The sequence below is a fragment of the Simochromis diagramma genome, unplaced genomic scaffold (assembly GCF_900408965.1).
Source record: "Simochromis diagramma unplaced genomic scaffold, fSimDia1.1 OVJJ01000361.1, whole genome shotgun sequence".
Classification (NCBI taxonomy): domain Eukaryota; kingdom Metazoa; phylum Chordata; class Actinopteri; order Cichliformes; family Cichlidae; genus Simochromis; species Simochromis diagramma.
In genome coordinates, this window is record NW_024386860.1 from 16,844,622 (window position 1) to 16,915,479 (window position 70,858).

General features: G+C 40.6%; 4 protein-coding genes and 1 long non-coding RNA gene across 10 annotated transcripts in view; 1 reads left to right on the forward strand and 4 right to left on the reverse strand.

The window, feature by feature from the left end:
• Nucleotides 1-6,195: 6,195 nt before the first annotated feature.
• LOC120732927 lies at nt 6,196-11,841 on the reverse strand. 2 transcript variants are annotated; one of them, XM_040030844.1, is made up of 7 exons: nt 11,649-11,841; nt 9,973-10,110; nt 9,789-9,899; nt 9,624-9,680; nt 9,376-9,543; nt 9,168-9,284; nt 6,196-8,811 (listed from the first exon to the last, which is right to left on the reverse strand). In XM_040030844.1, exons 2-7 carry the CDS (start codon nt 10,081-10,083, stop codon nt 8,740-8,742), a joined length of 636 nt encoding a protein of 211 aa, XP_039886778.1. In that variant the 5' UTR covers nt 10,084-10,110; nt 11,649-11,841; the 3' UTR covers nt 6,196-8,739. The 2 variants fall into 2 exon arrangements, with proteins under 2 accessions (XP_039886778.1, XP_039886779.1); XM_040030845.1 differs by having other exon boundaries at nt 6,196-8,808; nt 11,649-11,840.
• A 5,478-nt stretch (nt 11,842-17,319) lies between these two features.
• Nucleotides 17,320-40,838, forward strand: LOC120732925 (high affinity immunoglobulin epsilon receptor subunit beta-like). 3 transcript variants are annotated; one of them, XM_040030842.1, is made up of 7 exons: nt 17,320-17,387; nt 36,525-36,722; nt 38,089-38,205; nt 38,759-38,815; nt 39,068-39,274; nt 40,183-40,305; nt 40,503-40,838. In XM_040030842.1, exons 2-7 carry the CDS (start codon nt 36,546-36,548, stop codon nt 40,548-40,550), a joined length of 729 nt encoding a protein of 242 aa, XP_039886776.1. In that variant the 5' UTR covers nt 17,320-17,387; nt 36,525-36,545; the 3' UTR covers nt 40,551-40,838. The 3 variants fall into 3 exon arrangements, with proteins under 3 accessions (XP_039886776.1, XP_039886775.1, XP_039886777.1); XM_040030841.1 differs by lacking the exon at nt 17,320-17,387 and adding an exon at nt 34,973-35,106; XM_040030843.1 differs by lacking the exon at nt 17,320-17,387 and adding an exon at nt 35,219-35,496.
• A 2,991-nt stretch (nt 40,839-43,829) lies between these two features.
• LOC120732928 lies at nt 43,830-45,855 on the reverse strand. Its single transcript, XR_005695709.1, has 2 exons — nt 45,146-45,855; nt 43,830-44,663 (listed from the first exon to the last, which is right to left on the reverse strand). It is a non-coding gene; the product is annotated as an uncharacterized LOC120732928 (long non-coding RNA).
• Nucleotides 45,856-47,464: 1,609 nt separating this feature from the next.
• LOC120732923 (transmembrane protein 176B-like) lies at nt 47,465-55,307 on the reverse strand. Of its 2 annotated transcripts, XM_040030838.1 has the most exons (7): nt 55,176-55,307; nt 52,337-52,534; nt 52,110-52,223; nt 51,297-51,353; nt 48,607-48,876; nt 48,364-48,486; nt 47,465-47,649 (listed from the first exon to the last, which is right to left on the reverse strand). In XM_040030838.1, exons 2-7 carry the CDS (start codon nt 52,511-52,513, stop codon nt 47,584-47,586), a joined length of 807 nt encoding a protein of 268 aa, XP_039886772.1. In that variant the 5' UTR covers nt 52,514-52,534; nt 55,176-55,307; the 3' UTR covers nt 47,465-47,583. The 2 variants fall into 2 exon arrangements, with proteins under 2 accessions (XP_039886772.1, XP_039886773.1); XM_040030839.1 differs by lacking the exon at nt 55,176-55,307 and having other exon boundaries at nt 52,337-52,552.
• Nucleotides 55,308-62,827: 7,520 nt separating this feature from the next.
• The window catches only part of LOC120732922, an 11,118-nt gene continuing 3,087 nt past the window's right edge, over nt 62,828-70,858 (reverse strand). For both annotated transcript variants that reach the window (XM_040030836.1, XM_040030837.1), the window contains exons 4-7: nt 69,249-69,305; nt 65,858-66,139; nt 65,615-65,737; nt 62,828-63,220 (exon numbers count right to left, since the gene is read on the reverse strand). In XM_040030836.1, the coding sequence (XP_039886770.1) occupies nt 63,146-63,220; nt 65,615-65,737; nt 65,858-66,139; nt 69,249-69,305 (537 nt within the window). In that variant the 3' untranslated portion in view covers nt 62,828-63,145. The remainder of the gene's footprint in view (nt 63,221-65,614; nt 65,738-65,857; nt 66,140-69,248; nt 69,306-70,858) is intronic.

Here is a 70,858-nt window from a genome sequence, read left to right on the forward strand (position 1 = left end):
AAACGGTGCTGCAGGGAGACAAAGACAGATGCAGGGGAACCACACAGATGAACCAGCAACGCACCCCAGAAAACACAGGGCTTAAATACACACAGGGCAGTCAGGTAATGGGAGGCAGGAGAGAGACACAGCTGGAGGAAATCAGAGCTGACGAGACTGAGGGAAGTAAAACAGAATACAATAACCTGAGACACTGACCTTCAAAATAAAACAGGAACTCACACATGCAAAGACAAAGACTAAGAAACACAGAGGGAACACACAGGCAGGAATGACTAAGCACTAAACTGACAAAGAACAGAACCAAAAAGCTAGAAAACCACAACCAGAATACATCACAATAAAAGAAAAGACAAAACGCTGAGTCAAAAAAAACCCAGGACCACGTCATTTACGCTTTGTGTGGAGGGAATATCTTACTTTCTTTTCTTGTTTGTTTCGGTATTAATATAGCTACTTTTTGGATTATTCATTTATTTATTTATTTGAGATGCGCAAAATCGCAGAAAAGACAACATTCTGTCAGAGAATTTTTAAGAGAAATTTAAATAAAATGGGTTTTTTTTTGGTTTTGTTTTGTTTTCTGAACAGAGGCTACTGCCTTTCTTTCTCTCTGTTTTGAGTTTGAGTAAATGAAATTGCTGCATTTGGGTGCACTCTGAAGAGGGTAGATTTGCTCGCAGCTGGAAGAGGGTGCGGTTAAAACGGCACTATTATTTTTTCCGTAGACTGCTTCTCTTAGCTTCAATTAACAATATTAGCAAACTTACTAATGGGCAAATAAATAAATGAATAAATATATCGCTCTTGCAAAAATGATCAATGAAAGGCTCAGCTTATTGTCAATGGTCGATAAATACGTCCAATCGCCCAAATGCAGCTCTTTTAGTGAGTCATCATTCATGTAAATGGCCTGTAAATGTATAGCGCTTTACTTAGTCCCTAAGGACCCCAAAGCGCTTTACACTACATTCAGTCAGATCTGGCTCATATTTATCCATCTGTGATGCTCATTCACATTCTAATCAAGATGTGTCCATATTCAGTGTGTGTTCAGTCTGATAAAGAATATTGAAGCTCTGAATCTTTTGCCTTTAACTATTTCTGATTACAATACCTGTAAACAGAAGGCAGTTGCCTGTTTATCTCTTAGTCTTTGATCTTGTCACCCCACTGTTGTCTTCCAGACTCTTGATGCCACACATTTATCTCAGTTTAACACCCAAATGTAAAAAAAACACACCTTTCACCGAATGTTGTGCCCCCCGATAAATGCTGTGCCTTTGTTATGGCACAGGCTACAGCAAACCTTGAGAAACAGGATTTAAAGTATAATTTCTTCGATATGTTAACTCAGTAGAAAACCTCCTTCTCCTACAGATTTTATGCATCTACTTAAGTTTGGTTATGGAGTCAAGCCACTGAGCTGGTTAGCTCCAGTATTTACTGTAAAGTTAACCTGTTGTCCCTGGAAACTTGACAGGTAGTTGTGGCAAATCTGTGCGCAGTGGATGAACTCAGCATTTACTAACGTGCTGAATAATAGCCGTGTCTGATGGGTTTTGTAGTTTCACAGTAATTTGAGAAAAGGGCGTGTTAATGAGTGTAAGCTGATCCTCATCGCATGTGTGTTCATGTTTTATCAAAATGACTATCTGTGCGTTTGTGCGTGTGTGTTATTTTCTTCTTTTGTTGTATGTTTCACAACCTTTTCTTTTCTCAACCTCCTCCTCTACTCAGGTTTCTTTTCCAAACAAGAGTCTTTTTTTTAGAAAAGGTTTATCTCCATAGCTATACAGTGATCAAATTGTTATATAGGGGGTGGCTGTAGATCAGAAGGTTGGTCATTTGAGCTCTCGCTATAGAGTCCCTGTGTGTTAGATAGAGTGTTGGATAGAAATCACTTAATTCAGTTCAGTTCAATTTTTTTTATATAGAGTGCCAAATTACAACTGCAGTCACCTCAAGACTCTTTATATTGTTAGGTAAAGACCCTGCAGTAATACAGAGAAAACGCCACTAATCAAACACCCCCTTTTAAGTAGCACTGGGCAACATTAGGTCAGAAAAAAAACCTTTTAACCTCCTCCTGTGCTTTTCCTACTTGGATAGAAAAAACATAGAGAAAAGTGCTCATGTGAACGGCTGTGAAAGTGCTTTGATTGCTCGAGTAGAGTAGAACAGCGCTATATAAGAACGAGTCCATTTGCCATTTACGGTGCAGGGCATCGTATATCTGCTCCTGGCCCTTTGCTTAGGATTGTTTTCGGTTTGTTAGTTCCCCTTCATGTTTCCGTTGTGCGTTTCCTGTTCTGTCTCTGTGATTCTTTCTGTTTTTGTCTGTATCTCAATATTAGTTATTTCCTGTTTTTATTTTGTCTTCTGTCTCTCGTGCTTTTTATTTAGCTCTGCTTCTCTTGTCTTATCTTCTGTGATTTAGACCCAGCTGAGCTCCCACCTGTTTCTTCACTCCTCATTACCTGGTTTGTATTTATTGTCTGAGTCCTCTCTTCCTCTCCTGTATTCCTGACTCAAGCCCTGTTGAGATTTTGTATTTTATATTTTTTGAAAGAGACTTCAGCAGCTGAATACAGAAAAAAAAACCCTTAACAATCAGACATCCCTCCTAGCACGTACTTGGCTACAGTAGGAGAGAAAGACTCCCTTATAACAGGAAGAAACCTCCAGCAGAACCAGCAGTGGGTAAGGGGAGGGAATCGGGACAAAAGACAGAGTTTTCGAATAATATTGTCTATGGGAAACATGTATTTTGTGAAAAATATGGGTTTCAGATAAATAAGGCTTAAGAGGCACTGCAGGACTTCTGTTAATTCTTAGTTTGGTTTCTGTGTTCCCTCGGTTTAGTGTCTTTTCCATGTCTCTGTGCATTTCCTGTTTTATTGTGAAGGTTCATGTCTCATGTGAGTGTATTCTGTTTTGATTCATTGTCTTGTCTTCCCCAATCAGTCCCAGCTGTGTTGCCAATTGTTCCTCGTTGCCTCTTGTGCCTGCCTGTGTATTTATGTGTGTCATCTTGTACTCGTCGCTGGTTCACCTGTGTCATTTCTCTCCGTCATCCTGTGAATTCTCCCTGCTCGTTGTCTCCACTCGCGTTTTCCCTCGCGTTCAGGTTTGTTGTTTAGTTTTTTCTGTACATATTACAAGTTCTGTTTCTCACCGCCCTGACCTTCGGTTTGTTATCACTCAGTCTCAATAAAGCCCTCTCACTTCACTGCAATATTCACATCTTGGGTCCTTAGTTAAATTCTACACGGCTCGCCCCGCTAGCCGAGAAAGCTTCTCCAGGTCTACAGACTGAACCTTCCTTCACGAAGCACATGGAAAGGTCATTAACACTTAGCTGCATGGCAGAATATATCAAATTCTATGAAACGATTGTAACCTGAAAGAACTGTTAAATAATAATAAAAATAAAAAGCCTTGAGGTCTTGTGAAGAACTAACATGAGTACATCATGACCTAACTGTGAACCTGTGGAAATGTGGGCCGTGTGGACAGGGTAAATAATCTGAACAGTTCCTTCAACAGGTTTAGTCCACAGCACTCTGTTGGCTCCTCCATCACGCTGGTCTTCACATACTCCAACTACCTATACTTATTTTGCCCTTTTCCTTCTCTTCCCTCAAGTAAATTCTGTGTATCGCGCCCACCCACCAATGACAAATACTCCCTGTTGGGCTGTTAGTCAGCTGGAGCTCCGCCCCATTTATAGTTCAGCCAAACTTCAGCTGCCCATTTTTCTCACTCTCTTCCCAAAGTTACTTTGTACATTAAGTACACAGTTAAACTGTCAGTGGTGAGGCCTGCTGACAGTCAGTAGTCTTCTAATTGGAGCCTGCAGAAGATTTCTGAATAGCTGGATGCCCACCAAGTGAAAAGGTTAAAATTAGCAACATCACCAGGTGCAACAGCTAAACAAGCCAGCAAAGAGTGCCAACTCTGCTAACAAACAGAACAAAAGGTGACTGAGACTCCACACCCGATCATCAAGGAGAAAGCTCATTTCTGCTGCTTGCATCGATGATTTAATTCTTTCAGTCACTACCTACACCTTGTATTCATAAACATGGGTAGGAACACAGGTCAGCTGGTAAATTGACAGCTTTACTGTCACACTCTGCTCTCCTTCACTATAACAGTGTCAGATACAGTGTTTGCATCACTGCAGATGGCGAAATAGTCTGTCCATCAATCTGCTGCAGTCCATACAGCTCCAGCACAAGAGCCTGAGGCACTCCAATTGTTTTGCCAGTTGGCTATAATATAAAAGACCACAGTGACTTCATTCATGTGTGTACTGTAAACTGAACTTTTACTCTCAAGTAACATTCACGCCCTGCGTGTGTAAACTGACACTAGTTTCACCAATTCCCACTCCACCTCAAAACCTCAGCTGCACCTTGCTCTTTCTCTGTTCCTAAAGACACCTCCATAGGGATGATAACTACACTGTTAAACACTCAGAGGTGAGCCCTGCTCTGCTTCTTCCTTTCAAGCTCACGTCCATGTGCTCTGTAAGCAAACACACTTAAAATCCCTTTAGCACACCAATTCAATTCAGTTTTATTCAGTTTCAAATATAGTTACCTGAAGGTGCTTTTTATTATAAGGTAAATGCCCTGCAATATAAGAGAGAAATCCCAACAATCAGGCAACCCCTGACAAGCAAGAACTTTGTGACAGTGAAATGAGAAAACCTCATTTTTAACCGAAAGAAACCTCTATAGCTGAACCAGACTCAGGGAGGGAGGCAGGACAAAAGACACTATGGATGAGAGACAGTAATTAATGATTAAATACAGAGTGTTGTATAAACACAGAGTGAGAAGAGGTGAGTAAAGAATAAACATCCAATGCATCATGGAAAAACCCCAGCAGCCTAGATGTAACAGAGGGTGTGTTCAGGGTCACCTAGGCCAGCCCTAACTATATGCTTTACCTAAAAGGAAAGTTTGAAGCCTAATCTTAAAAGTAGAGATAGTGTCTGTCCCCTGAATCCAAACTGGAAGCTGGTTCCACAGAAGAGGGGCCTGAAAACTGAAGGCTCTGCCTCCCATTCTACTTTTAAATACGCCGGGAACGAAAGTAGCAGCAGCCTCAGAGTGACGTGCTCCTTTGGGGTGATTTGGTACTATGAGATCTTCAAGATAAGCCAAGTGTAAGCTCCACAATGCAAGAAGACAGTGTAATTGAAGTTGTGTACAATTTTCATAATTACTTTCTAGTTCTTGCTTAAAAAAGGTTGGACATAAAGAGTAAAGTGTTTGCGTATTTGAGTGATGTGTGTGCAGCCGAGTAAGACAGCCTTAGATATGCTTTTAAGTGTTTTTAGTTACTGGGTGACCATATAATTTTGATTGTTTAGAATTAAATGTTTTAGAAGTGAATTAAATCACCTGTCATACTTACGTTACTGTGCCAGCAGCACATCTGAGGTTAGTTTAGAAAAATTAAAATGGCTAAGTTAGTTCAGCAGCAAGAACAACAGTTCAGGGCCCATGCTGTCGTCTGGGCCGGGCTTTCAAAGTAAAAGTTAAACTGGACCAGAAAACTTCCTGTTTTAGATGCTCCATCGGTGAAGTCCTGCCCGAATCAATGACTGAACAAGCAGACTGGTGACAAGCCACAGAACACCTTGTCATATTGTAAGGTAAAGATTCTAAAGTATTACAATTATTCCATTCACATTCCACATCATTACACCCTGTATTTGCTTAAACATCATTGCCACTCATTTACAATTTGAGAGAAACCAAATGTGTCTAATAATAAATTAAATGCTGCACTGACTTTGCTTTTTTAGGTTTTTGCATTAAAGTTAAAAGCACCACTATAATTATTTTTATCTGACCTGAACACTAACTTAACATTTAAAAAGTCTGAGAAATCAAATAAGAACTCAGACAAAAAAATGTTCCCCCAGCTTGAGTGTAAAAGGCTCAGACTACATCTTTTAAAGAAATTATAAATTATGTCTCTGGTTGACTATTAAGCTTCAGGGAAAAGGTTGTTATTGGCAGTTCTCCTCTGCCTGTGCTTCAAGTATTCTTAAAGTTAGCATAAGTAGGCGGGGATAACTTATAGCAAGATTATTTGTGCATATATGTCATATATCACATATATCACATGTATCTTCCAGCTGTAAAGATGATCCAACGTAACTCCTGCGTTTCTTAAAGCCTTCTGTGAATGACGCCAAATTAAACAGTCATAGTTCATAGCAGTAACTCATGTTCTGATTTTCAGATTAAAGCAAATTTTGCATTTAATTTAGAAATCGAGGTCTTAGCGTCCGGAGGAAGATTAGAGAGGATCAGGCGTCTTCACAGAATTTACAAACTAAAGCGATGCACTGGTGGCATCACAGCACACGACATATAATCTAAAATGTGAGAACAGTTTAAATCAATCAATTCAGAGAATACATATTCTGATTATTCAAATGGGCTTTCAGGAGCCCTCTAGTGATGGTAAGTGACAGAAGGAGACATGGGCCCGTCCTTCTAGACAGAGCCTAGGTACAGAAGGCTTTTACTTTGGTAGCCTCAGAATCTCATCTCTGCTTTTTTTGTGGATGATGCGGTTCGGCTGTCTTCATCAGGTGGTAGAGTCCAGCTCGCACTCGAGCAGTTGCAGTCAAGAGTTAAGCAGCGTTTGGATATCTGACCAGGAGGCCTCCTGGGTAAGGTGTACCAGGCATATCCTACCAGTATGAGGCCTTGGTGTGTCTCTTAGCTGGCCTGGGAATGCTTCCCTCAAATAGTAGGTGGCTGTGAAGAGGGAGATCTGGGCTTGTATGTTTAGGTTGCTGACACCTGTGGCCTGGCCCCAGATAGGCAGAAGAAAATAGATGTGTAAATGCTAATCACAGGTCAAACAGCAAGCAGCTGTGCATACTTGCTTGTAAAAAAAAAAAAAAAAAGAGAAAAAAAGAGATTTTCAGTGTCACAGCTTTCCACAAATCATATTCAAACATTCCTGACATTTTGCTAAGTTAAGACTTTGAGATATAACAACTGTGTTCTCACCAAATTGTTCAGGATCAGCTCCACTTTGAGCTAACCTGATAGCGCTGGTTCACATTTTATTTCTTACAAAGCGTGTCCAGCATGCACGCTGAGACGCCTGCAGAAAAGCCGACTGAATATTATTACTGAAAAAACCCCGCAGCGTAATATCACATCTTTTGCAATTTATTTAGGTTTTATTCAATAAATGTAGAAGATTATTTGCAGCCAGAAAACACACTTAACATTTTAAAATATACTGAAACGGGTATCAGAGTAAATACTGTCTTTATTGTGTAACTATTACATGATAGTTACACATGGGGACACTGTGTTAAATGTGAATAAAGTGAATGCAACAATTTGCAAATCTCATAAACCCACATTTTATTCTGAGTAGAACAGAAAACATTTAAATGTTTAAACTCAGAGATTTTTTTTACTGTTTCACTTAAAATAGTAGCTTATTTTGAATTTGATGGCGGCAATTAAACAAAAAAATGGTATGGGTGCAAACTAATTAGGTTAATGAGCAACAGGTCGGTAGGATTACTGGATATAAAAAGGATCTCACAGAGGCAGATTTTCTCAGAAACAAAGACAGAGGTTTTCTACTCCACAAAAACTGTCTACAAATTGTGGAACAATTTCAGAAAAATGTTCCTTAATGTAAAGTTACAAAAACGTTGAACATCTAATTATCTACTGTACAGACTGTCATCACAACATTCAGACTCTGCACGACCGACAAGGCCAAAAATCAACACCAGATGCCTGTGATCTTCCTCAAGAGCCAATAAAAACAGGCATCATTTTAATGGAATCCGTGCATGGGCTTAGAAACACTTTCACAAATCACTGTCTGTGGACACAACTCACAATGACCTCCATAAATGCAGATTAATGGTCTATTATGCAAAGAAGAAGTCATATTTGGAGAAGTTTGCGAATGCTGGCATCTTCTCTGAGTCAAAGCTCATATAAAGTGTTCTGAGGCAAAGTGGAAAATTGTTCTGTGATCAAATGAATCACAATGTGAAATTCTTTTTGAAAAACATGGACACTGCATCCCCCAGCCTACAGACCAGAGAGACCGTCCAGCTTCTTATCAGCACTCAGAACTCAGATTTACAGCTGCATTAGTGCCTGCGGAGTTGGTCGCTTGCACATGTTAAAAGACACCATCAGTGCTGAAAGGTATATCCAGGTTTATGGGCAGCAACATATGATCTCATGTGGTATTTTTCGGGGAAGCAATTTTATATTTACAATAAACAGCTCTCTGAATCTATTCCAACAACATCATGTATCCGAGGAGAGTAGAACAAAAAGGTCTGTTCTCCTCAGCTCTGAGACGTTTGCAGGCTGTTGTTAAAAGAAGAGGTGATTCTACACAGTGGCAAATATTTTGTGAAGCTTGTTGCTGCTATTAAATTTAAAATTACCTTTTTGTTTTTTTCCTGAAATTTGCATTTTCTCAGTTCAAACATTTGACATCTATTTCTGTTCTACTGTGAATAAAATATGGGTTTCTGAGATTTACTCATTTTCACTGCATTTTAACTTTATTTACACTTTACACAGAATCCCAGCTTCTTCAGAGTTGGTGTTGTACTTTTGATTACCTTTCACTAACGCATCTTATAGATTTACACAAGGTTTATAAAGACATATCGCTTTTTCATGCATCCACATGTTAGGGTAGTTGATTTCAGGCACCAGGACACGTCATGAGGACTTCCTTCAATACAGGCTTGTAAATCTCAGCATGTCTGAGATCCTGCTGAGACAAAGCAGAGTAAAAAGTCAATTACAGATAATTGTACAGGCCGAATCTATTTTTCTTCATGTAGTTTTTAGTCAAGCTATATCAGCACATCCAGCAGCCCAGAGCAACTGATACCTGATAGGTCGTTACAAAGAATAGTACTATAAATATTATGGTCTGAGGAGGACCTCGACTCTTACACCTCGATGTGCCGTTGTTTTTGTGCTTTAGAAAATCAAGTCAGTAATTGATGACTTTAGCCAATTACAGTCTTACAAATACACCATCAACACAAGCTAATTCCTTTCATTATACCATAAAGAGAGAGAGTGTGTGTGTGTGTGTGTGTGTGTGTTTGTCTTAGTTCATACTTTTTCCTTCATCCTGTTACCCAGAGCCCTGATTCCCAGAACCGTGGCACTAATGCAGACGCACAGCTGGAGAACAGTGAGCACGATCAAAGTAATGTCCATGGCTGTCAGCAAACTCTGAAATAAAGGAATAATTAACAAAATACAATCAATGTGCACGATTAATGACAAAAATATGCTATTCTGTATGTTTTAAAAGCATATTTACCTGAGCAAAGAACGCCACATATTTGCAGTTATCGTTGAATTGAGCAGTGGACCAGTTCAAGTCACACATCCAGACAACAGAGGCTTCTGCCAGGTCTATAGCATACAGCACAATACCAGTGATGGCGAAGATGCAGCCAGCTATGTTCATAAACACAGCATACCATGTCTGAGAGGAGAGATTCAATCATTTACCTCACTGTGCTCCATAACAATGTAGGTTTCCTTTTAACTTTAGTCTTTACTTACAAAGCACAAGCAGGGGCACTGGCCGAAGATAACGGAAAGGATTCCAGCTGCGATGCACTGAACGGGGATCAACGACTCATTAAACAACTCGTTAAAGTCAGAAATACTAAATGCATCATTTCTTATTTTGTTTTTATTCTTAAATCAACAGTTTTATTTTTTTACCACTGCACCCAGCCAGTAAGGAGCTCCCAAGCTGGTCAAATCTCCAGGATGTGTGCTTGTGCGTCCGGGACCAAGCCCAATGTTAAACAGCCCCACCATGATCTGTATGGTCTGTAAAAGAATAAATCACACAGTCATACCAATGAAAAATGAATTTTTTTAAATGAATTTGAGTTCCCCTCACCCCAAGAACTGCAAATGCCCCATTAGGCATCGCCCCCCTGAACACTGGACAGCTGGTGAAAGTCTTGAGGGTTTGATGCAGTGGTGGAAATCTGCTCTTTTTTGTGGTCATCACAGTGACTATGGATAACTCTCACATCTGCAAAGTGGCAAAGAGATTTTAGGAGGCACGGTTCAACAGACACACTGAAATTATGAATCCCACTATGAAGCCAAAACAGTAAATCACAACTCAAACAACACAAGACTGACATATCGCTATAACTCAAATATATGCAGTGAGAGTGTGTGGTGACATGCTGCATAATGTAATCCTGCTGTGTCATATAATTTTACATAATGATATTTCACAGATAACTTGTCTCTATACACTTAAGCATTTACACGTGTGACATATAAAGGAATATATAACTATGTTATAAACACCTGTTTCCAAAGAAATTGAGAAGAGGTGTAAATAAAAACAATAAAAATATAATGATTTCTAAATCACTGAAACCCTGCTAATTAGATTCATTGGCAAAAGGTTGGCTGATAACATGATTATGGACAGAAGTGCATCTGAGAGAAGGTGGATGCATTGGTAAAGGTAGTTTGTTTTTTTGTTTTTGTTTGTTATTGTTGTTTTTAAATAACTGTTCTCAAAATAAAATTAGAAAAGAAAATGCATGGATGTCATCATCAATTTTATTGCTACTCTATTAGTACAAAATTTAAAAAGTAAAGAAGAGGTGGGAAAAAAACACTCTTCAATCATGCTATGACTGTCCACCAGAGGGCGCTCTGCAACTTCGCTGTTTGCTGCTGTTGGAATGCCACAAAGAGAATAACCAGCAACCTTAGAGCACAAACAAACAAATAAACGGGAATAAAGGGGAAATTGTTCTCATTTTTCTAAAGAAAAAAATATATATATATATTAGTCGACATATTGGAATATCAAATTTTTTAAATGACCAAATATGTGTATTTTTTAAAATCTTAATTTTTTTTTTTCTTTTAACAAAATAATAAGCACTGGATCGCCTTAATGTAGGTTTTTCTTTTGATTGTCGTTTGTTATCATAACTACCCAAAGTCCCTGTCAAATTATAACTTGTTTGCTTTGTTTATGGCAGGTTGAGTGTAGAAACGTTTGGATTGTTGGTTGAAGAGAAGAAGACGTCAGTTTGCTCCGTGGGAAGTGTTAGTGGTCCTTTTCACTATCATATTACACTTCACAGCTACAAACGCTGGAATTTAATGTGATTGACATGCGTAATTTCAAAACAGGAAGCGCTGCTTGGTATTTGAAAGAGTAACTGAGATTGAATGCTTACGAACGGGTTTTGTCTCTCAGCAGATGAAGTTCTGAGAAATCTTTGCACTTCCTTCAGCCTCTTATATTATAGCAAAGATATGTACTCAAATAAGAAATCAGGGGAATTGAAAGTGACCTTGAAAATCAATTATTAACCCAAAACAGCTAAAATAAAACAAAATCGAACAAAATTAAAACGAATAGGCTACACGATAAATAAATTAATGTATTCAAAGTTTAAGTTTAAATTATTCCTTGTCTATTCATTTCTTTTGCAAGCAGTGAAAACATTGAGAAAAATCCGCATCATACAGTCTGCGGATTCACGTTAAGTATTATAAATGACTGCAAGTGTGAGTTTCGTGCAGATGACTTACCTGGCGAGCTGCCTCAATCCCTGTAACGCCAACAGTTTCGTTCGCTGGTGACAAACTCAGGTAAAAATAAAAGTGAAACTTCCTGTGTCACACTTTTCTTCAAAATAAAAGCCATTTAAAACTGAATGTGCAAAATCTATGACCAGGTTAAAGTTCAGCATTTCTGGAACATAATGCAGTGATGCCACCTGCTAATCTGTAAGTAATTACTCCCAGCTCTCTTTATTTTGTTCCTGCTGATTCGATACACAGTGGTAACGTAAAGTTTGTTTAACACAGAGACGGTTCTTTGTCTTTTATATAAGGGGACGATTTTCTGCACATGAAAAATATTATGTGCAGACTTTATCTTAACATTAGTTAACAAAAGAGCAGTGACACATCTAAATATATATATATAATATGGTCTATGAATAAAAATACATGTGACGAAGGTTTTTAGATTTTTTTTAAATAATAAAATTGTCACGTGATGAAGGTATTCCAGAAAAAAATATGTTCTAGTGTTTTGTTTTCCTCTTCTTCTATCGTTTTAATATTAATCATATTAAAAAATGATAAGTGCTGTAACTGAAGAGTCATCATTGTTTTCATTATGCTTTTTAATTAAACGAGTAAGAACAATACATAAAGCTCATTATTTGGTTTTTTTATAGGTTGGTTCATTTTACAGTTTCATTTGTAATTCACTGTGTATTCTTTCTGTTGTCATATGCAGCTAAAAGCTAAAACAACATTTGGGCCCTTTTTCAAAACAAACAAATAAAAACGGGGAAAATAAGTGAAAATAACAGAGAAAATATTTATTAATTAAAATTATCATTTTGCAGTTTGCTCCATTCACTCAGTGAAGTTACAGTTTATTAAAAGAGCTAAAAATACGAGAAAAACAGACAAACTGGTACTTCCATACCGTGCATTGATGTGCTTTGCTAATGTACAACCGTGCAATTTAATTACTATTATATGTTTGTAGAATAGAAAATCTGCATGTTAGAAAATGATTAGAATGAATTAATTGAGTTAAGAAACAGCTTTGCAGTTACAGTCATTAAACATTATTAGTGTTGTAATGCAGTTTTGATTTGATTCTGCTAGTAGATCTTGAGGATTTATTTCAAGGATCCAAACATTAGAGTGAATCCTTTTTCAGCACCGGGACTCATCATGAGGACTTCCTTCAAAATTGGCTGGGAAATCTCAGTATCTTTGACACCCTGCAGACACAAAACACAGTGCACTTCAAGAACATTACATCATGATTTACTGATGAGTTATTTTTGTTCTGTGAGTTGTCAATTTTATATCTGCACAGGTGCATTCTTATCATTTATTGTACGTGTGTGTAGAACAGAGTCTTCTCATTTGTTTACAATATGACATCAGAAAATTAGCATGAAGAAATATTTCAAGTACTTCCCAACGGTGGAAAAAGCCAGAAATCCTATGAAACTGAAGAACAAAACAAATAGTTTTACTTCTTTTTTTTATTCAAGCATCAAAGAAATCATCTACAAGCAGATGAGGATTTACAGAGAGATACTGGGCGGGATTATTGTCAATACTTTCTGCTGGAGTTCAGAGAAACAGAAGTAAATGTGCAGCTCATGTGTTCACGAGGTCAGTTTTCATTTCCGGGATGGATCGGGATGATCTCTTCCATGACTTGTGGCAACTGTTCCTCGACATCTTTGTCACCCTGTGGACACAGAGCTCTGATGCCCCAAATAGCATAACGAATATTGACAGCCAACTGAAGAAGAGCCAGGATGATCAGTGTGATGTCCAAGGATTTCAGTAATTTCTGATGATTTTAGAACACAGCAAAATAAAGAAAAAACACAATTTACCTCAAAAATTGTCATATAGCACTGTCAGAGCAACTCACATGACAACTTTGCTGCAGTTATGGTACACTGTAAATGTGAGTTTAGGCTGGATTACTTGGGCAAAAAGCGCTACATTTCTGCAGTTGTCTTCATCAAGAACAGCTTCATCGCTGCTGCGGTCACAAATCCAGAGGAGAGAGGTGTCTCTCAGGTCCATGCCATACAGCACAATGGCAGTAATGGCAAAGATCCCACCAGCAATATTCATGAAAACAGAGAAGCCCATCTGAGAGGAGACATTTAGAAAATTAAAACTTAGAAACAAGTTGTTTAACACATTTTTTATTGACAATCTTATTTACAGCACAGTCTTAAGTCCTTCATGAGTTTTCTTACCAAACAGGATGAACGCAGTTGTCCAGCCAAAATGGACACAATTCCACTAACAATGAACTGGTGAGAGGTCAGTAGACGTGATGTTAGAGGTGATCATAAATTCAAGAAAAGTGCATTTTTTTTAAAAGGGTAATAGACCATTTAACAAATTGTTAATGTATCTATCGAAAAGTTATAGACTTTAGTTTCGGGTGATTTTACACCTTTGCTTAGCAGGTGAGTTCCAGCTGGAAACATAAATTCTTTTCAGATTGTATCAGGAAGGAGATCTGGTGTAAAACTCCACCAGAGCTACCTGCTTTGGTGACCCTTGTGACAAAGGGACAGCTTTGGTCATGTCAGGCAAACAGCCCCACCTCACTGCTGTAAAATCAATCAGCAGAAAGGTGACACATGGGGAGAGGAGCTACAACACCAAGCCCAGCATGAGTTATGAAGCAAATTGATCTGAGCTATTGTGAAGTCCGATTGAGAGCTGCCACGAAGTGTACAGGTGTAGGTTGAAGAATGACTCCCAACATTAAATATTTGGACCTAAAAATGACAGGATAACTAACATGTGCATAAAAGACACGTTAATTTAAAAAAAGGCCTTCTTTTTTCCTGCAGGTCAAAATAAAAAACTCTTCTACCACAAAAAAATGCAAAATACGCAACAATAAGAGGAAAAAGAAGATTATTTTACCACAGCACCCAGCCAGTAAGCAGCTCCCAGGCTGGTGAGGTCCCCAGGATGGGTGCTTGTTCGTCCCGGCCCAAGTCCAATGTTAAACAGGCCCACTAAGATCTGTATAGTCTGTAAAGGATTCAGAACGATTACTGTAAAAGCTTAAAATGATCTTTCAACAGCTGGATGATACATTTCTTTTACGTTCTCACCCCAATAGCTGCAGCATCAAAGACCTGCAGCAGATGCAAACAGCAGCAAATCTTTGGACTGCAGCAAAGAAACTTCAGGATGTGACACACTGGTGGAAGCATCTTCTCGCTATTTGCCAGCTTCCTTTTTTTGATGATGGACCGACACCTAAAACTTGAAAGACGTTTCTGTCCTTTTGTTCAGCAGTGGGAATGTGCCTCCCACCAAAGAAATGTGTCGTCTTGCTACTGACTAGAGGTTGGAGCTCACGCAGTTGGTCTCTCATTTTTGGTTCATGTGTGCATGTGAGGGGTGGGTATTTGCAGAGGACCCACATTTGAATGTGCCAAATTCTCAATGCTTAAAGCAAACAGAGTCACAATTATCAGTCAACAAACCTATCAAATCCAAACATGCAGGTGTATTAAAGCTGTGGGTGTGCTCTAAGGCAGTGAGATAATGCTTGTGTCCTTTGCCTGCCATTATTTATTTAGTAACTGTAAAATATGCAACAGAGGACAAAGTAAAGCATGTTGTGTTTCTGTCTTTTCTGTCTTATTCTTTAATAATACATATTTTTATTAAATACATCTGCTTTTTAAATCTTCCATTCACCTGTGATATGTCTATATTATTAAGTGCTGTATGATGCAATGGTGGCTTCAAGTGGGACATGGGGAAAAGGTCAAAATGTGACATTTCTTCTGTTGCAGCTAATAAAAAAGATAACTTGAATGTTGTCATGGTTACTTGGATTATGTATATGTTCCTTAGCTGTTAGTTTCCTTTTGTGATTCCTGTCTCCCTGGTTGTGTCCTTGTGTTTGTCTGGTTTCTCTGTGTTCCCTCTCTTGTGTTGTTATTATATCTGTAGTCCTGCATCCTGTGTTTCTCCCTTTCCTGGTCCCACATTCTCCTCTCTGTGTTTCATCTTTTTGTTTTTCCAGTCTTTCTGTTTTTCTTCACTCCCAGTGTCAAGCTTATGTGTCTGAGTCTCAGTGTGGATGTGTTACTTTCCTATTGTGTATATATTGTCTGTTTCTGCCACTGCTCTTTGTTACATGGTCGTCAATTTTTCCCTCATCCTGGCTGTCCTGTTCATTTAGAAGTTTCCTGTTTAGTTCCTTTTTATTTCTAAGTTTCAGCTTAGTGGTAGTGAGTGACAGACAAATGAAGCTTTCTGAAGCATCGAAACTTGTATCCATAAAGGGTTCATTACTCAAAGTCTTTCAACATAATCTTCTTTGGTAGCATCTGGTGGCCAAAAATATGAAGCAGGTTGAATCTACAATTTAAAAGGAACTGTTTCCTCATGGTTGCCCACACAAGAGAGCAGAGTTGACAGCTTCTGTTTAATAAAATGTAGCAGTTCTACCTGAAATCATTCTAATCATTCTAACATTGTGGAGTTTTGTACATGTTTCTTTTTAACAGTTCCAGTAGACTGAGTAGTAGTACAGGCTTTTTGATCTAAATCCATCACAGTACAGCAAACGAACCTGTTCATCCTGCAGTAACCTGCAGAGCATTTTTAAGCAGCCTATAAATGACACAGGTAGTCTGCCTCAGTTTGATTTGCAGCACCTTTCACAATCTGAAGAAATATAATGTCACATGTAGCCTACAGACCCAAAAAACAATAACACCCCCCCCCCCCCACACACACACACACACACACACACACACACACACACACTAAAAAGAAAGAAAGAAAGAAAGAAAGAAATACTCAAGTAAACTTCAGATACCTGAAAATTCTACTTAAGTACAGTGACAAAGTATGTGTACTTCGTTACTTCCCACCTCTGCAATCACCACCAAAACACGCAGCACAAATCCCGTCAGTGATTCATTTTCTTGTAAACTTTTGGAGGATTGGCGCAGTTACGATTTTCTGTCACGTTCACCTGTTTCTTAAAATTTTAGCAATAACGCTGTTTCAAGCTTAATAACAATAGTAGTTATTTAATACTTAAATGCCATCCAAAATTAATTATAATTATGTTGTAATATAACACACTTCTTGGAGGTTTTCTGTGCTTCCACTAAAATCCTACGAACAGTCATTAACCTGCATTTCTACAACAATTTGCTGTTTCACTTAATGCCTAAATAAATAGATAAAAATCGGCGCTTTGATTATTATAATCTGTTTCCTTATCCTTAGGTTAATGTAGTGACACGTCTGCTTTCATATGTGTGTCCACCAGAGAGCACCGTAATTCTTTTCAATAGTCCCAAATTTGATGAAGCCTCATAAAAACGTTTATTTGCTAAATTATTGTCATAAATTATCATCATTTATAAAAATTGAAAAAAACAACACAATGTCAAAGTAATATAAAAAAGTTTTGCAGATGTTTATATAAATATTTATAATATAGTTATAACCGGAGTTCATTTAAAATATTGCTAAATTAGTCCAACGTTTTTCATCGTGTTGTTCCTTTTTGCTAGTGAGGGTAATTCTTCTATATTGGATTATTTTCAATTATCAGTGTGTTTAACTGGACGTTGAGCAAAGGGTTAATTTGTTTATATCTTCCTTGTGGGCGGAAGAACAACGGGCAAAATTTCGCATCCAACAACAGCTGCGCAACAAACATACAACCAGATATTAATTTGGATCTTGCTTGCTTTTCTTCTGCTCTGACAAGTAAATCGGTTTTTGCTTTATTTTGTATTGTAATTTAGGTCAATGTGACGCAATCATTGGTAAACAGGGGCTGGAGATCAAAGCGGGCTTGTAGGACTAACTTGGAAAGCTGCAATGCGCTCCGTGGTGCCAGTCACGGGTGGAGCTGTATTACTGTAATAGTTGAATTACGTCATACTGCGTCATATTATAGTGTCCAGAAAAAAGGCTGAGCAAAATCATAGCTCGATTTTCCGGAACAGTCGACGCAGTCTCGCTCCCTGCCGCTGGTAGAAGCGCAGTCACTTTCAAACATTTACAGGAGTAAAGTCGAGCTTCTTCCGCTTTACAGCAGATTAACGTCGAGTTTTCTCTCTGGTAGGTAACAGCACTTTCCTAATATGAGGATTAAAAAAAAAAAAAAAAGTCCAGACGATTTCAAAAATATCAACAAAGCTAATGAAAAGAGAATTAAGTTCTGAATTTTTCATGCAGCTTTACGCTGTTACTTAATTTCACAGGTGGATGGAATTACAGTACAATCTGTCTGATATTTGTTTCATGATTTCTCAGTCTCGGTTTCAGATATACTCTCCAATGCCACTTTATCGAGTGCATGCTGCTAATAGGAGCCCCTTTGCCTTCAGAGCTGGTTTAATTCTGCTTGGCAAAGATACGCTTGCGATTCTCAGCCTGTTGCTTCTACTCATTCGTTCTATTCAGACTGCCTTGCCCCAGAGAAATGTCACCCTGATTTTAATTAGTTATGATGTGTAAGCATGTTTGCAAATCTCTCTGCAACTCAACATGTCAGTCTCAATATTTCAGTTCAATCATAGCACTGAATTGATTCTTTTGACCTGTACTACACAGAGTGCTAACTCTTAATGAGCACAACTGGAATGTGTATAAAAAAAACACATAAAAACAACTTATTTAATCATGTTATTCCTAACACCTTTGTTAAAGCTCAAAGTAGTCTGGCCATTCTTCTCTGACCTCTATAATAAACAAGGTATTTTTCTCTCATAGACCTCACTGAATTTGTCATTATGGACATTTTTCTGTAAACCTTAGAAATCATTGTCTAAGTAGATCATCAGTTTCTGTAATATTCAGACCAGCCCATCTCTTACCGAAGACCACTTAAATCACCTTTCTTCACTTTAACCTCAGCAGGTCATCTTTCCAATATCTGCATGTTTAAATACTTTAAAGTGCTTTCATTAGATATTTCACTAACAAGCAGTTTAATGGTTAATAAAATGACTGTGAGTGTTTTATCTTTAGTACTGTTATTCAGTTAATCATCATCTTTATCTAATATTTAAATGTATAGCACATGGACAGCAAATGTAAACATAACTGCATCACTTTATGTAGTAATTTATTTATATACAAGTTATTTTATTTAATTATAATTAACAGCCATTCAGTATAAGTTACCGTTAATGGAGCTCACCTTCATTATAAGGTGATTTTATAAGAATTAATATAAGACAATAGTGTGACAGGGTGTGGTTGGTAGCTCAGCTGCAGAGGAGGAGTGAAGCAGTGGGTTCAGGGTGTGGTGTCAGGGAAGGCTGGTGTTTACAGTCGACGAGCATCATCTAATCATGCCTTCCCTATTTCAGTAGTGGCCGGGCCGGAGAGGAGAAGAGCTGCTGGAGCAGAGCACTGGTGCAGATCTGGAGCCGAAGAAGTGTGCGCTGGAAAGTGCAAAAAGTGATATTGTAGCAAATAAACAAAGGCAAAACGCACGTTTCTGCATCATGTCGGGTCCTTTGGGTTACAGTGGTGCTGAAACCCAAGCTCCCCAGATGACCCCCCAAGCAATTCTGGAGGTGTTCCAGGCAACCACGGTCGCATACTAGTGGAAGCCCAGGTGGCGGCGCTGAGCCTTCTCACAACAGTGTACGTGTCCTTTCTGACGTTAGGAGAGCCATCGTGGACTGATTGGGGCCCTCCCCTGAGGACCATCAGCGCCCCTTCCAGATGGGATGGGAGGACTGGCCCTTGGCGTTCAGGAGGCTGCATGGTGCTGCAGCACTGTTTTGAGAGTGTTTTGCAGTTATGTTCTGCCATACAAATCTCATGAAGCATCACTTTGAAACGCAGGCTGGTGTGATGGTGTGTTCGCACCACTACATGTTACCTGAGCACGAAAGACAAATTGTGCAAAACGAACTGGCAGAAATGTTAAAGCTGGGAATAGTAGAAGAGTCGCACAGTGCTTGGTGTAGCCCCATAGTTAGGTCTATGTGGTTCTGTGTGAAGTATTGCAAGATGAACGAAGTGCCACCGTTTGATGCCTACCCAATGACCCAGGTCGACGAGCTCCTGTGTACATCATTGACTGCCCCATTGTGTACATCAGCTGAAAATTGTCGGAGCATGAGGCCAGGTACGGTACATTAGAAAAGGAGTGCCTGGCCATCTGGTGGGCGGTCAACTCCCTATTTCTATAGCGGCAGGGCCGGAGATGAAGAGAGCTGCTGGAGCAGAGCACCGGTGCAGCTCCGGAGCTGGAGCAAAATTCGCTGGAACGTGCAAAAAGTGCTATTGTACAAAAAAAAAAAACGACAAAGCACAAGCTTCTGCGTTGTGTCAAATCCTTTGGGTTACAAATCGGTATTGAGGGAATTAGATTTTTTATTTTGTTATTTGCACAAGTTAAATAAACGTTTTGTCTTAACACTTCAATGAGTTCAGCCATTTCTCCACAGCTGGGGCCTTAATGTGATTCAGACTATGTTCATTTTTTTCTACTCTTCTCTCTTTCAGTCTCCAGGATCTCAATTCAGGATGTCTGTCACTGTGTCCAAGGCTGATGGAGTCACTATACTCACCTTGACCTCTGACCCTAATAGCCCTTGGCCTCCTCTGTGCCAGATCCTCAAGAACCTTTGCAGCAGTCCAGTGTGCTGCAAAGTGTCTCAGCACCTGAGGCGCCTCAAAAGACCTTCTGAGATAGTGCTGGGGGTGAGCTACAACCTTTAAAGCTTCAGATAAGCCTCCAGATGTTGTATTAAAAATGCAAATGAACTGCTAACTTAGTCTGATACACGTTTAGTTAATATTCTTTTAATGAGCTTCTTCTTTGCACTCACCACATACTCCTTTTAAGGCTTACAGACAAACTCACTCATCCACTTGTACATTTAAACATTCAGGAGATAAAACACTGTCAGAAAGCCTTCCAAGAAGACAGAGTAAAGGTCAATTTTATGTGTCTGGGATGCCACCGGCTTTGTATCTGTGTCATGTTTCCTTACCCCACGTGAGTCTAACTCTCTCACTGACAAATTTATTGGACTTAAAAGTGAAGAAAAGTAAAAAGTTATCCACTGTGGTTTAAAACAGGGCAGCACAATGGTTAGCGATGTCCTCTTCGGATTCTCCGGCTTCCTCCCACAGTCCGAAGACATGCGGTTAGTGGGGTTAGGTTGGGATGCCACCGGCTTTGTATCTGTGTCATGTTTCCTGTTACGGCCGCTGGCCTCAGGTGGTCCCGCCTTCCTCCATGGAATTCACGGTGCTCCAGGACTCACGGGGGATTGGCTGGCCCGGACATATGCCCGCCCCAACTTCATGCGGATCCGAGCCTGTCAGACTGCGCACACCATTGGCTGCTGCAGGAGCCTGGAGTACGACGGACAAGTGACACAGCTGTCTGCAGTTAGGACTATGACACAGCTGACTGCAGTTACCTGATAGTATAAAAGGCTGAGGAGTCTTCATTCGTCGAGGGACTTGTTGATTTGAACAGACTGTACAGAGAGTCCCTCCCTTTTGCCTTTTGCCTTTGTTTTGTGTTGCCTCCTGCGAGACGTTTAGTAGAACAGTGCTCTACTGGTGTTATTAATCGTGGTGTTTGTTTAAAGTTACTCTGCTGCCTAGTGTGTTGTTTCACTAACGGATTTCAGTTGTGTTAATAAACCTTATGTTTGTCTTCCTATCTAACTCCTTGGTCTCTGGGCTCGTTTATGTTACGTCCGCTGCCGCCTAGCAGAGCCGGGTCGTAACATAAGTGGGGGCTCGTCCGGGATCCCTCAAAGGGGGTCTTTGTTCCTGGGAGTGGGGGTTAAGATAAAAAAAAAAAAAAAAAAAAAAAGAGAAAAAACAGCAAGGGGGGGTGTTTGTTTTATCACTAGAGATTAAGCACTATGTCGGCTGCGTTTTGTTTACAGCACTTTATAGCTGCCCCATCTCTTGAGATTATTAATAGCTGTCGCAAAAATGATTTGCTGCAAATTGTGGATCACTTTCAGCTGCAGGTTTCAAAAACCCTCCGTAAGTGTGATATAAAAGCCTTAGTGGTGGACAAGTTGGTGGGAGCTGGTGTGCTTCAAGCGCCTGTTGTGCCTGTGGTCTCTGGTGTGCCAAGCCAAGCTGCCGTAGTTGAAGAGGGCCGAAATGGTTCCAGTGGGGATTGTGAGGGGGATGAGCGGGGAAAAACGCCGCGCACGCTTCCTCGCTATGACCCACTCTCTTCTGGGAGTTCCGAAGGCAGAGAAGGAGCTCGGCTGAAGGTGCGGCTGGCACGTCTCCAGATGGAGGCTGAGGAGAAGGCTCAGAACAGGCGGGTTCAGCTTGAAATAAGAAGGCTGGAAATAGAGGCAGACAAGGCCGTTAGGCTCCGACAGCTTGAGCTGGAGTCTCAGTCTCAAGCCTCATCTGTCTCTGCTGTCCATTCCGGTCCCACCTCCACGTCCACTTCTGCATTTAAGATTGATAAGTGCATTTCTTTAGTGCCCACTTTTAGAGAAACTGAGGTGGATACATACTTTGCAGCATTTGAACGTATCGCTGGCGCGCTGCAGTGGCCTAGTGAGATTTGGCCTCTTTTGCTACAGTGCAAACTGACCGGCAAAGCTCAAGAGGTGGTGGCTGCTCTTTCTTTAAAGGACAGTTTAGATTACTCGTGTGTTAAAGCAGCTGTCTTGAAGGCATATGAGCTAGTTCCGGAGGCCTATAGGCAGAGGTTTCGCCAGCAAAAGAAATTGCAGACTCAAACCTATGTGGAGTTTGCAAGAGAAAAGGGGGTTCTCTTTGATAAGTGGTGTGTTGCTTCAAAAGCGAGTGACTATGACGCTCTGCGTGAATTAGTTTTGTTAGAGGATTTTAAGAAGTGTATTCCTGAGCGTATTGTGCTGTATTTGAATGAACAGAAAGTGACGTCACTCGCATCTGCTGCTGTTCTTGCTGATGAGTTTGTACTCACTCATAAAGCCTCGTTTACTGACAGTGAGAAGCCACGGGTTAGCTCTATGCAACAGCGCCACACAGCTAAAGAGTCTGGGTCTAGGGAAAACCGTGAATGTTTTTACTGTCATAAAACCGGACATGTGATTGCTGACTGTTTAGCCTTAAAACGCAAAACATCACATGCTCAGCAACCCAAAGGGGTGGGTTTTGTAAAAGCTGAGGCCCGTCACGAGGTCCATGGGTGTGGTGGTAGGGTGCCAGACCCCTGTTTCGAACCATTCATTTTTGATGGCGCAGTATCGCTAACAGACAATCCATCTGAGTTAAAACCTGTGCGTATTTTAAGGGACACTGGAGGTTCTCAAACTGTCATCCTCTCAAGTGTATTACCATTTTCTGCTGAAAGTGAATGTGGTTTTAATTCTGGAGGAAGCCACCTGGAGGAAGGAGGGGCGGATGGGGGTGATGGGTTAAAACTATGTTATCCCACCTGTTCTAGACCCCATTTGTCTAACTCTGAAATGCTAAAAGCATTGCCGGGTTTGCTTGAGCATCTGAGTTCAGAGCAGCAAGAGGACATGATTGCCTTAATTAGGGAATACACCTGTTTATTCGGGGATGTGCCAGCTGCCACTACGGTGTTAGAGCATGACATTGATGTCCAGGGTGCTAAACCTATTAAGCAGCATCCTTATCGAGCCAGCCCCCATAAGCGCGTGCTCATGAAACAGGAGGCTGACTATCTGCTGCAACATGGTTTAGCGAAACCCAGTCAAAGCCCCTGGAGCTCGCCTTGTATAGTGGAGTCTAAGCCAGATGGCTCGCCCCGTTTCATTACAGACTTCCGGAAGGTGAACTCTGTGACTGTGGCTGACTCCCATCCTCTCCCAAGAGTTGAGGATTGTGTAGACTGTATTGGGACTGCTCAGTACGTCTCCAAGTTAGATCTTCTTAAAGGTTACTGGCAGGTCCCTTTAACTGACCGTGCCTCTAACATCGCTGCCTTTGTTACACCCGATGATTTTTTACAGTACACAGTCATGGCTTTCGGCATGTGTAACGCTCCTGCCACCTTCCAGAGGCTAGTAAATAAAGTCCTCCGTGGCCTGTCCAACTGCAGTGCCTACCTAGATGATCTAGTAGTTTACACTGAAACATGGCAAGATCATTTGGAAACGTTACAGCAGGTATTTCACCGTTTGGCACAAGCTACTCTAACTCTCAACTTAGCTAAGTGTGAGTTTGCCAAAGCTACTGTGACGTACTTAGGCAGGGAGGTGGGACGTGGACAGGTCCGACCCATAGGTACCCCACGTGAGTCTAACTCTCTCACTGACAAATTCATTGGACTTAAAAGTGAGAAGCTTTTATCCACTGTGGTTTAAAAGAGGGCAGCACTTCACTTCCACCATCAGGCTGGGGTCTTTCCGTGTCGAGTCTGTCCAGGGTGTACTCTGCCTCTCGTCCTAAGACAGCTGGGATAGGCTCCAGGTCCCCTGCGACCTTGTAAAAGGATAAGCAGAAGAGAATGGATGGATGGTTTTAGAGTTTTCTCATCACACTACAGAAAAAGCCTGAGAGAAAGTGCTCCAGTATACAGCATATCCTATGACTGGTGGTGAACACCACATCATCACATGTTGTTCATTCTGTGCTTCTTCTTTCTCAGACTCTGCAGATTATGATTGGGCTTCTCAATGTTGTCCTCGGATCAATCCTTATAAGCCAACACGATGGATCATGGACCATGAGTTATACCGGCTATCCTTGTTGGATGGGAGGGTTGGTAAGCAAGCTAAGCAGCTTTTTCCTCATGTTTTTGAACTAAGATTGGATCCACATAAGTAAATACTACTCAAAGGAGCTGCTGGAGAAACATTTTGCAGCGTATTAGGTTAACTGGTAACAGGGCAGAAATATCTTCTCTGGGCCAAAGCTAATTTAAAAAGCAAAGTGTATAACTGTTCTGTGGTCAAACGAATCAAAATGTGGAAATAATATCCAAAAACATTTAATTTCTTCGAAGGAAGTACAGGAGAAATATCTGTCTTTTGAAAAGATTTCATTTGCTTTGGCAGCGCTGGACCTCTCTGTGAAAGCAGCCATGTGACTCGACAAAAAGCATGACCCTGAATCGGGCAATACAGTTTTATATCCCAACAATAACACATTACTATTATGACTTTCTTCTTCTGGAACTGACGTGGCAGTCCTGTTGCCACCCTTTGAGTCTCCTTCCCCCGCTCACGTCTGTTCACATCCCTCATTATCTGCTCCTTTCCTGGAATGACACAGACAAAAAAAAAAAACCCTCCCTGCCTTGCTTTGATATTATCCTGATACCGATTTATTATCTAAGTTTGGGACATTCTGTTCGGACTCACTTGGCCCAGAAAATATCATCCTGACTGTTATTTGGTGTGATGAAAGACCCTCTGCGCTTTATGCCAATTCTCAATATTTCAGTCCAGACATGGCACTGACAGAGGCTCCCGACCCTCAAAAACACAGAGCGCCAACAAGTTTATGAGTACATGTGATATGTATATAAAAATATCAAAAAACAGCTTTATTTAATCATTTTAGTTGTTCATTTGTGTCTTGTCAAGATTGTCCTTTTTCAGTATAGGTTTAATTACAGCAGTTTTTAGTGGTTCTGGAAACTCGCCTGATAAGAAAAGTTGACGATCTGTAACAGGTCTGACTCTAAAGTCTTTGAGACCCTTTTGAAAAAACTTGTTGGCAGGACATCTAAACAGCAAGAGGAGGAGTTCAGCTGACCTAAGATGTCCTCCAGGTCCTTGCTGTTAATAGGGTGAAACTGTTTCATGGTGTTTAAACTGTTTTTCCATGGACAAGGTACATATCCTGAATCTGCTGTTGATGTTCCAATTGCTTGTCTAATCTTTTGGGTTTTGTCTGTGAAGAATTTGGCGAAGTCTTTGCAGGCCATGGTCGAATGAAGTTCAGCTGAAGTGAAGGCCAGTCGGTTTCAGAGATTTCAGCTGGCCGTGCCCTGCTTGTGATACGTCCTCCCCCTTCCAGGAGACATGATTTATGTCATGTTTATGTCAGAGTTTTATTTCTTGGTCACATTATCTGTGCTCCTTAGCTGTGTACTAGCTTGCTCATCGCCATTGTTTTGAATCAATGGCGAGGTTGTTTCATTTCTACACAGTGCATTTACCTCCACGTTTACTTCTAAGCAATGAATTTTTGTCTCCAGTACTGCGATCTTCTGCAGGAGGCTGTGGTAGTCATCTGTGGAGAAGGGAGGCATCTTGTTGCCAGTTAGCCTAGCGGTTAGCACCTTTCACTTCACTGGATAACCGGTGTTCCCAGGTGTGCTGTCAGATCTAGGCAAACTCAAAAAGTCAGGTAGAAGCTCCAGGTGTTGTAGTTTGTACCCCAGTTCTTTGTGATGACGTTTGTAATTTTTGGGCTTCAACTTGTAATTTGTGGTCTGGATCTTGGATTCTTACTTGTCTTTCTTTTCCTCTTAGCATCCAATAGCACATTAGTGATGGGATTTCTGGCTCTTTTTAGCGAACCGGCTCTTTTGGCTCGGCTCACTAAAAAGAGCCGGCTCTTTCGGCTCCCAGCCGGCTCTTCAGGTTGTTTTGTTGCTTTAATTAATTTAATTATTATTAACAACAGTATAAAATTATGCACAAAGGAATTACTAATGTAAAAATGGTTTTATTTTTATATATTTATATCTAAATATATACGGTGGTCCCTAGAGACAAAGCACGTACAAACTCCAAAACACATTTCTAGCGTTAACTGAACTTCCAAAACAGAGCTACCTAGATCACTTAAATTACACAATTGAAAACATATGTGTATTGTGTCCAGATCACACGCTGCACTCCTGGCTGTTGCCCCCACCCAAGACAAGATGCTATATCTAGGAATAAGGACTCGCTTACTTGCAGGTCTAATTATTATTTATTTCCTTTACTTTGCTGTTATGTTTTTTCTCTGTTATTCTTTGAAATTTCTTCATCAATTGCTAAGAATTAGACCTCTATTTGAAAATGATGACAGTGCAATGTTTTTCTCTTTTCACAAAACTGCAAACTTCAACTGTAAAGAAAGTAATACTGAAATAAAACTGCAAATGTAATTATTCTAATTTAACGCAAGGAAAATCAGAGCAGTGCAACCCAGCTGGTAAAAAAATTCAAAAACAAACACACTGTACTAAACTAATAAAAGATGAAATCAACAATGTCAAAATGTAAGAATTAACTAAAAAAGAATATGTATCAATACTTGATTAGAAATTAATCAAACAAAAATAAAAGTCAATTTAGCAATCGACTTAAGAGTAATTATCTTCAGAATCAAAACAAACAAAAATGAAAATTAATTTAGAAATTGACTCACGCAATTAACTGTATATATGAATCCAAGAAAATCATATCTGACAAACATCCATTATAGGATCAAATGCAAAAACAAAACAAATGGCCCCAAGACTATTTACTTGTCATCAACTGATGACAGAAATTAATCCCAAGATCAAATCCAAGGATCAGAAACAAACAGCAGTTACTCTAAGAGTGTTAACTGATAACTCAATTAAATGATGAAGATACAAAGTCCAGATGCAAAAACAAATAGCAGTTAACTCTACAGCAGTTTACTGATAACAACTAATGACAGATCATTTGTTTCACACTGTAAACTGTAAAGCTGCTACGTTGGTCATTTTGAACCGCTTCAAAGTCAGTTCAAAATTTCAATTGTAAATTTTTAGACTGTTATTAACCATTTTTACCTCAAAGTGTATATTTTACTCCTCTTACCTCAGTCTCAAATTGTACATATATTTATTCTACTCATTCTTACTCTTCCTATATTTATTGTTGTTCTTTTGCACTGTATAGAACTGGAGCCTCTTCGTCTCATCTCTCTATATACTGAACTGTATATAGCAGAGGTGACAATAAAGTTTACTTTGAGTGGAATTGAAAGGTCAAACTGCAAAAACAAATACCAGTTAATGCTATAGCTGTTAAGTGATTGCCAAACAAAAATAAATGTCAATTTAATATTTATCCTCAGAAACATCTAATTGTTTATCAAACAAAACAAAGTCAATTTCGACTTTGTTCCTCATTATCTGCTCCTTTCCTGGAATGACAGAGATCATGACCACTACTCATGCTAGTTCCTTCATCTGGGTAGGAATCTTCTCCAGGACCCAGGTCAGGTTCTTTTCAAATATTTATCTATTGGTATTACATGCTGCATCGTCTCACTGCATGACTATTATGTAATATCTCCTTCGTCTTCTTCTGTTTTACTGGCAGTTGGCAACCCATTTAATTGGAGCAGGTAGTTGTACTGTCTTCTAGTGGAAGAGAATGTAATTGTTCTGCCCGTTACTCATGCCAGTTGCTTAGAGTACGAATTAGGTGGAACCAGATTATCTTCCACGGCACACCTGACCATTTCTCACAGCACACCTGTGTGCCACAGCACAGTGGTTGAGAAACCGGGGTTCAGAGTATGTAGAGTATCAGACTTGGTGCTTAAGAAAAATCAGGAGGATCTTATGAAATCAAATGTGTTTTATTACTGGAAATCTTAATCCCTTACTTCTATGGTTTTATTGATATATTGCAGTTTCTTGTTGTCACCTTAGACACATGATGTGTCTCCTCGTTCAGTTGGAGGAATGTAACTTTAACGTCTTTGTTTTTTTGTCTTGTGTAGTTCATCATGTTTGGAATTGTCAGCATTTTGTCTGACAAGTATCCAAGTCCATGTCTGGTGAGTAGTTCAGATGTACCTTAGAAGGACAACTTAAATTTCGTGTCTCTTCTTTTTCCTGTTTAAGTTGAAGATATGAAAGTAGAAGTATACTATTCTATTTCAATATACAAGTTTACACCAGGTCTCATGTATGCACATCTATGTATATGTATTTATGTAGGATGGAGCTGCAGAGCTTTAATACCAACCATTGCAAGCTTTCCTGCACTGACTGACTGTAAAACTTTTAACCGACCAGCCTTCTAATGTCTAAAATGTTATTTTACACTAACTGACCCATCTTGTATTTCAGGTTATCGTCAATGTGATTCTGAATCTGACTGGCGTTGCTTTTGCCATTGCAGCTATTGTGCTGTATAGCATCAGTGTATCTAATCTATATTGGCCGGAAATGTGTTATGAATGCTACGACGGCAAAACAGTAATTATGGTAAGTGTAGTTAAGGTTAGTTCAGGTTCAAATACCTAACTGACAAGTGGAAAATATACGGTTTTAATTGTTTTGTAGATATAATCACAGGTTTCTGCTTCTGAAATCTGTGGATTTGCAGCTGGTAATCAGATAATAGTATATGTAGGTTTTTGACTGTAGGAGGATGTTGCGATCACAGTCACGTCTGTACAGAAGTCTCCGCCCACTCTCCGGTCAAAGGGTCTGAGCCTCTGATCCTTTTATTACTGCAATAAAATTGAGCACTGTTGTTTGTATCCCAACAGATGCTCTACAGAAGCATCATTGCTGTGCTAATTGTGCTGTCAGTCCTGGAGCTCTGCGTCACCATCAGCTCAGTCGTCTTGGGGATCAAGAGTCTGAAGAGCAAAGAAAAGGGACAAACCAAGGTAATAGACTAGCATCGCTTCAAGGTGAAACTGTTATTTAAGCAGAAAATGTTGGCTGAAAATGTGGAGGGTTTTTTTTTCTTTTGTTTTTGTTTTGAGTTCTTGTGTGGAAGTTTGTGAATATTTGGTGACTTGCTCAAAAGCCAAAAAGATTTAGTGTCATTTTACTTCACCAATATTTTCTTTTTTAGAGCACTGATGACCCAGAGCTCTACAAACCACTTCTCGAGGAAGTTACCACTAAGCCTACAGTCTGAATGTAATTGTGCTGTGAGGAATTGTAAGCATGTGCCTTCATAGCTTTGACTCTGTACTACGACTATATTGGTCCATGTTACATAAAAATAACGGAATCTGTTGCACATTTCATCAGCATTTGACTACAGACGTGAGGGCTGTAGGTCTTTAGTCATTGAAGCTGAGGCACTGAGGCAACACTGTCTATATACTTTTGGCAGTGATGTTATTATTTTAGTTGTGACCATCATGGATGCAATGTGTTTTAGTGCGAAAGCAATCACTTCTAACATTATAACTATGCTTAAAAATGTGATAACTTTTTTAAGCATAGTTATAATTAGAATAAACTTATTTAAAATTTTGTAATGATATCTAATTTGAAGCCATCTCTAAGCTTATGAGATCATGCATATACTGTATTTAGATCCATGATGTCAAGAGATGGGTTATGAAGCCTTTTTGTGAAGCTGTGGGCTGAGTGTTTTTGTCATCGTAGTGTTTTGAAATGACTCGAGAGTTTTCAAATTTCGTCTCCTTTATTAGTGCTAGTACGACTGGACTGAGGACGATCTGAAGGGCAGTTTGGACAGATACTAGAACCTTTTTGAATGGTTTTGACAACTTCCCATGCTGTGGATTTTTGGATGACATGTATATCTATACCCCAAGTGGAGGAGTTTAAGTATCTCAGGGTCTTGTTCACAAGTGACGGGAGAAGGGAGCGGGAGATCGACAGACGGATTGGTGAAGCGGCCGCAGTACTGGTCTGTTGTGGTGAAGAGAGAGCTGAGTGTAAAAGGAAAGCTCTAAATTTACCGTTCGACCTATATCCTTACCCTCACCTATGGTCAAGAGCTGTGGGTAGTGACCGAAAGAACGAAATCGCGGATACAAGCAGCAGAAATGGGCTTCCTCCGTAGGGTGGCTGGCCTCTCCCTTAGAGATAAGGTGAGACGTTCGGCCATCCGGGAGGGGCTGCCTCCCGGGTGAGGGGTCCCGGGCATGTCCCACCGAAAGGAGGCTCCAGGGCAGACCCAGGACACACTGGAGGGATTATATCTCTCTGCTGGCCTGGGTGTTCCCCCGGACAAGCTAGAGGAGGTGGCTGGAAAGAGGGAGGTCTGGCTTCTCTGCTTGGGCTGCTGCCCCCGCGACTCAGCCCCGGATAAGCGGAAGAAGATGGATGGATGGATGGATGGATGGATGGATGGATGGATGGATACCTATATATCTGCACTGAACGTCACCAGACGTTTTGCTCTAATGGATTACAACCAAAACATGTCTCTTAAAAAAACAGAAAGTGTGCAGCAAAAATAGTGAACAGATCACAATAAAATCACCTTAAGGATCATAACAGTACTATATAATCATATATACGCACACTTTACCTACACTGAAGTGTTTATATATATATTAGAATTAGCATTTTAAGCATTTAACCTATATATATATAAATTGTATGTAACCAATATATTTAGGCCAAGTATTATCCACATCACAAGTTTATGCATACTGCTTGTTTTGTGATTTAATAATCAGGATTAATGTCTAACATTTGACATGTTGTGGCCTATTGTGACAAAGCACAACAATGGTTTCTTTTTTTTAAATTTATTGATTAGCATTCAAATGTATTCATTAAACGTGATCCATCTGAAGATGGCTCCTGGCCACACCCCTGACCTGCACCTGATCCTGCATCTGCTGTTTTTGGCTGGAGGACGAGTGGAAAGTTACCCAGTAGCAGGAGTGATTCCTGACCCCTATAAAAGATGGGTCAGCGGTCCACCAGGCTCTTTTCTGTCTCTCTTGGTGAGACTCTGCAGTCTGTGCTTATGGCTCTACACCCCAGGGTTTGCTTTGCTTCTTTCTATCTATTGTTTTTCTATTCTGTCTTAATGTACTATCTTGCTGTTCACATGAGTCTGCTTATTAAATTGTGTTTCAAGAATGCCTGCTACTTCTTTCCAGAGGATTTTTTTTTTTTTTTGAGTAATTTGATTTTCATTGGATTTAAAAAGTTGGATCTCCAAACCATTGGCTAGATAAGGTTATCATGTTGGCTTTAAAACCTGCGACCCAACACCTGTCCTGGAAAATCCAAAGAATTTCACTGGAGAAGATACTCTCAACAATTATCATACAAGGATACATGAAAATGATTTGATATACCTTTATTAGTCCCACAAGGGGAAATTTCATAAGGCTGCCGACCTATTGCACGCAATGGCGGCGCCATCTTACCCTCCGACCATACATACATTACACAAAAACATCACATGGGGAAGACAGGTCAGAGAGGTATAACAATGGAAAATGCACCACATGAGGAAAGATAAGGAGAAAAAATAACTCCCCCCAGACTGAGCTCCAACAGGGAGATCAGTTTGAGAACAGAAAAAAACACCTCTGCACATGAAAAACTCTTAATACACCAAAGAAACACATGACAAGCAACAGTGGTGGATAAAGGGTGCAGCATCGGAAGGGAATAAGCGTCGAAGGCGTTTGGAAAGGGAGGGGGGAGGAGTGTGTGCATATCACTGTATGTGTGTGCGTGTCCAGAGTTCAGCTGAGACAGTGTCATTCGCCCTGCTAGGCTTAGTAAACAGTCTTCCAGCCAACCCAGGTGGCCTTGCATGGAATGGGAAGGAACAGACTAAACACAGACCGCCGCTGGCGCCAAAGGGGCTATCCACATGAAGTGATAATGTGGAAGTTGATACATTTTATTAGCCCATAGAACATGAAAGCAGTAAAGTCAGAGACACTGCACCCTCAGTAGGAAAGCCTGGTTGTTAGCCAAGTATTACTCCTTGGATCATCCTACTTAACAACTTTTATAATAACCATAATTTACAAAATTAACTCTTTTTTTTCTCAATACAGTTTACATGAGCACACACACATCAAGGACAAACCAGGAGCGTATCTAGAGAAATATTCTTGGGGTGGCATGAAAATCAAATGGAAGAAAATCAAAGCTTTTTCTTTTTTCCAAACACATGCAGGTGGTTACTGCATTTGAATCCTTTTAAACATTTCAGTTACATAAAACAAGCACATTTGGATTTTTTGTACTGTGTAGCCTATAAAATAAATAAATATGTAGCTCAATAAATACAAAATCCAGAAAATAACATGAATGGTTCATTTACAAACACAAGTCTAACCTAAGTTTCACACTGTTTTTCTGTTAGAAAAAAAAATCAAATTGTTGCTTAAAGTTAAAACTAAATGTCAGAAATCTGCCTTGTCGTGAATACAAATTTAAACCCATGTTTTCATGATTTTTTGGGTTAACCCTCTAAAGTCCAAAGTATAATTGGCTATTTTGGACTTATTCTTTTCAGCTCAACTTCACGTGTCTGAATTTGGTTGTTTTTTCATTGACATATTAACACAACTGATCTGAAATTACACAAAACACAAAATCCTAGTAGTAGTTTTTTGTTTTGGGGTTTTTTTTTTACAAAAAAACTTCATAACTTGAAATGCAAATATATTATGTGCAACCATTTAAAAACACTACTATAACTAAAATGAAAGAACAATCAGGTGTCACAATAAGATGCCCCACAAATTATTTGTGCCATTAAAAAACATATTTGTCCGCTACAAGACAAGTTATAAAAATAACTCAGTTGTTTGGTGGTGGCTGTGGCGGAGCTTCCACAGAGGCCAGCAGGTGGATGAGGGAAAGGGAGGCAGGAGGAGGAGAGACCCGAGGCGGCCGCCGGTCCGAGTGTCAGGTGAACTGAACTTCAGGTAAGAAGTTATGACCTGCAGTCTATCTGGGTCAGATATAAACCAAGTTTAGGTGGAGTTTATTTTCGTTGTGCTAACTTTTTATAATCATTTACAATAACTCGTACTGCGTACTATCTAGCATGATGGAGTTTCTATACAGCTGGGTGGGTGCTATGATGTTACTGATAGTGAACTTTATTTTATTCATAAGGTTAGTTAGTAGAGTTGCCAACGACTCCTTAAAAAATGGAATGGTTACTTTTATGTGTTTCGTATTGAGCTGAGAAGGGACGCAGTTTGTCCCGGACTTCAGCTAGAATGGAAAAAGACACACAGCTGGAGTTATTCTGTGTCTTTGCTGCACAGCTGCATCTTCTTCTGTTATTCTCTGCCCCCCTGTCCTACTTCAATCATGAAACTGATCAATGATCAGCTGATCGGCTTTTCTCTCGTTTGTTTATCGCCCACTTTGCGCCAGAAAGAGGAAACCGGCGGATGTCGTGCTAAACAACAGCAGCATGTTTAAGCTTGATCAGCTGTTGTTATAATTTATTTAATATTAATTTCTAGTAACAGCTGATGTTTGCTGGAGCCTGTCAGTTTGGATATGTGGTGAGAGGGAAACATGTCCCCGTCCGGCCCTGTGAAATGCCCATGGTTGATTGGAATGTGCTCTGGCACAATCATAGGCATTACCACTGAAAACAAGGGGGAAAAGGCGCTAAGGGCTGAACCAGTGCTGGACTGGGACAAAAAAAAATCGGCCCGGCATTTTGGCTGGAGACCGGCCCACCAGGTCTTATAGGAACGGCCATAAAGCCTTTGACAACAGGCATCTCCAAAAACGTTAGAGTACTTTTGCAAATATGTGATGTCTTGATAAATCGAGCAGGTATTTGAAGTTTACACAGCACCATTCTCGCATGAAAATATCTTTAAATTTTATTTTGTGACCCAGAAAGCGTAATATTTCAAACTCTGCCACTCTGTGTTCCTCCGCCACTGCCTCCTTTGAGTTTTGGACGAAATGGATTCTGGGATATTTTATTTCGTCACTTCGAGCTGATTGGAGACCAGAACAGTCAATCAGATTTTTTTGCATCCAAGTCTGTGATTGGCTGGTTTTGTGGCACAAATAAAACGGTGTAGAGAAAGAGTTGAGCGCGCACGGGCAGAAATGTTGAGAGCGCGAGCAACACATTGCGAGCGAGCGCAAATGCAAAACCTGAGCGGGAGGGGCTGCTGGTGTGTGTATGTGGATAATAAAAACACTGAAATACATTTTTTGCATGCAGGAATGAATTTTGTTCACTCAAATTCAGCTTTTCTTCGCTCAAAATAAATTTCTCCTCAAAATACAACACATGCACCTGCAAACTTTTTTTTACTTGCGCTCAAATTTTTTTTACGTGCGCTCAGAATAGTGGCACAAAAATAACGCCATAGCTCTCGAGACCTGGAGTTCCCCCACCCCTGACTTAACACAGTAACCCCAAGTCAATCACACTTCCAGTGAAAGCAAACTGTCCACTTAGGAAACAACCGAAATCCAAAATTCATTAACCTGGATTTCTACAACAATTTGCTGATTCACTTAATGCCTAAATAAATAGATCAAAATCAGTGCGTTGATTATTATAATCTGGTTATTAGTCCTGAATTCGTTTAGTTAAATTAGTCCACCAACCTTTTTCACTGTATTGTTCCGTTTTGCTAGTGAGGGTAATTCTTCCACATTTGATTTTTTTCAATTATCTTTGTGTGAAATTGGATGTTGAGCAAAGGGTTAATTTTTTATATTGTCCTTATGGGCGGAGGAACAACTGGAAAATCTCATCCAGCAATAGCTGCGCAACAAGCACACAACCAGATATTGATTTGGCTTTTGGTTGCTTTTCTCCTCCTCTGACAAGTAAGTTTGTTTGTTTTATTGATTTTGTATTGTAATTCAGGTTAATGTGACTTAATCATTGGTAAACAGGGGCTGGAGATCAAAGCGGGCCTGTAGGACTAACTTGGAAAGCTGCAATGCCCTCCGTGGTGCCAGTCACGGGTGGAGCTGTATTACTGTAATTGTTAAATTACGTCGTATTACTGTCGAGAACAAAGACTTTGATCAAAGACTTTTTTACATACATGTTTGTTTTTGTGGTCGTGGCTCGATTTCCCGGAACAGTTGGCGCAGTTTCGCTCCCTGCTGCTGGTAGTGGCGCAGTCACTTTATTTTTTTGGACTTTCACTCACGGGAGTAAAGTCGAGTTTCGTCCGCTTTGCAGCACATGTCCGTCGAGTTTTCTCTCTGGTAGGTTACAGCACTTTCCTAATATGCGGAGGACCCCAAAAACAGTTTAGAGGATTGCAAAAATGTCAACAAAGCTATAATGAAAAGAGAATTAAGTTCTGAATTTTTCATACACCAGCTTTACTCTGTTACTTCGTTTATATTCGTTTCATGATTTCTCAGTTTCGGTTTCAGAAAAACTATCCAAAGCCACTTTATTGGGTCCAGCCAGGCTTTTGTTTACACTAAATTCTGACCTGCGTCCAAAATTTGCAACGAAGCTTCGACATGTTGAGCGTTCAGAGATGATTCTCTGCATACGTTGGTCGCGGTGAGTGATTATGGGAGTTAGTCTTGCTTCGTTTATTGTCAAAGCAGTCTGGCCATTTTCCTCTGACCTCTATAATCAACAAGGCATTTTCTGCAGGTCACTGAATTCTTTATTATGGACATTTTTCTGTAAACCTTAGAGATCTCTCAGTAGATCATCAGTTTCTGTAATATTCAGACCAGCCCATCTGTCACCAAAGACCACGCCCCATTCAGAGTCATTTAAATCACCTTTCTTCACTTTATCTTTTCAATGTCCACATGCTTAAGTACTTTAAAGTGCTTTCATTAGATATTTCCACTAACAAGTAGTTTAATGGTTAATAAAGTGACTGTGAGTGTTTATCTTCATTACTGTTATTCAGTTAATCATCATCTTTATCTAATATTGAAATGTATAGCATCTTGTTATAACTGCAAACACAACTGCATCACTTAATGTAGTTATTTATTTATATACAAGTTTTTTTTTTAATTTCATTATAATTAACAGACAGTGTAAGTCACTGTTAATGGAGCTCGACATCATTATAAGGTGAGTTATAAGCGTTAATATAAGATAATAGGTATCGAGTGATTTGGATTTTTAATTTTGTTAGTTGCAGAAGTTAAATGAATATTTTGTTTCAATACTTCAATGAGTTCAGGCATTTCTCCACAGCTGGGGCCTTAATGTGATTCAGACTATGTTCATTTTTATGTACTCTTCTCTCTTTCAGTCTCCAGGATCTACAGGCAGGATGTCTGTCACTGTGTCCAAGGCTGATGGGGTCACTGTATTCACCTTGACCTCTGACCCTGATAGCTCTTGGCCTCCTCTGTGCCAGATCCTCAAGAACCTTTGCTACAGCCCAGTGTGCTGCACCGTGTCTCAGCGCCTGAGGAGCCTCAACAGAACCTCTCAGACAGTGCTGGGGGTGAGCTACAACCTTTAAAGATTCAAATACCTCGCTTCTGTCAGTCTGCCCCAGGGCAGCTGTGGCTACACCTGTAGCTTGCCTCCACCAGTGTGTGAATTAATAGTGGAATTGTAAAGCGCTTTGACGGTCTCGAAAACTTGTTGTTCCTAGAGTATTTAAAAGTAGAATGGGAGGCAGAGCCTTCAGTCTTCAGTCCCCTTTTCTGTGGAACCAGCTTCCAGTTTGGATTCGGGAGACAGACGCTATCACTACTTTTAAGATTAGGCTTCAAACTTTCCTTTTTGCTAAAGCATTTTCTCACCTTTCTCACTCACTATGTGTTAACAGACCTCTCTGCATCGAATCATACCTGTTATTGATCTCTGTCTCTCTTCCACAGCATGTCTTTATCCTGTCTTCCTTTTCTCACCCCAACCAATCACAGCAGATGGTCCCGCCCCTCCCTGAGCCTGGTTCTGCCGGAGGTTTCTTCCTGTTAAAAGGGAGTTTTTCCTTCCCACTGTCGTCAAAGTGCTTGCTCATAGGGTGTCATATGATTGTTGGGCTTTTCTCTGTGTCTATTATTGTACGATCTACTGTACATTATAAAGCGCCTTGAGGCGACTGTTGTTGTGATTTGGCGCTGTATAAGTCGAATTGAATATATATAGTTATATATAGCTGTTATAACACAGAATATAGTTTGTGTACTCCCCTTTACGCGTGTGTGTGTGTGTGTGTGTGTGTCGAGTAATTCAAATCATTTTAAACATTCAGGAGATAAAACACTGTGTCAGAAAGCCTTCCAAGAAGACAGAGTAAAGGTAAATTTTATGTGTCAGGGATGCCACTGGCTTTGTATCAGTGTCATGTTTCCTTACCCCACGTGAGTCTAACTCTCACGTGAGTCTAACTCTCTCACTGACAAATTTATTGGACTTAAAAGTGAAGAAAAGTAAAAAGTTATCCACTGTGGTTTAAAACAGGGCAGCACAATGGTTAGCGATGTCCTCTTCGGCTTCCTCCCACAGTCCAAAGGCATGAGGTTAGTGGGGTTAGGTTAGGTCAGGTTAATTGGTAACTCTAAAATCGCTCTAAGGTGTGTATGTGGTTGTGAATGTTTGTCTGTCTCGATGTGTTTGCCCTGTGACAGACTGGCGATCTGTCTAGGGAGTACCCTGCCTCTCGCCCTAAGACAGCTGGGATAGGCTCCAGGCCCCCGCAACCCTGAATAAGCAGAAGAGAATGGATGGATAGTTTAAGAGTTTTCTTATCACACTACAGAAAAAGCCTGAGAGAAAGTGCTCCAGTATACAGCATATCCTATGACTGGTGTTAAACATCTACATCACCAGTTGTTAATTCTGTGCTTCTTCTTTGTCAGACTCTGCAGATTATGATTGGGCTTTTCAGTGTTGGACTCGGAACAATCCTTGTAAGCCGATATGTTGGATTATGGACCATACGTGAAACCGGCTACCCTTTTTGGATGGGAGGGTTGGTAAGCAAGCGAAGCAGCTTTTTCCTCAACTAGAATCCTCTGAGTCGGAAAAGAAAGGGACAACATTCCTCTTCCAAAAGTCCATCGGCTGCTCTCTACAGTTCCCAAATGTTTTGGGCTGTTGTTAAAAGAGGGGAGCTACACAGTAGTCAACATCAGATAAAAAAATTCTCCTTTTCTTTTTTGTAATTGCAAATTTTCTCAGTTTTACTGTAAAATAAATAAATAAATACATAAGGGCATATGAAGTTTACCAATCATCGCATTCTGTTTTCATTTACATTTTAAACACATTTCAACTCTTCAGAATTGAGCCTGTAGTTCAGAGTATGTAGAGTATCAGAGTTGGCGCTTAAGACAAAGCTGGAGAATCTTATGAAATCAAATGTGTTTTATCAATTGAAATCTTAATCCCTTACTTCTGTGGTTTTATTGATAAGCTGCTGTTTCTTATTGTCACCTTAAACACATGATGTGTCTCCTCATTCAGTTTAATTACACATGGGAAGGAATTAAACTTTATTGTCTTTGTTTTTTTTTTTGTCTTGTGTAGTTCATCATGTTTGGAATCGTCAGCATTTTGTCTGACAAGTATCCAAGTCCATGTCTGGTGAGTAGTCCAGACATATCCTAGAAAGACGACTTGAATTTTGTTGTCTAAGTTGAAGATATAAAAGTAGACGTATAATATTTCAATATACACACTTGTGCCAGGTCTCATGTATGCACATCTATGTAGATGTAAGATTAATGCCAACCATTGCAAGCTTTCCTGCATTGATTGACTGTAAAACTGTTAACCGACCAGCCTTCTAATGTTGAAAATTTGATTTTACACTAACTGACCCATCTTGTATTTCAGGTTATCGTCAATGTGATTCTGAATCTGACTGGCGTTGCTTTTGCCATTGCAGCTATTGTGCTGTATAGCATCAGTGTATCTAATATATATTTGTGGAACATTTGTGGGGAGCCCGACTACTGGTATGGCCGTCATACAACACCAAGTCCGTCTCCTGAACAGATGATACTACAGGAGAGATGCTTGGAGGCCAAAGCTTTAATTAAGGTAAGCGTTAGTTCAGCAGTTTACATACAAGTTAAATTACCTAACTGACAAGTGGAAAATAATTGTTTATAATCGAATAATTATTAAATTGTTTTGTCGATATAATCACAGGTTTTTGCTTCTGAAATCTATGGATTTGCAGCTGGTGATCAGATAATAGTATACAGTGGTCCCTCGCTAAAATGCGGTTCACCTTTCGTGGTCTCACTTTTCCGCAGATTTTTTTTTTGTGCAATTTTGCATGCTCTTTAGAAAAAAAATTTGACTCCTGTACAGAACGTCAAATTTACATAAATCTTTGATCGCTAGCAGTGTAACTCTGAAGTGCTGTACTGTATGTTTGTAAGTTTTCTCCCCAACTGACACAACAATGTCAATGAAACGTTTGGCACCATCAAAGGCACCTGCGCTAGCACCCAAAAGGCAGAGGAAGATGCTAACCATCGCACAAAAACTTGGACTTCTGGACATGCTAAAGGAAGGTAGATGTTAACGTAGTTAATTACCACTATTGTGGTACCACTACCATAGAATTTACAGAAACAGTCAGATAAGTCAAACTTTACTCAACTTCTTCTTGCTTCCTTTATTTCTACACCATTGATTCATTGATGTTGGATTCTCTGGCAGCTTCTCTATTCTCATGTTCTGGACCTGAAAACAGGGTTTGATCTTTGGTTTCATTCTGTAATGCTGAAATTATTTTTCTACAAAGGTTTGAACTTTGAGAGCATTTTTAGAACGTTACTCCCATGATAAACGAGGGACCACTGTATATAGGTTTTTGATCTTGCGATCACAGTCACGCCTGTACAGAAGTCTCCGCCCACTCTCCGGTCAAAGGGTCTGAGCCTCTGATCCTTTTATTACTGCAATAAAATTGAGCACTGTTGTTTGTATCCCAACAGATGCTCTACAGAAGCATCATTGCTGTGCTAATTGTGCTGTCAGTCCTGGAGCTCTGCGTCACCATCAGCTCAGTCGTCTTGGGGATCAAGAGTCTGAAGAGCAAAGAAAAGGGACAAACCAAGGTAATAGACTAGCATCGCTTCAAGGTGAAACTGTTATTTAAGCAGAAAATGTTGGCTGAAAATGTTTAGGGTTTTTTTCTTTTGTTTTTGTTTTGTGTGAGTTCTTATGTGGAAGTTTATGAATATTTGGTGACTTGCTCAAAAGCCAAACAGATTTATTCAGCGTCATTTTACTTTACCAATCTTTTCTTTTTTAGAGCACTGATGACCCAGAGCTCTACACACCACTTCTAGAGGACCACTAAGCCTACAGTCTGAATGTAATTGTGCTGTGAGGCTTTGTAACCATGTGCCTTCATAGCTTTCACCCTGTACTGCAACATTATCATGCACTTCTCTTGCACTTTTATATACTGCAAATTGAATGTATTTCTAAATCTCTACTTTTTCTCTTCAGTGTGCCTTCCTCCAGATAGTATGCCACATGCTTTGTATGCTTTGTTGTTGCTTTTCTTTCTTTCTTTTTCTTTTTTTTTTTTTTGACAATATTGGGCCATGATACATAAAAATAAAGAAATCTGTTGCACATTTCATCAGCATTTGAGTTCCTTTCAAAAATGTTTTCAAAGGTAGATGAGAACTAAAAATTGTGTGGTAAAATCTGTGGAAAAAGTGTGGGGCTAATTCACTGCAGAACACTTTGTAACATGCAGCTGTCCAGAACTCTAATCAATAATCAATGGCTGATTGGGATCTTTGATTATCTGCTGTTGTCACTGAATAGAATAGAATAGAATAGGATTGAATAGAATAGCCATTTATTATCATTTTCCCTGTACAATGACCAACCTTGCCGGAATAAAATATAAACAGGACAAGTTTATACAATCAAGAGGGAAATATAGAAAACAAGAGAAATTTATACAAAACAAACAAATGGTGTTTATTAGCAAATGGACTGATTCTTATATAGTGCTTCTCTACTCTCCTGAAGCACTCAAAGCACTTAAGACAACATACTACATTAATTTTCTTCTATGCTGCTTAAGTGCTTTCTATTTAAACATTCACACAAATTGATTCTCTGATGGATGCAACTTGCCCAAGTAAATTTAGCATGCGGACTATGAAAGCCAGAGATTGAACCACCAACTTTCTGATAAGTAAGCGACCTGCTCTGCCTCCTGAGCTACAGCCATCACCACCGTCAGAGCTGTCTGAACAGTGAGTCTGGAGTTGTGGGAGCAGCAGCTTCTGGTCCAGTTTATTCTTCCTCAGGACTTGGAGGAAGTGCAGCCGCTCCTGGGCTGTTCCAAAACAGGGAGGAGACAAAGTAGACTGAGTCATCAACTGAGATGTTATTATAATGTGTTTGGTCAGTGAATAAATCTTTAGCTTTGAAATCAGCACAACTGAGTTTCAGTGTTATAAACTACATTTAAAGTAGCCTACACAGATACATAAGAAGACACACGTGCGATAAAACACATACAGTTAAAACCAGATATTTACATACAAAAAGACACGAATACCTTTATTTTTATTTTTCGTCAAACATCAAATCAGAGTAAACTTTTTGGTTTTAGATCAATAAATATTAACATATTTTTTGTATTTGTGAAACACTTTCATCAAAGTCAGAAGTATACATACACTAAGTTTATTGTGTCTTTAAACAAAAAGAAACCTTCATACGATTTTATTCTGAGCTTAAGAAGCTTCTTATAGGTTAATTGGGTCCATTTGAGTTAATTGGTGGCACACCTGTGAATGCTAATAAAGGCACACCCCAAACACAGAGACTCTTTCTACACTCCACATTAGTTGGTGGCGGTAATGCACCAATTTGTTGTTTGCCAACTGCCAATAAACAATATAAATAAGAAGAAGAAGAAGGAGGAGGAGGGCCTCTTTCTTTGACATCATGAGAAAATCAAAAGAAATCAATGAAGGCATCAGGAAAAGAATTGTGGACCTACACAAGTGTGGCTCATCCTTAGGTGCAATTTCCAGATGCCTGAAGGTCCCACATTCAGACAACAATATGCAAGTATAAAAAACATGGGAATGTGCAACCATCATGCCGCTCAGGAAGGAGACGGATTCCCAGAGAGGAATGTTTTTTGGTGTAAAATGTGTAAATCAACCAACAAGGACAACAGCATAAGATCTTGTGAAGATGCTGGTAAGACAGTGTGACTATTCACAGTAAAAATGAGTCCTGTAGCACCATGACCTCACAGGGTACTCTGGAGGAGAAAGCCATTACTTTAAAACCACAATAAGCTGGACTACAGTTTACAACTGCACACGGGGACAAAAATCTCTATTTCTGGAGACATGTCGTGTGGTCTGATGAAACAACTGAACTGTTGGGCCATGATAAACCGTATATTTGGAGGAAAAAGGTGGAAGCTTTGAAGCCTCAGAACACCATCCCAACTGTGAAGTATGGGGGTAACAGCATCATGTTGTGGGGCTGTTTTACTGCAGGAGGGACTGATGTTCACAAAATAGATGACATCATGAGAAAAGAAAATTATGTGGATATATTGAAGCAGCATCTGAAGGCATCAGCCAGGAAGTTGAAGCTTGGGCCCAAATGGGTCTTCCAAATGAACAATGACCCAAGAATTCCTCCAAATTATTTACAAAGTGGCTTAAATACAACAAAGTCAAGGTATTGGAGTGATCTCAATCACAAAGGCCTGATCTCAATCTGATAGAAAACATGTGGGTGGCACTAAAAGGTGAGTGGGAGCAAGAAGGCCTGCAAGCCTGACCCGGGTACACCAGTTCTGTCAAGAGGACTGGTCCATGATGCCCATCAACTACTGTAGAAAGCTGGTGGAAGGATACCTGAAATTTTTGGCCCAAGTGAAACCGTTTCAGGGCAATTCTATCAAATACTAAGGAAGTGTGTGCATACTTCTGACTTTAATGAAAGCAATAAAAAATACATAACAGTTCTCTCTTTACTCTGACATTTCACAAATAGCCTACAAAAAAAATGTTAATATTTATTGATCTAAAAGAAAGGTTTACTCTGATTTGATGTTTAATGGTAAGAATTTTTTGTTGTTGTTTTTAAGTGTAATATCTGTTTTTAACTGTATGTGTCAGTATTTATCTTTATTTTTATTCTTTTCTAACTTTTTTAATATTGTCATCATACATTGTGGAATGGCAAAGAAAATAACCCCATATTTCTCAAGAATAAACACATTTTTACCAACAAACATAATTGAGTTTAAGGCACTTTTCTCAACTTAAATTTTAATCATTAGCACAACAATGAAATTATCAATCGATTCAATTTGGTATAATGTCTTCCTTTCAAGAAGCACTTAGGAAGACAAAGTCTTAATTAGTATAAATCATCAAGACATCAAGTTAGTTGTAGGTCATAAAGGAACATGATTCCTGGTAACTGATAGAACAAAGACATTTAGGCTACAGCCTGTGCAGTGACTTCCTCCAGCAGTGGTTTGGTCAACTCTGAGTCATCAGTGCTCTACAAGAAGAAGAAAGAAATGGGAAAGTACGTGAAATGTGCTGACGATTACACAAAACTGAATGAACTGTGCTTTTGTGCTTCGTGCGGGGAGTTTTAGTCTGCGCTTCTGTAACCACTCTTTTCTTTTCGGGTAAATAATGAGCCTCAACACTGTCAGACTTTGCATCAACAAAAGTTCAAAAGAATCCTTCTTTCTGTTATACTGAGCCACAGTGCAGTCCCTCAGTTCATCCCCTGTCTGAGCCGGCTGTTTTAACCTCTTATCATTAAAGACAAATTTAATCTGATTTAATTGAATCTGATTGACTGAATTGAACTCAGTTAAGTTAAAAGTTTTTGAATGTGATATAGAGGGTTTTTTATTTTATTTTAGGGCAGTTCCACACAGATCCGTGTCTTCTACCCGTTCCTACCTTCTTTTTGGTTCTGATTTCTAAATTCCCCTGATCACACTTAAGATGAGTGAAAGGATGAATATCCATGCTGCTTGGTGGAGAAATTGTGCAAAAGCATCAAATCCAAACTTCAGTTTTCTTCCTTCTTAACCACTTATCCAGTATACTTACAAACAATAACGCCATGTAACAGCTATAGATGGCATCATTTTTGTTCTACATGTTCCAAAATTAAATTATTTTTAATAAACAAACAAAAAAAAACCTCACTGGTAGCAATAAAGAAGAACACCAACAATGGTGGAAAACTGACTGTGTCAGAATCAATAAATGCAAGGTGTGAAAAATACAAGCACACAGCAGGAATGCACTCTTTAAGCAGCACTTCAAGAAGAAAACTTTGTATAACTCAGTGATGTTAAAGGACAGAGGCAACACATTTAGGCTATAAGCTGTGCAGTGACTTTCTCCAGCAGGTCTTTGTAGTGCTGTCGATCATCAGTACTCTGAAAGGGAAAAACAGCATGGGTAAAGAGCATGAAAAGGTGCTGACACATTCAAACCATGAACAACAGCAGTGACCACTGCTCTAACTACTGCGACTACTGCACAGGCTGACTAAGTGAGGCCAGTTTTCTGTTGTAGTTTTAAACTGAGCAGACAGTGAGCAGGACAGAGTCACAGCTGATGCATAGAATCAGAGATCCACCTAATCATTCCTGCTTTTTCCATTTCACAATTTTTGCTGTTAACTATTTAAATATTAAAATAATTATGTGAGTGAAATTTAAATGGTTTCTATCCACTGAATATGAACCTCTCACTATCTCAGTTGACTGACATTGTATGTTTCCATGAATCTTCTAATGAGTTTGAACTTTAAACACAGCATGTAACTTTTAATAAAAAGGTCCTAAACTAAACCTAAACTCAGACTGGTTGCTTGCTGTGCAGTTTGGAAAACAGAAACCAGGAACTAAATGCAGACCTGTTACAATTAGTTCTTCCTCGTATTTGGCAGAAGCGAGAATGTGGTTTGGTCTCCATCTGATTCACGATTACGAAATCTGAATAAACACACAACGCACAACAGCTGAACCTTTCATGTTTTATTGAACATGCCAAGAAATACAATACAATACAACTTTATTCGTATAGCACATTTAAAACCAGAGATACACCAAAGTGCTTCACAAAATCCATTAAAACAGTAGCAAAATACAAAAGCAGATACGCTAGCAAGTGGGAGGCATTGATTAACCAAGTATACAAGTACGCAGAGAAGCAAGTAAGACTTAAAAATAAAACTGATAAAACAATATAAGCAAAACAGAGGAAAATGGGGAGGGCAAGGACGTACACTTAAAGGGCATGCTGGATTGAGTCAGATGCGCGAATAGCATGAAGGAGGTTGTTCCAGAGGGTAGGTGCGACTGAAGCGAAAGCATTTACAGCACAGGCTGGGAAAAGTAAATTCTTGAGTTTCTTAGCATTTCAAACCTCATTTAAAAGTAAAAACCTCCACCTGACATTCCCTGTTTACACATTAAAAAAGCAAGAAAAGAAAAGAGTTACCAGTTTGTATTTTGACTGAATAAACTTCAGGTTATTGCACAGCGTCTGAGCTCAGGACTCTGACTTATGACAATAATTTTGTTGTTTATCAATCACTTTTTACCAACCCGGTGCTGGGATCTACAGCGGGGAAAATAAGTATTTGACACATCAGCATTTTCATCAGTAAGGGGATTTCTAAGTGGACCATTGACACAACATTTCCACCAGATGTTGCCATCAAGCCAAATATTGAATTCATACAAACAAATCAGAACATTGAAGTATACAAGTTAAACCATAATAAATAAAGTGAAATGACACAGGGAATAAGTATTGAATACATGAAGATAACAAGGGGCAAAATGACATAGAAAGCCAGGAGATCACCTGAAATCTGTCAGTATTGATAGAGAAATCCTGTCCCCCATCAGTACTAATTGATATCAGCTGCTTTAGTCCTAATTGATGGCCTATAAAGGCTCCTCATTACCCAGAAGGCACACAGGAAAGACTTCATGATGGGTAAAAGCAAAGAACCCTCTCAAGATCTTCGTAATCTTATCGTTGAAAAGCATTGTGATGGGAATGGTTATAGGTGCATTTCCAGAATGCTGAATGTTCCTGTGAGCACTGTGGGGGCCATTATCCGGAAATGGAAGGAGCATCAGTTCACCATAAACCTGCCACGATCAGGTGCTCCACGCAAGATCCCTGTCCGAGGAGTCCAAAGAATAATCAGGAGAGTTCTCCAAGAGCCAAGAACCACTCGGACAGAACTTCAGGAAGACCTTGCATCAGCAGGTACTGTTGTTTCAAAGAAAACTATAAGCAATGCACTGAACCGCCATGGCATCCATGCACGCTCACCACGCAAGACTCCATTGCTGAACAAAAAGCATGTCAAGGCTCGGTTAAAATTTGCGCAACAGCATTTGGAGAAGCCTGTGGATTATTGGGAGACTATAGTATGGTCAGATGAAAGCAAAATTGAACTTTTTGGCAGCCATTCTACACACCATGTTTGGAGAAGGAATGGCACTGCTCACCACCCCAAGAACACCATACCAACAGTTAAGTTTGGGGGTGGTAGCATCATGGTTTGGGGCTGCTTTTCAGCAAGGGGTACTGGCAGACTTCATATTATTGAAGGCAGGATGAATGGAGAGATGTACCGGGACATTCTGGATAAAAATCTGCTGCCATCTACCAGGAAGCTAAAAATTAAAAGAGGGTGGACATTTCAGCAAGACAATGATCCCAAACACAAGGCCAAGGTAACAATGAAGTGGTTTCAAAGAAAGAAAATCAAGTTGCTTGAATGGCCCAGTCAATCACCTGACCTAAATCCCATAGAAAATCTATGGAGAGAACTGAAGATTAAAGTTCATAAAAGAGGCCCAAGGAACCTTCAAGATTTAAAGACCGTTTGTGTGGAAGAATGGGCCAGAATCACTCCTGAGCAATGCAGACGACTGGTCTATCCATACAAGAGGCGTCTAGAAGCTGTAATCACCAACAAAGGCTTTTCTACAAAGTATTAAATAAAGTGTGTTCAATACTTATTCCCTGTGTCATTGCACTTTATTTAATATGATCCAACTTGTGTACTTCAATGTTCTGATTTGTTTGTATGAATTCAATATTTGGCTTGATGGCAACATCTGGTGGAAATGTTGTGTCAATAGTCCACTTAGAAATCCCCTTACTGATGAAAATGCTGATGTGTCAAATACTTATTTTCCCCGCTGTAACTAAATATAAGATATATGTCACTACATTAACACACAGTTATAATTTGTATATTATCAGTTAGCTGTTAGTAAGAATGTGTGTAAATCGCAGACATTTCCATGCACAGAGCCAAGATGTTTATGCCACAGGCTGTGCAGTGACTTCCTCCAGCAGAGGTTTGTGGAGCTCTGGGTCGTCAGTGCTCTAAAAGAGAAAAAAATATTTGTGAAGTGTCGACTCCCTCCAGTCACAAACAACCATGACTGCACACACTTTGATGACAATTTCATGCAGGGATACAAAAAGGAATCAACATTTAAGGTGACGTTAAAAATAAAGTGCAATTACAATTTATTTTATTGTTATTAAAACAAACTGTGGTAAGCTGTTGTTGTCCACACTAACAGAAAGTTGGGCACAGCTGTTCAAACTTCCTGTGGTCTATTTTTTTTATTAGTCCCAACAGCTCTTCTTCCTCATGGCTCTCTCTCTCTCTGCAGCAGTTCCACCATGAAGCTCTGATTCACACAGTCTCTCCCTAAAATCTGCAGCCTGAACTCTGGACTTGCTGTCCTGGGCCGGTCCACGTGGGAGCCAGTTTCTACAAAGAGTTTGAAGTTCCACAAATATTCTGGACTGACTGAGCTTCATGTCTTAAAGTCATGATGGGCTGTTGTTTTGTTTTATGTTGTCATTCTGCTCTCTGTCTGTACATCAGATATAAACTTTAACTGACTCACTCAAACTGGTAGAGAGCATGAGAACACTGCACAGACTCACTGTTACCTGGTTTCACTGATATTCAGACAAAACAAAACAGAATTCCTGCAAGAACACTTCATGTGTTCAGCCAACATCTTCTACTATTTAACATGTTTATCAGAATGTGTTTGAACCTTTGTGTTGTCCATTATCTACCTTGTTTTGTCCTTTTTCTTTGTTCCTCAGAGCCTTGATTCCCAGGACAGCAGAGCTTATCACAACACAGAGCTCCAGAACAGACAAGGTGATCATCACAGCACTGATGCTTCTCAGGAGCATCTGATGGGATACAAACAACAGTGTTTCATCTAAAGTCTCAGAATGATATATACTGCAGTATATAAGATAGTATCATATAGTGTATATGTGCTATTTTTCTTTCTGCTCTCCCTAACTTACCACCAGCACTGCTCGGCCCTCCAAGCATTTCTCCTGAAGGAGTTTTTCCTCCAAGGATGGAGGCCTTATTGTTTCCCTGCCATACCCGTAATCATTGTAGCCATTGTAACCATTGTAGCCATTGTAGCCATTGTAACCATTGTAGCGACTGTAGCAATTGTAGTAATAGTTACTCCAATAATAAATGTGTCCTAAATTAACGCTGTACAGTGCAATGGCTGTGATGGCAAAAGCAACTCCAGCCAGATTCAGAATCACAGTAAGGATGACCTGAAAAACAAAAATGACCAGTTAATGTACAAGAAAATATCCAAACCATAAATCACACTTAGTGCATTCTTAGACTAAAGTATCATAGCCTCTGTGAGTACGCATGTTTTCGTAGTCATGCCTGGATTCTTCATTAATCGTTTGGGGTTTCTGTGTTTGGTTTGTTAATGTTATTCTTCCCTTCAGATTAATGAAGTATCTGATTCTGATGATTCTTCAGATTTGTAATCTCTGTCGTAGATGTCATGGTCCGGAATCTGGTGACTCCATGTTTATGTTTTGTGTTTATCAATTTTTAGAGTTTTCTGATTTTTTGTTATTTTCTTCCAGTGTTTAGGTGTTCACTGTGCTCCCTTGTGTTCATGTCTTTTTACTTTGACGGTCCCTTGTCTCATGTCTGTGTCCCTAGCATTGTCTCCCCTTAGGCTACGTCCACACTAGCCCGGATAGATTTTTCATCTGAAAACTCTCTGCGTCCACACTAGCCTTTTCAGTCATTTTCACAGAATTGTGCGTCTCCATTGAAACAGCCCAAAACGCTTCGTTCCAGTCCTGCCCGAAAGCGAGTGAGAATTAAAGAATTTGAATAAAAGCTATCTGGAGCGTGTAAAAACTGATGTTAATCTTTTTTTTAGGGCTGTCAAAATTGAGAGCAATCAAAACAACTGCTGTATAATGCCCTCCGCTATCTTTGTTTAATTGGTCACATGACTGCATCACATGACTAAAATGCATCATCATTTTAGAAAGTCTGCGTTTTCAAACATCCACACTGCGATGGGACAGCTCTGTTTTGAAATATATGCGCTTTCGAGAGCGTTTTCAAAAACGGTTTGGTGCAATTGTGGATAGTTGTGGACTTTGTTGTTATTCTTTGTGATTTTTTTAAATGTTTTTTGATTGTTTGTTCTTTTTTTTTGTCTGGCAGCTGACACAGTCTCTCAGAGGATGGGATTTTTCTTTTTAAGGGGGGTGACAGGAGGAGAGAAGCTGCAGAGACACATAATAAAACTGCAACTCTGCTTCCTGGTCCCAAGTCTAGATAATCACATTTGTGGAGGGGGGTTCATTAATTTGGCCAGATTTCTAAAAAATGAGAGCTTCTTCGACGTGAATTATAATTTTACAGAAGTTACGTTTAAACTTAGGCAGCAGTTTTTTTTTAACCTTAGCCAGCTGATCTGACTCTTTTTCATTTTCTTCTTCCTTTATTCTTCTTGACATAATGAAATATAGAAACAGAACGAGTTCTGGATCACATCCCCTATTCAGTGTAATCTCTCAGGAAATTTAATGTGACTGTTGTCTTCATGCATGCTCAATCATCCAGGTAAGGAAATCCCAGAAAGCTGGTTCAGTGGGAGAAACGTTTGGTCGCTCATCCATCCTCTTCAGTCTCATTTGCATACTTACTGAAACTAGCACCACTGATGAACAATGGGCTGCGAGGTCAGTTTCTTGACCATTAGTATGCAAATTGTCACGACCGCTGATCTACAACCACTGATCAAAGACCATTGATCAGTGGCCATGAGTACCATTGGATATGAAAAGTTGCAGGTTAGCCTTCTTAGACTGTAAGATTTCCAACAGTAACGAGAGACGTTTAAATGTTGATGTGTACCGTAAAACCACGCATACGGATCAGTATTTAAGGTTTGACTCTCACCATCCAGTGGAGCACAATCTGGGTGTCACCAGTGCGCTACAACACAGAATGAACACCATCCCCACAGACAAAGCGGTCAGGGAAGCAGAAGAACATCACATCAAGAAGGCCCTGAGTAAATGTGGTTATCCCAGCTGGACGTTTGTCAAAGCTGGGAAGGCTCCTAAAGAAAGCTCCAACTGATCCAGGAGAGAAGGAAAAGTGCTGCCTAAATGAAAACCCTTTGTGATCCTGTATGTGTCATGAGCATCGGAACAATTAAGACTCATTTTTTCTAAACACTGCGTCTCTGTGGCTTTTAAAACCCTGAACATGCGCCGCTCTTTTGTGTTGCGCCGGATGGCACAACACAAAAGAGCTACCTCATCAGGCCAGGACTCTGCAGTCTATTTACACCTACAGGCCAGTGGACACTCTTTCCATGGTGAGGATGTAACATCCTGATTGTTGTTTGTAATATAAACTGTTTTAAGATGCAGTGCGAAAAGTTGCAGGGGGGGTCAGGAGTGGGAAATAATTTTTATCAAAGTATTTTATTTGATAAAAATAATTTAGCAGTTATATGTAGACTAGAGGGGTGTTAAGTCCTCCTTCAGCAAACTTCCCTCCAGTATTTATGCAAGTGTGTGTATGCTGTAGGACATACTGTACATGTTTAATATATTTATCTTGAATGCAAATAAGAATAAGACATGACATCAAAAAGTCCTTTAGAGATCATATGAAAATGTTTTACAGCTGAAATACTCACCAAACATGGACTTGGATACTTCTCAGACAAAACGCACATAATTCCAAAGATGATGAACTAGACAAAAGACAAAATAAATAAATACATAAATAAAGTTCACGTCCATCTTTTTACTGAGTGCAACAGAGAAAACAGAGAGGTCTTTATGGACATTTTATCCCCTCTTCTTGCAGGATATGTTGTAAATAAACTTTTCACCATGAGAGAACAATTGTTTGTTTGTGTAAACTGCTATTTTGAACTATAGCTAATTTTTAATGTAACCTAGCAAAACTATGAATCGGTGTTTGTAAATGTGCAAGGGTGTCATCACACTTAGACAGATCTTGGACAAAACTTGGCAATTAAGCTTTCTGTCACATATTTAACTGTGGAAAGATATGTTTGATCCCCAAAATGATCTTCTCTTAAAGATTACTCAGTAGATTCCTATTCCATTACTGTGACAGGTTTGGTTTACATGGCTCTTTTTTGGCATTTCATTTCTCATCTTGTGTATCCAGTATGACCTGATGTGAAATGGAAAAACAAATCTGGTCATCTTTTTTTTCTTAACCAAATCTCACTAACAAGGGAGCAACACAGGTCACCAATTTATCACAAACAGACAACCACAGACTCTCATTTCCACTCCTAAGGACAATTTAGAATTACAAGTTAACATGAAACACATCTTTGGGCTGTGGAGGAAACCGGATCACCCAGAAATAACTCACACACAACACACACCAAGTCCAGAACCTTGTTGCTATTAGGCAACAATAACAACCACTGTGCTGCTTATTAGACAACAATATATGTATATTTCCTTACCAATGCACCCAACCAAAATGGAAAGCCTAAGTAGTTTAAGTAAAAGGAGGTCCAAGTGCTATAGAGTATAAGTCCAAATCCAATGTTGAGCAGCCCGATCATTATCTGCAGCGTCTGTGAAAAATGAAGTACAGTGTGAACAGTGAACATTGTGCAGTTTAAGAAAAAACTACAAATTAAAAAATAGGCATAATATAAAATGTGATGTGTAGATGGTTGTAGCTCACCCCCAGCACTGTCTGAGAAGCTCTGTTGAGACTTCTCAGGCGCTGAGACACAGTGCAGCACACTGGACTGTAGCAAAGGTTCTTGAAGATCTGGCACAGAGGAGGCCAAGGACTTTGGGGGTCAGTGGTCAGAGTGAGTACAGTGACCCCATCAGCCTTGGACACAGTCACTGACATCCTGTCTTGAGATCCTGGAGACTGAGAGACAAGAAAAAACTGAAATGAGCTGAATCGGATTAAAGTCTTTGTGGAAAAACAATTTGACCCAAACACCTCACTTCCCTTCACTTAACTTCACTTTCCACCAAAGGAGCTTTAAACAGAATTTGAAAAGTAATCTGTTAATTAATTAAACCGACTTGATGCTGGGAGGCTGTCACATCACTGGACGCTCTCAAGTTGGCTTTAACAGGTGACACTGGTTCTAAATATGGATAACACTGTGCTGATACCAGTTTACAAGAATGTTTTACATATAAAGGCAACCTCCAGGTGCTGAAAATGGAATCCCGCAGTGATGTGCCCAGTCACTTTACTGTGTCGGCTACAACAGCAGGTCACGTGTCATAAACTTCTATATTAAAATTTTCACTTCACAGCAGAAAAAAGTTTGTCCTGTGCTACAAAAAATGGGTTTGGTCTCTATAGATGATTTCTGGCAACAACCAACATCATCATAATAACAATTATATTCATAATAAAAGTGTGATGGTCCGTAGTCGGGTGACTCCATGTTTCGGTTTTTGTTTATTCAATGTTCTGGGTTTTTCATGATTTGGTTTTTTGTATTTTCTGTTCCTTAGTTATTCTTTAGCACTGCTGTGATTTCCTTTAGGTTTTGTCTCTGTGCCTCCCTTGTGTTCCTTCTGTTGTGTCTTATTTTCCTGGTTCGATGTTTGTGTTATTTCCTGTTTTACTTTGACAGTCCCATGTCCAATGTCAGTGTGTCTAATTTTGCTTCCCCTCGTCTTGTCATGTCTAATTAATCCCAGCTGTGTTTCCCTCCTACATCCCATTCCCTCATTATTCCCTCATATATTTAAACCCTGTGTGTTCCTTTGCCTTTTGTCCTGTTGTACCTCCTCATGTGTGTAAGTCTCCCTGTGTTTCTGGTTTGGAGTTTTAGTTCTAGTTTTCTAGAACTAAAACTTTTCTAGTTTTATCTCTAGAGTCCTGTGTTCACACCCACTTCCTGCCTGCCTCCGCCTCACATGACAAAAAGTTGTCATTATTAATATTTTTCTTTCATTTCTGCTGAATTGTTTCTCCTTCCTCCCTCAGTTGTTACATGAAAAATCTCTTTCTCAATAATCGTTGCCACATTTATATCAACAAAGCTAAATAAAATAAACTTTTTCTGTTAGGTATTTTAGTACCATGGTAGCATTTACTGGATATTGTTTTATAGTGACATTATGCAGGAAAACTCTGTCATTTCATAAGGCCCCTTTGTTTTAGTTATTTTTCTCTTTGACCCAAGAATTGATGTGTGAGAATCACAGGCTGGTACAAGGTTGAAATACCACAGAGATCACTCCCTCAGCTACATTAGTTTCTAAATCTCTTAGGAGACGCCTGTTGAAGGCCAGATGGTTTGTTTCAGAATTCACTAATGAAAGAACTCTTTATTTCGTGCCTTGAAAATATGTCGCTGAGATAATCACAATTGTATCTGAACTAATAAACTATACAAAGGATGCTTCTTCACCCAAGGGCAGGAAGACGCTCCCTTATCTTGGTCTGTACTGGTTTAAACTGATAATCTGCTGTCTCATGAATTTTACCCTCTATATAAACTGTTGTACTTGTGAATAAAGTTGAGTCAATTTGGGAAGACAACCTGAAGCAGTCTCTGTTTTCTTGTTCTCCCAAGCTGCTCCCGAGCTCGTACTAACACGCTGAATGGCATGCTTGAATATTACTTGAGAATATATTTGACTGTGTTACAGACTAAGGGACATTCTCTGCTGATAGGTGAAGGTACATTCTCTGCTGATAGACGTCCACGCCTCGAAGGAAGTCGATCCACGGATTAGGCCCTGGAAACCGTTTCCTTCATTTTCTATTTAATGCAACACATTTCAAAAACTCCAGAAATGTAGTTAAATCCACAGTTTTAGCAGATAAATGTGCAGCACATAGTGATGTCAGCACCATGCCCCAGCTTTATTTACTGCACACTCTTGTTCAAGGAACAAGGAAGTCATGTTTTTGTGTTGTTTTCCACCCATAACCTGAAACCCCTGTACCAATCAATAAATATATGTACTATATTTTATATTTATTATTAGACTTCTTACTGTATAAGTTGTATTTTTGTTTTCCAGAAATCATAAAATCAGTTTCAACTTGATGTGTTTTCTGATGTTGTTAAAACTTACAACATGGAGATAAGTTGTAAGTTTGATCAGACTTTAACTGATCAAGCACACACATCCATACATATGCAATAATACTAAGTGCAATAATCCTTTCTGTCATCGTTGTATTTTTACTCAGTTGTATATAGTATTTGTATTTGTATTCTATTTTTATCTTATTGTATATTTATTTTATTTTATTCTACTGTATATAGTATTTTATTTTATTCTATTCTGTACAGTTGTGTACTGTATTTATTCTTATTGTATTCTAATTTTTGCCTCATAACTTTTGCACTGTCCACTCCTGCTGTGACAAAACAAATTTCCCACGTGTGGGACTAATAAAGGTTATCTTATCTTATCTTATCTTATCTTATCTTAAATGAACAACGATTAGATTAAACCACATTTTTTACATGAATACACAACTCTTAATTAGTCTGAATTACAAGCTGAATCAAACATGAAAGACTTACCTGTTAGTGAAGAACAAAAACTTAAACAACTCCGTTTGAAAAGCAAACAAGTCTGATCAAGTAAGCGGTACACTGGAAAGAGGAAACCAAGAGCTGGCCAAACCTGTTACCAATAGCGCCTCCTCCTTATGCTGTACATGGTAAGAAAGGTGAGCATAAAAATATGATGTATAAGGTAACACCTGCAGAAAAGGTAGCAGTGACATGAGAGGAGCCACAAGTTTATGTTAAGTTCATGTCAAGAGTTAAAGAAATATTTTCAGCAAACATGCCGAACTTGAACTTCAAACATTCATCAAATAAACTTGATCAGCAACTTTATAATAAATATTTTTATTACAATTAATTAATTGGGACAATCAGTCAAACATAATTAAAAGAATCACCTGTTAACAAACGTGGTGCATTTGCTGCACAGTTTGGAAAAAGTAAACAGGAAAGAAATACAACAGCGCTCTCTGGTGGTCACAGCAACACTCTTACTACACCTTTATTGTACAATTACAAGAAAAAGGTTATGAGCCGTGTCCACTTCTCCACAGGCAACCAGTGATGAATAACAGCGTTCTGCTTCTGTAATAAAACTGTTAGGGGCACACCACCATTTTGAGATCCGCGGCACCGTGTCATGCAGGACGCATCTCCCTTCGAGAAGTAATTGTGTAACAGAATAAAGTGTGAAATGGTGTACTGAGCAGGGTTTTGTCTTTCATCGGATGCCTATGAGAAATCAAAAGAACTCAGTGAAGTGTTGATATTCAACACTAATTACTATTTCTATCGTTACAATGTCGTTACCGTTACCAACAAGAAAATGCGGGGCGGTCGCGTTACAATTTTTCAACAACGGTTGAAGCTGTCTTCAGCTTACTGCACCTTATATCAGTTGCACAGACTTAGCTGTCTATGTAAGTAATCTGGGCGCTACAGCTTTAAGCAGCTGCGCGCGCTCCCGCGGACTGCAATCACTTTCTACCAGATGATCACTTTTTGGCACAACACCTGGAGCTCAGGGGGGGCAAAACAATTGCACGAGTGCTGCTGTTTGACTGAGGAAGAATAAAGTAGTCGTGGTAAGCCAATCACATGACCACTTCAAGATGACAAAGCAACAAGGTGATATATACCAGTTTTTAAATGGTGTTGATAGGCCACGTAAACCCAGAGTCATGATAAACAATATATACGCAGCGTGTTTTCCTGAATAGTTTCGTCACATTTACTGTCTAAAGACAGCGCTAGCAAGCACTCTCTGCTTATGAGCAAAAAATAAAAACAAAACAAAACAAAAAACAGCCCTTTTGTGTTGGTGGAAAAATAATAATAATACATTTTATTTGAACGCACCTTTCAGAACACTCAAGGACACTGTACACGGTAGAATAATAACAGCAACATAAAAGCAAGCAGTTTACACAATCATAAAAGCATAAGACATAAAACAAATTTAAAATAGCATAGTGGAGAAGCTATGTTTGATAAGCTATTTTGAACAAATGAGTTTTGAGTTATGACTTAAAGAGAGAGAAGGAAGAGATATTTCTTAAATCAGGAGGAAGGGAATCCCAGAGTCGAGGAGCAGAGCAGCTGAAAGCCCTGCTACCCATGGTGGCAAGACGGGGGGAGGGGACAGAGAGAGAAAGGGAAGAAGAAGATCTAAGACACCGAGATGGGGCGGTGATCTGAACCAGATCAGAGAGATATGGAGGAGAGAGATGATGAATAGCCTTAAATTTGTACAAGAGTATTTTGAAATTGATGCGATATTGAATGAAGCTGCTGCAGGACAGGAGTGATGTGGTGGACAGAAGGGGTCCTGGTGATAATACGGGCAGCAGAGTCCTGGACACGTTGGAGCTTGTGGGTGGATTTTTGAGTAAGACCAAAAAGAAGTGAATTACAATAATCAATCTGGGAAGTAACAAGGCTATGGACAAGAATGGCAGCAGCATGTGGGGTGAGAAAAGGACGGAGATGATTAATGTTGTGCTACTCAAAATATTTGAATTCTAATTTTGCTGAAAATTTCATGTCATCTTGGTCTGATTCAATAATTCAGAGGTAACAAATTAAAAATATAATTAATAGGAATAAAAACAAAAAAAAAAACCCATATAAAACATTGCACGGCCACGCTGTGCTAATTATATATTTTAAAAAATAAATGTAGAGGTAGGAATTGCAATTAATATAAATCTCAAAGTATTCACAACATTCCTGAACAGAAATAGGCCTCTGCACCTGGGGTGAGGGTGTGGCCATGAAAACAATGTGACATGCCATTGGATGTTGGGACACATAATAACATGACGCTAAGCATTGGCCAATGGATGTGAACTAACAACCACAAGGTCGCGGGTATGGCTGCACTGTGGGAAAAAATCCTAATATAAAAGTATTTTATTGTTCATTTTACAGTTTTGTTCTGTTCTTCTAGAATATCATTAAAGTTACGTAAATAGACTGTGATTCCACATTTCAAATGTAAATTAACGTTAAATCACTGTAATGTAATAAAACATAATTTTCATGATTATTAAATGTATCTGTCTGTACATATGCATATTTAGATTGTTAAAATACATTCACAAATGTATCATGATTTCACAAATATCTGTCCGTTATTTGAAAGATTGAACTGTTTAATTCAAATGTAATGCTATGGAAAAGTATATAACATGATTCCTATAAGCTTGTGTTACATCACATAAGTATTATTATCATTGCTGTTTAGGGCGATCGAGGTTCAAGAGTTGGCAGTTCGCCTTGTGATCAGAAGATTGCCGGTTCGAGCCCCGGCTCCGACACTCTCTGTATTGTGTCCGTGGTCAAGACTCTTCATCTGCTGCCTACTGGTGATGGCCAGAGGGGCCGATGGTGCGATATGGCAGCTTCGCCTCTGTCAGTCTATCCCAGGGGATGTAATCCATTATTATTTAAACCAACTGTTAACTGTATATTTCTGTACATTTACGTATTATATAGATATATATAATATATTATATTGCCACAATCATTGACCTTGTTTATAGGTAATTTCATTGTTTGATCACGTTAAAATGTTCCTAATTTAATGTCTAAAAGCACTTGGAAAAGGCAGAATCCCATGTGAAATTAGCGCAACAAACTCTATTTTCATTGCAGAAAATAACTGTATTTTCATGAGAAAGTTATTTTCTGTTATTTTACGGTAGTATTTTGGCGCCCCAGCTGCCGGAATATTACTGTTTTATTAGGATTTGGTTTTTTATCCTATTTATAGATAATTTCATTGTTTAATCACATTAACATGTTCCTAATTTAATGTTTAAGATCACCTGAAAAGGCAAGATCCCATGTAAAATTAGGGCAACAAACTGTATTGTCATTACTGGAAATAACCATATTTTTATGAGGAAGTTATTTTCTGTTATTTTACGGTAGTATTTTGGCGCCCCAGCTGCCGGAATATTACTGTTTTTTTAAGATGTTTTTTTAACAGTGTATAGTACTGTTGAGGATGATTTCTAACTATTGAGTTTGAGAAAATTAGAAGAGAACCATGAATTTAGTTTGGCTAAGCAGAGGGTGAGGGAGCAGGGGGTAAGAGCAGAATCAGGTTTAAAATGCACCGTGTCGACCGATCAAAATATGATATGACAACATGACATTTGCTTGTTTAGGAAGAGGGGGAAGTTTTAGGAGTGAGGGCAAGAGAGAGAGAGAGAGTGAAAGAAAGACAGCAGAAAAAGAGAGAGAGCGAGTTTTGAGATGTGAGAGATTTGTGACTTTTAGCGTGTTTGGAGTGTGTAATGTGTTGTCTTGTGTAGTTAGTGTGTAGTGTTGTGGATAGTTCTGTGTTGTGTGTCAGAACAATGAGGCGACTGCTGTTTCCAGGTAGAAACAGGAGTGATACACCTGCTGCTGTCAGACCTGCAGGTATCAGGCTGTGATGTTCTCCTTTATAGTGAACAGAAATTATTTTTTTGGAGTGGCACAAATAATTTGTCTGGTATGTTACTGAATGCAGAACAGCTGATTGTTTGTAAATAGTTTGAAATGGTTGTAAAAAATAAGGGTAAAATTGACAAGTTATGAAATATGATTCAATAAACACGTTTGTGGTTGTTACAGTAAAAAATGTAACTTTTTCAACTCTGCTTTTATGTTTTATGTCTGATTTCAGATCAATTGTTTTAATACAGTATGTCAAAATGAAAACATAACTGTAAATTCAGACACGTGAGGTTGTGCTGTAAAGAATGATACCAAACAAGGCAAGGTAAATCGTTTTTAAAAGTGAAATGTAGAGGAAACATCAAAAGTGGTTAAAATGGCCAATTATACCCTGGACCCCAGAGGGATAAACTTTTCTTTTGAAGTAACGCAATTGTTACTTTTCAAGTAATGAATTAGTTTTAGAATCTTGTAACTCAGTTACTTGTTTGACGAAGTAACTAGTAACTATAATTAATTGCTTTTTCAAAGTAACTTGCCCAGCACTGCAAACAACACAAACACAAGAAACACAACACAAAACCGCTCCACCACGCCCACCCACACATGCAGGGCCTTGGGGTGCAGGTGTGTCACCAGGGTGCAGGGGAGGCATCCCCCCCCCCCTTCCGGCCGCCTGTGCCTCAGTTTTATTCCACAACGTAGACATCCACATTGCTCACACTCTCATAACACATACATATAGGGCCTTGGAGGTGGGCACATTACACGGCATCCAGAGGACGGTCTTTGTATTCAACCTCACCTCTGGCACCAGTCCCGCCTCCATCCATCCATCCATCCATCCATCTTCATCCGCTTTATCCGAGGCCGGGTCGCGGGGGCTGCAGCCTAAGCAGAGAGGCCCAGACCTCCCTCTCCCCAGCCACCTCCTCCAGCTTATCCGGGGGAACACCAAGGCGTTCCCAGGCCAGCCGAGAGATATAATCTCTCCAGCATGTCCTGGGTCTGCCTCGGGGCCTCCTCCCAGTGGGACATGCCTGGAACACCTCACCCAGGAGGCGCCCAGGGGGCATCCTTGTCAGATGCCCGAACCACCTCAGCTGGCTCCTTTCGATGTGGAGCAGCAGCGGCTCTACTCTGAGCCCCTTCCGGATGGCCGAACTTCTCACCCTGTCTCTAAGGGAGAGACCAGCCACCCTTCGGAGGAAGCTCATTTCTGCCGCTTGTATCCGCGATCTCGTTCTTTCGGTCACTACCCACAGCTCGTGGCCATAGGTGAGGGTAGGGACGTAGATCGACCGGTAAATTGAGAGCTTCGCTTTTACACTCAGCTCCCTCTTCACCACGACGGACCAGTGCAGCGTCTGCATTACTGCAGCTGCAGCCCAAATCTGTCTGTCGATCTCCGGCTCCCTTCTCCCATCACTCGCGAACAAGACCCCGAGATACTTGAACTCCTCCACTTGGGGCAGGAACTCATCCCCGACCCGGAGTGGGCACTCCACCCTTTTCCGGCTGAGAACCATGGCCTCTGATTTGGAGGTGCTGCTCCTCATTCCCGCTGATTCACACTCGGCTGCAAACCGTTCCAGTGCGAGCTGGAGGCCCTCACCCGATGAAGCCAACAGAACCACATCATCCGCAAAAATCAGAGATGAGATTCTGAGGCCACCAAAGCGAAAGCCCTCCGCCACTTGGCTGCGCCTAGAAATCCTGTCCATAAAAATTATGAACAGAACCGGAGACAAAGGGCAGCCCTGGCGGAGCCCATCACCCACCGGGAACGAGTCCGACTTATTGCCGGCAATGCGAACCAAGCTCTTGCAACGGTTGTATAGGGATCGAATGGCCCGTAACAATGGGCCAGACACCCCATAATCCCGCAACACCTCCCACAGGACACCCCGAGGGACACGGTCGAATGCCTTCTCCAAGTCCACAAAACACATGTAGACTGGTTGGGCAAACTCCCATGCACCCTCAAGTATCCTTGAGAGGATAAAGAGCTGGTCCAGTGTTCCGCGACCAGGACGAAAACCGCATTGTTCCTCCTGTATCCGAGGTTCGACTAGCGGACAAACTCTCCTTTCCAGCACCCTGGCATAGACTTTCCCAGGGAGGCTGAGGAGTGTGATCCCCCTGTAGTTGGAACACACCCTCTGGTCTCCCTTCTTAAAGATGGAGACCACCACCCCGGTCTGCCAGTCCAGGGGTACTGCCCCTGATCTCCACGCAACATTGTAGAGGCGTGTCAACCAGTACGGCTCTACAACGTCCAGAGCCTTCAGGAACTCGGGGCGGACCTCATCAACACCAGGGGCTCTGCCACCAAGGAGCTGTTTAACTGCCTCAGTGACCTCGCCCCCGGAAATTGGCGAGTCATTCCCCTCATCCCCAGACTCTGCTTCCTCCTCGGAAGACGTGTCAGTGGGATTAAGGAGGTCCTCGAAGTATTCCTTCCACCGTCTGACAATTTTCTCAGTCGACGTCAGCAGTGCTCCGCCAGCACTATACCTCCTCTCAATTTTAAGGGGGGGGGGGGGGAGATGCATGTTTGTGTCTGTGTTTGCCTGTACGTCTGTGTCTATATGTCAGGTCGGGTCTTAGGCTCCACGTCTGGGAACATCTCAGGCCCTCCAGAGTATGGAGGCCTATCTCCTCTCACCACACTCCCTGCTGGTTGCTGATGCCCTCAGGTGTCGGTTGGTGGTTTTTGGGCTTGGCACTCAGGTATGTACCAGTTCACTCCTGGTGGCTGCTTGGAGGGGCCTGGCTTGGTCAGGTCTCCTCCGGGGGATGGAGGGCCCTCAGGCCTCTGGGCCTACGGTTTGGTTCACTCGGGCACAGCTGGCGGGAACGCCACTGCAGCCCCCTCTGGTTTCTGCTCCATGGCTGCTGGTTGGCCTCTTGTCTGGGGCTCTACTCAGTTATTCCCAGGAGGGTGGCAAGGATGCCCCTCCGATGGTCCTCCTTGGGCTCTTGGGGCCTCTGGATGTCTCGGGCCTGATCTCCTCAATGCCTGCTTCATGACCTGGAGGACAGGGCTATGGCTCCCCATACCCCCTAGAAGATGATTATATGGAGAAACCATTTGAATAATAACACGCTCATCCATACAGGTGTGCACACAGGTGTACACACGGGTGTTCACTGTTCATAGACACAAACCACACCTTTCTTGTGTTATGGAAATTTAAACAATAACCTTCAACACACCCAGTGAGCTTGATTTGAAGTGGGTTTAATAAACACATTGCAATGTGGAGAGAGCATCCCAGTGAAACACCAGGACCATCTCTGAATTGTGGCCACCGCCCTTACATCTTATATACAGAGAAACAGACAAAGAACATTCCACAAACTCTTACATGCTGGCCCCTCTCATGGGGGGACTATGACCTTGTTTTCTGCTTGGCCGTCACCTAAGGATTTACATCCTTTTTTTTTTCTTTTTTTTTTTTGCCTGTCCCGTTTGTCTCTTTTTCCATCAGAATTATTGTCTAAAGGCAAGGAAAGATGCCCAATGGATTTACTTTACCAAATTGACCATCCCAGCCTTGCGGTAATGGTCTATTTGATTCACCTTTTATTGTTTTTCTTCCAAATGCAAGGAGGCACTCCTTGCATTTGGAAGAAATGAGAATGTGTCTTGGTCTCGATCTGATTCACGATTACAGGCAAACAATCTGAATTTAAAAAAAACGCACAACAGCTGAACTTTTCATGTTTTATTGAACATACCAAGAAATCATTTACAGCACAGGCTGAGAAAAGTAAAAATTTGAGTTTCTTAAAATTTCAAACCTCATTTAAAAGTAACAACCTCCACCTGACATTCCCTGTTTACACACTTCTGTAAAAAAAGAAAGAAAAGAAAAGACTTGTAACAATTATTTTTTACATACGCAGGTGCTGGGATCTAACTAAACATAAGATATACATCACTACATCAAAACACAGTAATAATTCGTATATTATCAGTAAGTTCTTAGCAAGAATGTGTGTAAATCGCTGATATTTCGTAAACAGAGTCAGGCTGTTAATGCCTCAGGCTGTGCAGTGACTTCCTCCAGCAGAGGTTTGTAGAGCTCTGGGTCGTCAGTGCTCTAAAAGAGAAAAATAATATTTGTGAAGTGTAAACTCCCTCCAGTCACAAACACGACTGTGCACACTTTGATGACATTTTCATGCAGGAATACAAAAAGAATCAACATTTAAGGTGACATTAAAAATAAAGTACAATTACAATTTATTTTATTGTTATTAAAACAATAGCTCCGGAGTCAGCCGACAGGTATCGACAGGCCAAGCGGAATGCGGCTCGGGCAGTGGCTGAAGCAAAAACTCGGGTGTGGGAGGAGTTCGGAGAGGCCACGGAAAAAGACTTTCAGACTGCCTCGAAGAGATTCTGGCAAACCATCAGGCATCTCAGGAGGGGAAAGCGGTGCTCTACCTGCACTGTGTATAGTGCTGGCGGAGCACTGCTGACGTCGACTGAGAAAATTGTCAGGCGGTGGAAGGAATACTTCGAGGACCTCCTTAATCCCACTGACACGTCTTCCGAGGAGGAAGCAGAGTCTGGGGATGAGGGGAATGACCCGCCAATCTCCGGGGGCGAGGTCACTGAGGCAGTTAAACAGCTCCTTGGTGGCAGAGCCCCTGGTGTTGATGAGGTCCGCCCCGAGTTCCTGAAGGCTCTGGACGTTGTAGGGCTGTCCTGGTTGACACGCCTCTACAATGTTGCGTGGAGATCAGGGGCAGTACCCCTGGACTGGCAGACCGGGATGGTGGTCCCCATCTTTAAGAAGGGAGACCAGAGGGTGTGTTCCAACTACAGGGGGATCACACTCCTCAGCCTCCCTGGGAAAGTCTATGCCAGGGTGCTGGAAAGGAGAGTTTGTCCGCTAGTCGAACCTCGGATACAGGAGGAACAATGCGGTTTTCGTCCTGGTCGCGGAACACTGGACCAGCTCTTTATCCTCTCAAGGATACTTGAGGGTGCATGGGAGTTTGCCCAACCAGTCTACATGTGTTTTGTGGACTTGGAGAAGGCATTCGACCGTGTCCCTCGGGGTGTCCTGTGGGAGGTGTTGCGGGATTATGGGGTGTCTGGCCCATTGTTACGGGCCATTCGATCCCTATACAACCGTTGTAAGAGCTTGGTTCGCATTGCCGGCAATAAGTCGGACTCGTTCCCGGTGGGTGATGGGCTCCGCCAGGGCTGCCCTTTGTCTCCGGTTCTGTTCATAATTTTTATGGACAGGATTTCTAGGCGCAGCCAAGTGGCGGAGGGCTTTCACTTTGGTGGCCTCAGAATCTCATCTCTGATTTTTGCAGATGATGTGGTTCTGTTGGCTTCATCGGGTGGAGGCCTCCAGCTTGCACTGGAACGCTTCGCAGCCGAGTGTGAATCAGCGGGAATGAGGAGCAGCACCTCCAAATCTGAGGCCATGGTTCTCAGCCGGAAAAGGGTGGAGTGCCCACTCCAGGTCGGGGATGAGTTCCTGCCCCAAGTGGAGGAGTTCAAGTATCTCGGGGTCTTGTTCGCGAGTGATGGGAGAAGGGAGCCGGAGATCAACAGACGGATTGGGGCTGCGGCTGCAGTGATGCGGATGCTGCAATGGTCCGTCGTGGTGAAGAGGGAGCTGAGTGTAAAAGCGAAGCTCTCAATTTACCGGTCGATCTACGTCCCTACCCTCACCTATGGCCAGGAGCTGTGGGCAGTGACCGAAAGAACGAGATCGCGGATACAAGCGGCAGAAATGAGCTTCCTCCGAAGGGTGGCTGGCCTCTCCCTTAGAGATAGGGTGAGAAGTTCGGCCATCCGGAAGGGGCTCAGAGTAGAGCCGCTGCTGCTCCACATCGAAAGGAGCCAGCTGAGGTGGTTCGGGTCTCTGACAAGGATGCCCCCTGGGCGCCTCCTGGGTGAGGTGTTCCAGGCATGTCCCACTGGGAGGAGGCCCCGAGGCAGACCCAGGACATGCTGGAGAGATTATATCTCTCGGCTGGCCTGGGAACGCCTTGGTGTTCCCCCGGATAAGCTGGAGGAGGTGGCTGGGGAGAGGGAGGTCTGGGCCTCTCTGCTTAGGCTGCAGCCCCCGCGACCCGGCCTCGGATAAAGCGGATGAAGATGGATGGAGGCGGGACTGGTGCCAGAGGTGAGGTTGAATACAAAGACCGTCCTCTGGATGCCGTGTAAGGCCCTATATGTATGTGTTATGAGAGTGTGAGCAATGTGGATGTCTACGTTGTGGAATAAAACTGAGGCACAGGCGGCCGGAAGGGGGCCAGCTCGAACCGTTCCAGTGCGAGCTGGAGGCCTCCACCCGATGAAGCCAACAGAACCGCATCATCCGCAAAAATCAGAGATGAGATTCTGAGGCCACCAAAGTGAAAGCCCTCCGCCACTTGGCTGCGCCTAGAAATGTTCAGCCAACATCTTCTACTATTTAACATGTTTATCAGAATGTGTTTGAACCTTTGTGTTGTCCATTATCTACCTTGTTTTGTCCTTTTTCTTTGTTCCTCAGAGCCTCGATTCCCAGGACAGCAGAGCTTATCACAACACAGAACTCCAGAACAGACAAGGTGATCATCACAGCACTGATGCTTCTCAGGAGCATCTGATGGGACACAAACAACAGTGTTTCATCTAAAGTCTCAAAATGTTATATACTGCAGTATATAAGATCGTATCATATAGTGTATATGTGCTATTTTTCTTTCTGCTTTCCCTAACTTACCACCAGCACTGCTTGGCCCTCCAAGCATTTCTCCTGAAGGAGTTTTTCATCTAAAGATGGAGGCCTTATTGTTTTCGTGCCATACCAGTAATCATTGTAGCCATTGTAACCATTGTAACCATTGTAGCCATTGTAACCATTGTAACCATTGTAGCCATTGTAGCCATTGTAGCAATCATAGTTCCAACGAATGCCAATGTCTCCTAAATAAACGCCGTACAGTGCACTGCCTGTCATGGCAAAAGCACCTCCAGTCAGATTCAGAATCACAGTAAGGATGACCTGGAAAACAAAAATGACCAGTTAATGTACAAGAAAATATCCAAACCATAAATCACACTTAGTGCATTCTTAGACTAAAGTATCATAGCCTCTGTGAGTACGCATGTTTTCATAGTCATGCCTGGATTCTTCATTAATCTAAACGTTGGTTTCTGTCTAGTTGCTGCTTTAGGATATGATGGTTGTGAATTTGGGTTTGGGGAAGTTTGGGGTTTCTGTTTTTGGTTTGTTAATGTTATTCTTCCCTTCAGATTAATGAAGTATCTGATTCTGATGATTCTTCAGATTTGTAATCTCTGTCGTAGATGTCATGGTCCTGAATCTGGTGACTCCATGTTTATGTTTTGTGTTTATCAATTTTTAGAGTTTTCTGATTTTTTGTTATTTTCTTCCAGTGTTTAGGTGTTCACTGTGCTCCCTTGTGTTCATGTCTTTTTACTTTGACGGTCCCTTGTGTTCATGTCTTTTTACTTTGACAGTCCCTTGTCTCATGTCTGTGTCCCTAGCATTGTCTCCCCTTAGGCTACGTCCACACTAGCCCGGATAGATTTGAAAATGGCGTTTTCATCTGAAAACTCTCTGCGTCCACACTAGCCTTTTCAGTCATTTTCACAGAATTGTGCGTCCACATTGAAACGGCCCAAAACGCTTCGTTCCAGTCCTGCGCAAAAGCGAGTGAATTTGCGCAAATTAAAGAATTTGAATAAAAGCTATCTGGAGCATGTACAAACTGATGTTAATCTTTTTTTAGGGCTGTCAAAATTGAGAGCAATCAAAACAAGTGCTGTATAATGCCCTCCGCTATCTTTGTTCAATTGGTCATATGACTGCATCACATGACTAAAATGCGTCATCATTTTAGAAAGTCTGCGTTTTCAAACATCCACACTGCGATGGGACAGCTCTGTTTTGAAATATATGCATTTTCGAGAGCGTTTTCAAAATGCTTTGGTGCAGTTGTGGATAGTTGTGGACTTTGTTGTTATTCTTTGTGATTTTTTTAAATGTTTTTGGATTGTTTGTTCTTTTTTTTTGTCTGGCAGCTGACACAGTCTCTCAGAGGATGGGATTTTTCTTTTTAAGGGGGGTGACAGGAGGAGAGAAGCTGCAGAGACACATAATAAAACTACAACTCTGCTTCCTGGTCCCAAGTCTAGATAATCACATTTGTGGAGGGGGGTTCATTAATTTGGCCAGATTTCTAAACAATGAGAGCTTCTTCGACGTGAATTATAATTTTACAGAAGTTACGTTTAAACTTAGGCAGTAGTTTTTTTTAACCTTAGCCAGCTGATCTGCTTCTTTTTCATTTTCTTCTTCCTTTACTCTTCTTGACATAATGAAATATAGAAACAGATCGAGTTCTGGATCACATCCCCTATTCAGTGTAATCTCTCAGGAAATCTATTGTGACTGTTGTCTTCATGCATGCTCAATCATCCAGGTAAGGAAATCCCAGAAAGCTGGTTCAGTGGGAGAAACGTTTGGTCGCTCATCCATCCTCTTCAGTCTCATTTGCATACTTACTGAAACTAGCACCACTGATGAACAATGGGCTGCGAGGTCAGTTTCTTGACCATTAGTATGCAAATTGTCACGACCGCTGATCTACAACCACTGATCAAAGACCATTGATCAGTGGCCATGAGTACCATTGGATATGAAAAGTTGCAGGTTAGCCTTCTTAGACTGTAAGATTTCCAACAGTAACGAGAGACGTTTAAATGTTGATGTGTACCGTAAAACCACGCATACGGATCAGTATTTAAGGTTTGACTCTCACCATCCAGTGGAGCACAATCTGGGTGTCACCAGTGCGCTACAACACAGAATGAACACCATCCCCACAGACAAAGCGGTCAGGGAAGCAGAAGAACATCACATCAAGAAGGCCCTGAGTAAATGTGGTTATCCCAGCTGGACATTTGTGTTACGGCCTCTGGCCTCAGGTGGCCCCGCCTTCCTCTATGGAAATCAAAGTGCTCCAAGACTCACGGGGGATTGGCTGGCCCGGACCTATGCCCGCCCCAACTTCATGCAGATCAGAGCGTGTCAGACCACTCACACCATTGGCTGCTGCAGGAGCCTTGAGTACGACAGACCAATGACACAGCTGCCTGCAATTACCTGAGAATATAAAAGGCTGAGGATTCTTCATTCGAAGAGGGACTTGTTGACTCGAACAGACTGTGTCGATTGTCCCGCCTTTTGCCTTTTGCCTCCATTTGAGCCTTTGTTTTGAGTTGCCTCCCGTGAGATGTTTAGATGAATAGTGTTCTACTTGAGTTAGTAGTGTTACTTGAGTTGTTTGTTATGTTTGTCTAAAATCCCTCTATTGCCTAGTGAGCTGTTTCACTAACGGTTTTCAGTTGTGTTAATAAACCTCGTATTTTTCTTTTTATCTAACCTCCTGGTCTCTGGGCTCATTTATGTTACATCCGCTGTCGCCTAGTAGAGCCGGGTCGTAACAATTTGTCAAAGCTGGGAAGGCTCCTAAAGAAAGCTCCAACTGATCCAGGAGAGAAGGACAAGTGCTGCCTAAGTGAAAACCCTTTGTGATCCTGTATGTGTCATGAGCATCGGAACAATTAAGACTCATTTTTTTTAAACACCGTGTCTCTGTGGCTTTTAAAACCCTGAACATGCTCCGCCAAAAATTGGGGAATCAGGGAAACCAAATAACCTTTGGAGAAATGGATGGCACCACACAGAAGAGCTACCTCATCAGGCCAGGACTCTGCAGTCTATTTACACCTACAGGCCAGTGGACTATCTTTCAATGATGAAGATGTAACGTCCTGATTGTTGTTTGTAATATAAACTGTTTCAAGATGCAGTGCGAAAAGTTGGAAGTGGGGTCAGGAGTGGGAAATAATTTTTATCAAAGTATTTTATTTGATAAAAATAATTTAGCAGTTATATGTAGACTAGAGGGGTGTTAAGTCCTCCTTCAGCAAACTTCCCTCCAGTATTTATGCAAGTGTGTGTATGCTGTAGGACATACTGTACATGTTTAATATATTTATCTTGAATGCAAATAAGAATAAGACATGACATCAAAAAGTCCTTTAGAGATCATATGAAAATGTTTTACAGCTGAAATACTCACCAAACATGGACTTGGATACTTCTCAGACAAAACGCACATAATTCCAAAGATGATGAACTAGACAAAAGACAAAATAAATAAATACATAAATAAAGTTCACGTCCATCTTTTTACTGAGTGCAACAGAGAAAACAGAGGGGTCTTTATGGACATTTTATCCCCTCTTCTTGCAGGATATGTTGTAAATAAACTTTTCGCCATGAGAGAACAATTGTACAGTTTAAGGAGGTTGGAAAGACTATACAATTTGTTTGTTTACAAAAACAAATTGTATGGTTTGTTTGTGTAAACTGGTATTTTGAACTATAGCCAATTTACTCCCAACTCTTACGCGACTATGAACTGGTGCATGTAAATGTGGACCAGTGTCATCACACTTAGACAGATCTTGGACAAAACTTGGCAATTAAGCTTTCTGTCACATATTTAACTGTGGAAAGATATGTTTGATCCCCAAAATGATCTTCTCTTAAAGATTACTCAGTTGATTCCTATTCCATTACTGTGACAGGTTTGGTTTACATGGCTCTTTTTTGGCATTTCATTTCTAATCTTGTGTATCCAGTATGACCTGATGTGAAATGGAAAAACAAATCTGGTCATCTTTTTTTTCTTAACCAAATCTCACTAACAAGGGAGCAACACAGGTCACCAATTTATCACAAACAGACAACCACACACTCTCATTTCCACTCCTAAGGACAATTTAGAATTACAAGTTAACATGAAACACATCTTTGGGCTGTGGAGGAAACCGGATCACCCAGAAATAACTCACACACAACTCACACCCAATCCAGAACCTTGTTGCTATTAGGCAACAATAACAACCACTGTGCATATATATATATATATATATATTAGGGGTGCAACGATATTCGTATCGATATTGAACCGTTCGATACAGTGCTTTCGGTTCGGTACGCATATGTATCGAACAATACAACATTTGTAATTTATTTTATCAATTTTCCTTCTGACGATGCTGTCTGTGTTGAGCGCTCAGTGAATCTGTGTTCGACTACTCCGCCTAGGCTGCACTGTCGAGCGCAGATCCACTGAGCGCTCAACACAGACAGCATAGTCAGAAGGAAGAGCGCAGGGCAAGCTAGCGAGACAGAAGTTAAGCTCTACTTGCAACATTCAGATCTGGCGTTTGGAATTATTTTGGTTTTCATGTGACGTATGACCCTGAAGGTAAGCGAGTCATGGACTAAAGTAAAACAGTATGTTGGATGTGCCATGCAGTGCTCAATTACATTGGTGTGAACTAGTGTGTTAGCGCAGTTAGCTCGTTAACGTGTTTGCCGTCTAGCCCCATGCACGGAGCGATCGGCGGTAGCTCGTTAACGGAGATTTGCCGTGTTGTGGCGTTAAGGTCATTTCAACGAGATTAACCTGAAAGCACTAGTGGGAACACAACGAATATGACTGCACATGTACGCCGACATCATCCTAGTGCAAAGACAAGTGGAAGCAGACAAAAAAAAGCAAGCATGCTACTAACTTTAGCCGAGTCATTTAGACAGCTGTTAGCACATGATTCTCCTTATATGTTTAATATGCTGCTGAGAATATAGCCCAGAAGAAGCGGATAGTATAGCTTTTAT

Bases quoted from the DNA above. Each gene is read 5' to 3' on its own strand.
- LOC120732927 (XM_040030844.1), bottom strand. From the start codon at position 10,083: ATGACCACAAAAAAGAGCAGATTTCCACCACTGCATCAAACCCTCAAG. The intron at 9,544-9,623 runs GTAAGTAAAGAC...CTCTCCTCTCAG, and splicing joins AGTGCCCCTGCTTGTGCTTT to ACATGGTATGCTGTGTTTAT. The intron at 9,285-9,375 runs GTAAATATGCTT...CCTTTATTTCAG, and splicing joins ATGTGGCGTTCTTTGCTCAG to AGTTTGCTGACAGCCATGGA.
- LOC120732925 (XM_040030842.1), top strand. From the start codon at position 36,546: ATGTCTGTCACTGTGTCCAAGGCTGATGGGGTCACTGTATTCACCTTG. The intron at 36,723-38,088 runs GTGAGCTACAAC...CTTCTTTGTCAG, and splicing joins CCTCTCAGACAGTGCTGGGG to ACTCTGCAGATTATGATTGG. The intron at 40,306-40,502 runs GTAATAGACTAG...TTTCTTTTTTAG, and splicing joins AAGAAAAGGGACAAACCAAG to AGCACTGATGACCCAGAGCT.
- LOC120732923 (XM_040030838.1), bottom strand. From the start codon at position 52,513: ATGTCAGTGACTGTGTCCAAGGCTGATGGGGTCACTGTACTCACTCTG. The intron at 52,224-52,336 runs GTGAGCTACAAC...CATTTTTCACAG, and splicing joins CTTCTCAGACAGTGCTGGGG to ACGCTGCAGATAATGATCGG. The intron at 48,487-48,606 runs GTAAGTTAGGGA...GTATCCCATCAG, and splicing joins AGGGCCGAGCAGTGCTGGTG to ATGCTCCTGAGAAGCATCAG.